We start from the raw sequence: 61122 nt of genomic DNA, 5'->3' as shown, positions 1-61122 counted from the left end.
TCTTTCTTTCTTTCTTTCTTTCTTTCTTTCTTTCTTTCTTTCTTTCTTTCTTTCTTTCTTTCTTTCTTTCTCTCTCTCTCTTTCTTTCTCTTTCTTTCTTTTTCTTTCTCTCTCTCTTTCTTTCTTCTTTCTTTTTTTTTGGAGTCTCACTCTGTCACCCAGGCTGGAGTGCAGTGATACATTCCTGGCTCACTGCAACCTCTGCCTCCTGGGCTCAAACGATCCTCCCACCTCAGCCTCCTGAGTACCTGGGGCTACAGGTATGTGCCACTGCACTGGGTTAATTTTTGTAGTTTCAGGAGAAACTACTCACCATGTTGGACAGGCTGATCTTGAACTCCTAACCTCAAATGATCCACCTGCCTCAGCTTCCCAAAGTGCTGGAATTACAGGTGTGAGCCACTTCACCTGGCCTGTCTTTTTTTTTTTTAGACAAGTCTTGCTCTGTCACCCAGGCTGGAGTGCAATGGTGTGATCTCGGCTTACTGCAACCTCTGCCTCCTGGATTCAAGTGATTCTCCTGCCTCAGCCTCCTGAGTAGCTGTGATTACAGGTGCCCATCACCATGCCTGGGTAATTTTTTTTTGTATTTTTAGTAGAGACAGTGTATCACCATGTTGGTCAGGCTGGCCTCAAACTTCTGACCTCAGGTGATCCATCTGCCTCGGTCTCCCAAATTGCTGGGATCACAGGTGTGAGCCACTGTACCTGGCCTCTCCTTCATTTTTAAAAGATACGTTTTCCAAGTATATTATTCTTGGTTTGACTGTTTTATCTTTCAGTACTTTGAATATATCATCCCATCTTCCTGGCATATAAGGTTTCTTCTGAGAAATCTACTGACAGTCTTATATGTGATGAGTCATTTTTCTTGTGCTACTTCAAAACTTCTCTTTGTCTGATTTTTAACAATTTAATTATAATGTGTCTAGGTGTAGACTTCTTTATGTTTAACCTACTTGGAATCTTTTAGTATTCCTGAATCTGGATGTCTATGCTCTTCCCTCAATTTGGATAGTTTTCAGTTATTATTTTGTTACATATGTTTTCTGCTTCTTTCTTTATTCTCCTTGTGGGACTTCCATAATGTGTATATTGGTTTGCACATTCATGTCCCCCCAATCCTGGAGGCTTTCTTTTTCATTCTTTTTTTTTTTCTCCTCTGACTGGATAATTTCAAATAACCTGTGTTTGAGGTTGCTGAATCTTTCTTCTGTTTGATCAAGTCTGCTGTTGAAGCTCTCTATTGTATTTTTTATTTTACTCATGTATTCTTCAGCTCCATAATTTCTGCTTTTTTTGTTGTTGTTGTTGTTTATTTGTTTGTTTGTTTTTGTTTTTTGTTTGAGTTGGAGTTTCACTCTGTTGCCCAGGCTGGAGGGCAGTAGTGTGAACTCCCCTCACTGCAACCTCTGCCTCCTGGGTTCAAGCGATTCTCCTGCCTCAGCCTCTTGAGTAGCTGAGATTACAGCGGCCTGCTGCCATGCCTGGATAATTTTTGTATTTTTAGTAGAAACAGGGTTTCACCATGTTGGCCAGGCTGGTCTCAAACTCCTGACCTTAGGTAATCTGCCCACCTAAGCCTCTCAAAGTGCTGGGATTACTGGGATTACAGGTGTGAGCCACCATGCCTGGCCCTGTTTTTTTTTTTTTTTTTTTTTTTTTTTTTTATGATTTCTATCTCTCTGTTGAACTTCTAGTTTTGTTAATATATTGTTTCTGATATCACTGAGTGAGATGTCAGTCTATGTTATCTTTAGCTTACTGAGCCTCTTTAAAACACTTTAACTTTGAATTCCTTGTCAGGTAATTCATAGATCTCCATTTCTTTGGGGTTGGTTCCTGGAAATTTATTTCATTTGTTGGTGATGTCATATTTTCTTAATTTTTTATGTTCCTTGTAGGCTTGCAATGGTGTCAGTGCATTTGAAAGAGCAGTCACCTCTTAACTGCCTGCAAAGGTAGTGGCTGGGTGAGGTGCATGGTGCACTGGGTCAACATGGGACTGGAGACTTGTGGGGCACATATGGGCATCGATTCTAAAGGGGGTGTCATGGCATTGGGTCTGATAGGTGAGTGCACACATGCAATGCCAGGCTTGGGGTGAATAAGCAGCATTCACCCTGGTTCCAGAGGATGCAGCTGAGGCTCTGGCTTTGGAGGGGGTGCAGCGGTGTGAGTTCTGGGCAGCTCCATTGGCTGGTGTCAGCATTCTTGAAGACTGTGGGGGTCCTTGGCAGTTAAAGCTGTGGGTATTTGTAGCAGTGGGGATGGCTGCTAGAGTCCTGAGTGGCAAAGGTTGCATAGGTTTTCCTGCTTTCCTTTTCACCTTGTGAGGAAGTCACAGCTGATGGTATTCCTCTTGGCATTGAGCTGTGCCAGCCTGGGGAATGGGGTTACACAGGTAAAATGCTTTCTATACTTTTCTGCATGACCATCCTCAGTTTTTCTGTTTCACTGAGTTGCAGTAGGTTTTTAATTGTACTCCAGAACTCTCCCAGAGCTATTTTCATCTGTGGATAATTGTTCAATTGTTGTTTTTGTGGATGTATAAGGACTGGTACATCCTAGTCTGCTCTCTTGCTGTGTCAGTCCTCTTGCTCAATATTATTAGAAGTTTATCAGTCTTAATCTTGTCAAATAACCAAATTTTGACTTTGTTAATTTTTCTAGTCTTTGTTTGATGATTTTATTAATTTTCCATTTAAAAATTCTGTCTTTTCTTCTACTTACATTGGTTTTAATTTGCTTGTCTTTTTTTAACCCTCATAAATTATAAACTTGCATTGTTTATTAATTTTTTCTATTCATTTAAAGCTACAGTATTCACTCTAAGACTGTTTTAGCTGTGTTCTATACATTTTCATATTCTATTTTCATAATCATTTAATTTAAAATATTTAATTTTTTAAAATTACTTTTTCTTTTACCCATGAGTTATTTGGAAGTGTGTGTTTTAATTTCCAAATATTTAGGAATTATGTAGTTTTTTTCTTGTTATTGATTTCATTGTGGTTATTAAATATGTCTGTAAGATTTTAATATTTTGAGATATATTATGGCTGAATATGTAATATATCTTTGTGAACATTTTATTTACACCTAAAAACACGTATTCTTTAATTGGTGAATGTCATTTTGTTGGATTAATTTAATTTGGTCAAGGTGGTTGATGGTGGTGTTGAGATTTTTTTATGTTATTACTGAATTTTGTTTAATAGTTTTATCAGTTACTGAGAAAAGGTTTTTAAAATATCCAACTATGATTATAGATGTTTAATTTTCTTTAATTCAGTTTTTGCTTCTGTTCATATGTTTTGAAGTTCAAAATTAGGTGCATACTTATTTATAGTTGTCATATATGCTTGCTGCAGTCAGTGACTCATGTAATTATGAAATATACCTCTTTATACTCACCTACTTTTGTCTTATATTGGTATGACTGCTTTGTGGAAGGCTGAATAATGCCTCTCCCCATCTAAAATATGTTAATACCCTAATCCCTTGAGCCTATAATTATGTTACCTTATATGACAGATATTTTGTAGATAGGATTAAGCTAAGGATCTTGAGATGGAGAGATTATGCTGGTTTGTTCATGTGGGTTCAATGTAATTATGAGGGTCCTTATAAGAGGGAAGCCGTAGAGTCAAAGTCAGAAAACAGAGATGTAATAATAAAAGCAGAGGTTGGAATTATATACTTCAAAGGTGGCAGAAGAATCCACAAGCCAAGAAATTTGAAATTTGGCAAAACTGATTTCCTTCCGGAGGCTTTAGAGGAGAACATTTCCTTGACTTTCCCAGAAGGAAATCAGTTCTGCCAAAACCTTGATTTTGGACTTCTGACCTACAAAACTTTGAGAAAATAAATATATGCTATTTTAAGTCACTAAGTTTGTGTTAGGTAATTTGTTACAGCAGTGATAAGAAACTAACACACCACTCCAAGTGCTTACTGTGTGCTTAGTATATATTTTGTATACCTTTCTTTTAATCTGTCATTATATTTAAAGTGCATATCTTACAGCCAGAACAGACAATATCTTTTTTTTTTTTTTCTTTGAGATGGAATTTCACTCTTGTTGTCCAGGCTGGAGTGCAATGGTGCGATCTTGGCTCGCTGCAACCTTTGACTTCTGGGTTCACGCGATTCTCCTGCCTTAGCCTCCCAAGTAGCTGGGATTACAGGCACCTGTCACCACACCTGGTGATTTTTTGTATTTTTAGTAGAGATAGTGTTTCACCATGTTGGCCAGGCTGGTCTTGAACTCATGATCTCAGGTGATTTGCCCACCTCGGCCTCCCAAAGTTCTGGGATTACAGGTGTGAGCCACCGTGCCTAGCCAGAACAGACAATATCTTATTGGTTCTTGCTTTTTCTTCTAGTCTTACAATTTGTGCCATTTATTTGGTGCAGCAGTTCATTTATGATGAATTCAATTATTGATAAGATTGGCTTTATCATTTTGCTGGTTTTTAAAAAATGATTTGCCTTATCTGTTTTACTTTCTGTTTTTTTAAAAATAAATTAAGATGGGAAAAGAAAATAAATATAATTATTTATATGTACTTATATATTTACCATTTCTATTGCTCTTCAATGTTTTCTGTATATCTATGTTTTCATCTAGTGACACTTATTTTCTAAGAACTTCCTTTAGCATTTCTTATAATGCTGGACTGCTCATGACAAATTTTCTATTTTCTCTGCTCTAAAAATATTTTTACTTCCTCTTCATTTCTATTGGATACTTTTTCTGGATATAGAATTCTGTATTGGCAGTCTTACCCTTTTACTTTTTTTCTTTTTTTTTTGAGACAGAGTTTCACTCTTGTTGCCCAGGCTGGAGTGTAATGGCACGATCTCAACTCACTGTAACCTCTGCTTCCTGGGTTCTAGCGATTCTCCTGCTTCAGCCTCCAGAGTAGCTGGGATTACAGGTGCCTGTCACCACGCCTAGCTAATTTTTGTATTTTTAGTAGAGATGGGGTTTTACCATGTTGGTTAGGCTGGTCTCAAACTCCTGAGTTCAGATGATCCATCCGCCTTGGTCTCCTAAAGTGGTGGGATTACAAGCGTGAGCCACCGTGCCTGGCCCATTTTACCATTTTAAAGATGGCATCCCATTGCCTTTCTCCTTTTTTGTTTCTGATGAGAATTTAGCAATCATTCATGTCATTGTTTCCCATTATTAATGTGTTACTTATTTTCCTCTGGCTGTTTTCAGTATTTTCTTTTTATCCTTGGTTTTTATCAGTTTTAGATTATGTTCTTAGGGGTGATTTTCCTTATGTTTATCTTGCTGCGGATTCAGTGAGTTTCTTATACCTGTAATTTGTATCCCAAATTTGGGGAATATTTGATCATTACTTTTTCAAATTCCTTTCCAATTTCATTATATGTCCCCTTTATTTGAAGGGACTTCAGTTTCACTTTTTTAATACTGTTTGGCATTGTTCATAGGTCATTGATGTTCTGTTCATTTTTTTCTCCCATTTTTTCCCTCTATTCTTCATATTGAATTATTTTTAGCAATCTATCTTCATGTTTACTGACTTTTTATCTGCCCTCTTCTATTTGCTGTTAATCTCATTCAGGTATTATTATATAATTATTATACATTATATAATTATTATATATTATTATATAATTATTATTATATAATTATATTATTATTATTGAGATGGAGTCTCACTCTGTCACCTAGGCTGGAGTGCCATAGTGCAATCTCAGTTCACTGCAACCTCTGCCTCCTGGGTTCAAGTGATTCTCCTGCCTCAGCCTCCTGAGCAGCTGGGACTATAGGCATGCACTGCCAGGCCCAGCTAATGTTTTATATTTTTAGTAGAGACAGGGTTTCACTATGTTGGCCAGGCTGGTCTCAAACTCCTGACCTCAAATGATCCACCTGCCCCTGCCTCCCAAAATGCTGGGATTACAGGTGTGAGGCACCGTGCCTGGCCCTCATTCAGTTATTTTTAAAAATTATGAATGCTTTTCTGTTCTAGAATAGTCACTTGATTCTTTTTTGTATTTTCTACTTCTCTGAGATTCTTCAAATTTTTATTCATTATGACTACATTTTCTTGTAAGTATTTGAAAATATTTACGTGGATATGAAAGTCCTTGTTTGCTAGTTCCAGCATCTACGTCACATAAGTTTCTTTTCTACTTACTGACTTTTCTTTGATCCATGACCCATATATTCTTATTTCTTTGGATTCTAATAATATTTTATTGTATGCTAGACATTAAATGTGATGCATTATGGCTAATCTGTGTTATGGATCCCCTTTTTTGAAGAAAAGTTTTATTGGGGAATAATTTCGGATTTACAGAAATGTTTTTAAGATAGCACAGAATATTTCTTTATAACTTTCACTCCATTTCCCCTAATGTTAGCATTTTTAAAAATCATGGCACATTTCTCAAATGTATGAAATTAATATTGCTGCATCGTTTGAATTTTGCCAGTTTTCCACTAATGCCCTTTTTCTGTTCCAAGATCCAATCCAGGATACCACATTGCATCTAGTTGTCATATTTATTGTTTTCCTCTGGTCTATGACAGTTTTTCAGTGTTTCCTTATTTTTCATGAACTTGATATATTTGAAGAGTATTGGTCAGATATCTCGTAGAGTACCACTCAATTTAGAATTGTCTGATTTTTTTCTCATGTTTAGATTGGATATGTAGGGAAAAACTTTCTTCAACTCCATTTTACTTCTGCTTTCACACCACCACTACCACAAATATCAACACAGAAGACTTGTGTGACCAAATGTGGTAGGGGTGTTCCCCACGTACCAATTAGCAGACATCAACTGGGTGTCCTCTAATTCAATTCCAACATTATCTACATGGAGATAGTGTCAGATCTTACAGTTCAGGTGTTCAATAGGCAAATTGCCCCCTACACCCTCAGACACCAGTCACAAGTTCGGGCCTCTTGGAACATCTTACCAATAAGCTTCAAGCTGGGATTTCCACAACTTCCCCTTTGAGTTCAATTAATTTGCTGGAGCAGCTCACAGAACTCAGGGAAACCCTTATGTTTATCGGTTTATTATAAAGGATATTACAAAAGATACAGATGAAGAGAACCGTAGGGCAGGATATGGGGAAAGGGATGTGGTGCTTCCATGCCCTCCCTGGGAAGACTGCTCTCCAGGAACCTCTACAGGTTCAGTCATCTGGAAGCATTCTGACACAGTTCTCTTGGGTTTTTATGGAAGCTTCAGGACATCGGCATTCCTGCCCCTCACCCCCTCCCCGTCATCACCCCAGTAAAGGGCAGGACCCTCTCTGGGGAAGGTCTTAAGACCCACAATCAGAAAGGCAGGGAAAAATTAGAGTCCTGCCTTGAGGCAGATGAAAGGAGGGCAGGAGAAGGCCAGAGGCCTTCCCCTTGAGGCCTGACACACTCGACATTATAAGAAAGGATTGTAACAGGGACCATAGGAGTTAGGAGCCAGGAACTGTGGATGAAAACCAATATATACATATATATAATATCACCCTGGGGTCATGGATTTTGAGGAACAAACCTTAGTGGTTAGGTGCTTTTATCATTGCATCATATTAGGGAGTACATGATATCAACAAGACTCATCACTGGTGGTTCACATACTGAACCCTGTTCATGTGGTTGAGGTGGTATTTACCAAGATTCTCTACTGAATAGTTACTGTTTCCTTTTATCCATAATTTAATCTTTGGAAGTGAGTCTCTTATCCCTGACTACCCTCGAAGGGAGGAGAGTTAAATTCCACATCCTGAATGGGGACTATCTACGTATATTATTTGGTACCTTCTGTAAGGAAGATTTGTCACTTCTCCCCTATTTATTTACTTATTTATTTATTTAAATCAGTATGGATTAGATAGTTTTTCCCCTTGTGTTATAATTCACTACTGTAGTTTATTTTGTTGATATTGTTCCATTGGGAGCTTTTCCAGGTTGGTTCCTGTGTCCTGATAGGCTCCCAATTTTTTTTTTTTTTTTAACTTGCTTACTTTTTAACATTAAAAGACTAGGAGATCAGGCTGGGTGCGGTGGCTCAAGCCTGTAATTCCAGCACTTTGGGAGGCCGAGGCGGGTGGATCATGAGGTCAGGAGATCGATACCATCCTGGCTAATACAGTGAAACCCTGTCTCTACTAAAAATACAAAAAAAATTAGCCAGGCGAGGTGGCGGGCGCCTGTAGTCCCAGCTACTTGGGAGGCTGAGGCAGGAGAACGGCGTGAACCCAGGAGGCAGAGTTTGCAGTGAGCCGAGATTGCGCCACTGCACTCCAGCCTGGGGGACAGAGCGAGACTCCGTCTCAAAAAAAAAAAAAAAAAAAAAAAAAAGACTAGGAGATCCTCCAAGCTTATTTTGTATTTTCCCTGTTCTGGCCCTAGAATTAGCCATTTCTTCAAAGAGCCCCTGATTCCAATGTTGCCTTCTGATATGGTTTGGATCTGTGTCCCCACCCAAATATCATGTTGAATTGTTATCTCCAGTGTTGCAGATGGGGCCTGGTGGGAGGTGATTGAATAATGGGGATGGTTTTTCATGAATGGTTTAGTACCATCCCCCTAGAGCTGTTCTTCTGATAAAGTTCTCACGAGATCTGGTTGTTTAAAAGTGTGTAGCACCTTCCCCCCACCACCCCCCGCCGCCCTGCCCTGGTCTCTCTTGCTCCTGTTCTGGCCATGTAAGACATTTCCCTTTGCCGTCCACTATGACTATAAGTTTCCGAGACCTCCCCAGAAACAGATGCCACTATGCTTCCTGTGCATCCTGCAGAACTGTCAGCCAATTAAACTTCTTTTCTTTATAAATTATTCAGCCTCAGGTATTTCTTTATAGCAGTGCAATAATGGACTAATACACCTTCCTTTTGTTTTTAAATGATCTTAATCATTTTAAAGCATACAATTCAGTAGTGTTAAGTATTATTATGGACTGAATGTTTGTCTCCCCCAAATTCACATACTGAAGCCCTAATCCTCAGTGTGACTGTACTTGGAGATGGAGCCTTTAAGGAAGTAATTAAGGTTAAATCAGGTTACAAGGGTGGGGCCCTGATCTGATAAGATTAATGTTCTTGTAAGAAGAGAGACCAGAGCCCACTCTTTCTCCCCTTGTGCACACGCTGAGGAAAGGCCACTTGAGGATATAGTGAGAAGTCTGCAACCTACGGGTGAAGCACTCTCCAAACACCAACTCTGCTGGCATCTTGATCTTAGACTTGCAGTCTGTGGAATGATGAGAATATAAATACATTTCTGTTGTTTAAGTCACCTAGTCTATGGTATTTTGTTGTGATAGTCCAAGCAAGTGAATACAAAAATATTCACGTTGTTGTACACCATATCTCCAGAACTTAATCACACTGCAAAACTGAAACCCTGTATCCATTAAGCAACTTCCTTTTCTTTTTCCCTCCAAACTTCTTTCAATAACCATTCTGCTTTCTTTGTCTATGGGTTTGACTACTTCAGATTCCTCATATAAGTGGAATCACACATTTTGTGATCAGTTCATTTCACTTAGTATAATGTTTTCAAGGTTCATCAGTGTTGTAAAGTATGACAGGATTTCCTTTCTAAGACTGACTAATATTCCATTGTATGTATAGACCACATTTTGTTTGTTTGCCTTCATATTAAGGGTGTGAAAATTTGTTCTCAGAGGCAGCTAAACTATCAGTGACTCTCTTTGGTGATGTTAAGTTTTCGTTTGTTTGTTTTTGGTTGGTGCTACTAAGCAATATATCACCTCTGTTCTCCCTGTTCAGCTCTTGGCCCTGCAGGAACTCTCTCAGCTTGGACTTGCAGAGTTTTGTCCTATGTCTGCGCAGCCTAGAACTTAGCTACAGACAGTGAATTCCTACATAGTCTTAAGGGTGCCTCTCTCTTGTGAATTACCCTGCCCTGCAAATTGCAGCCATTTAAGCAGCTCAAAACCCCAATCTCTGCCTCCTCATTTTAGTAAGACTGCTGTTCTGTTTAGGCATCATTTTTGTGCTCTGTACTAGAAAGTGGTCCACTCACCTTTGTGTTCTCTCAAGGATCACAGTGCTGCCTGTGTGTTCCTGAAAATAGCTGCCTCGTGTATTTTGCCATGTGTAATATTTCGATTGGAGAGTAAATCTAATGCCATTCTGTCATGACTGGAGGCAGAAATATATTTGTTTTTATTAATATGCCCTCCCTGTTTCTCTTCTTTTATCCTTATACAGTCTATCTTGATGATCTTATCCATTCTTAGAAGTTTCAATACCCTTTCTGTTTTCCTTACTTTAAGTTTTGTTTTTTTAGACGGAGTTTCACTCTTGTTGCCCAGGCTGGAGTACAATGGTGTTATCCCAGCTCACTGCAACCTCTGCTTTCTAGTTTCAAGCAATTTTCATGCCTCAGCCTCCTGAGTAGCTGCGATTTCAGGTGCCCACCACCATGCCCAGCTAATTTTTTTGTATTTTTAGTAGAGACGGGATTTCACCATGTTGGCCAGGCTGGTCTTGAACTCCTGACCTCAGGTGATTCACTTGCCTCAGTCTCCCAAAGTGCCGAGATTACAGGCGTGAGCCACCACGCCTGGCCTACTTTAACTTCTTATTAACTTTTCACCTACTAAAAATAAGTTACTAAGATGTTAGAATGTATTTGTTTACTTTGCTCTTCTTTTTAGTCGTCTTTGCTTGTAAAAATAAGACAACAGAAAAAATTTAATGGAATTTCTGATACTGTGAAGGGTAAAGATGATAGCACAATTTGAACAATGTTTTGGGGAAGATGTGGTTATGTCATATTCACAAGACATATCTGGGCAATAGTCCATTTCTCCCATGATTCCAGGCATGCACCCAACAGTCCATTTCATTATTGCTTATCACTGCCCAAAAGTTCCAAGAAATGATGAAATCAGTCTCTTTTGGTATACATCTATACATACATACAGTTTCATTTCACATACATTTTTCAGAAGGAAACAAAGCAGAGAAAAAATTCTGAGAGAAATTCGTAGCTAGTAACCACTCTCACTTTTATTTTAGTTTCCATAACTGAAATTGCTGGACTTGAGAGCAATTTTTCCTTGCTCAACAGAATTAGGTGACATGGGGAATCAATTCAATATATATTAAATGAGCATCTAGAGTATCATGGGGCAAAAAAATAGCAACTTAAAATATTAATTTCTATAGGCAGTCCCCAAATTTGAATCATTTCCTGAAAAATTACTTCTGCTTTTGTCAAGTTTCCTGCTAGCAGTTTAGAGATTGGGCTATTTCCTGACTGATACATATCCCTTCACACTTCGATAATTTAACTCTCTCAACTGCATGTGAAAGATCTTAGCTGAAGATGACTGACAGTGTTATTTATTCCATGTTAGAGTTGCCTACGGCAACCCAAGCCCAGAATGACTACGGACCACAGCAAAAATGTGAGTTAACCAAGGTAGCATGGAAGACGATGCATAGTGACTGTAGGCTACGGATGAATGGGGCGTAGAATAAGTTTAAAGCAGAGGATGCAGAACAATCGAGGATAATTTGAGGAAATACTTTTGGTTCAGTTTAAAGTCCAGAGTTGGAATATGAAAAATTGGTATATGGTACAGGATCCGATCTTAGGCCTCAGGTAAACCCTTTTCTAATCATTCACTTCTTTGATCGCATCTTAGAAACCCAACCTAGGGCATTGCCATTATTCCTTCTTGCTCCTATCTAAAGCGGGAACTTTGTTGGGAGAACTTGATCTCTTTAGCTATATTCGGAGTAACCTTGGACCAGCTGTTTAAAAGTATGGCTGTTTTCTGACTATGGAATGAGGAGGACACCAATAGTTTTGCTGGTGGATAATAGTAAGAGTCTTGTCAGGAAAAAAACTGATTAGCATATCTAGATTTTTTTTTTTTTTTTTTAACTTCAGTGTTGCACTAGAATGGTGACAGGGAAGAAACAGGGAAGAAAAAGCATCAAGAACACTGCAGATAATAGTCTCTGTGACTGAGGATTTGAAGGCAAAAGAGCCATTTTTACATAGAGCCCTGAGAGAACATTATCTGAGACAGACAGGTAATAGTGTAAATGCCAAAATTAATCCTTGATTTTGTATCTTAGGCAGTAAACTCCCACGAGGTATATTCCTTAGGGTAGTTCCCTAAGCTTTCTCTCTTTTTACTACATAGTTTTACTATTATAATTTTTAATGTCTTTTGAGAGTGTTGCCTTAATTTGCTAAATCATTCTAGTATACTTGGGATATTTAGACTTATTTCTATTACTATAAATTATACAGCATTGGACATCTTTATTTGTGTAATCTTTTCCTATTTTTGAATTATATCTGTGTTAATTTCTAAGGAATAGAAATATTAAGTTAGAAGTAATGTATATCTCAAAGTATATGTTCAAGGTCACACAAAACTGGTAATAAATTGGAACCTACTTGGAACTATTTAGAGGCTTTCAATATACACTTAAAGTAATTTTAAAAATTTATTTTACTTCTTGAATTGGCTTGTGGTTACACAAATACAATTATGCTTTGATACCTTTAATTTAGCATAACACAAGAATGAACGTTTGTGTATTTCATTAAATGTTCTCCTGTGATGCAAATGTCTTTTTAAAAGTTTTACTAGAAATCTAATGCCTTTGGATTCATCAGTCCAAATACTTATTATGCAGAATTCTCTCTTTATGAAGGCATCTCTCATTATACATTTTTTTCTTTATGAAGTTTAGAATACTCCATAGATACACACATAGATAGAATAATTTATCTAAAATGTAAACAGAAAATTGAAGCCCAAATAGGCAAGTTTAATTTCCTAATTAAAGGTTATTAAACAAAGGAATCAAAATTAGAACTTAAATGTCATCTTACTTCACAGAGTTTTGCTCGTTACATGTAATTTCTACACTATCGGACTATGAGATACCTTCGATTTTAAAATAAAGATTTGCTGAAAATACTTCCATTGTTCAAATTTAAAATTTAGATTTAGGTTGTGTGCAACATAGGTAACATGAAGTAGTGTCCTCTGCTTAAACATGGCATCAACCTAAACTTACTGCTCTTTTAATAATGACAGTTTACAAAGCACTTTTGAAATATAGATTATTTTTATCTAAATTTTATGTATTTAAATTTTGAATAGATAATATGTTTACATGGTTCAAAATTCAAAAGGTACAAAAGAAAATAAGGTAAAAAGCCTTTTTCCTATCTTGTCTCCAGTGACTGTATTTTCCATTCCAGAAGCAAACAATGTTATCAGATTCTTGGGTGTATTTGCAGAGATACTTGTATACCCTGTTCTGCAGAACATTTCTTTGTCTTGACTATATATCTTACAAAATATTCCATATCAGTTAAAAAAAAAGCCAGTCTTTATTAGAAGCTGTATATTCACTTTATGGATATATCAAAAATGTATTTGACTGGCCTTTTACTGATAGAATGTAGATTGCATTCAGTCTTCTCCTCCTACAAATATTGCTGCCACGAATAAATATGACATTTTGCACGTGTGAGTATCTGTAGGAAAAATTTCTTAAGGAGAAATTTCTAGGTCAAAGGGTAAATGCCTTTGCCATTTTGGTAGATATTGCCAAATTGTCCTCCAAAGAGGCACCAATTTGTATTCTCACCACCTGAGTATGAGACAGTATAAGTCACAATTTCAAGGGAAAAAAGCATTCTTTATCTTGATGAATACAGTAAGTTCTTTGATATAGGTGTTAGTGGTTACCTTAGACTTTAGAGCAAGTTCCTCATACATCTAGAAAAGGAATCTTTTTTTTTTTTTTTTTTTGAGACGGAGTCTCGCTCTGTCGCCCAGGCTGGAGTGCAGTGGCCAGATCTCAGCTCACTGCAAGCTCCGCGCCCCAGGTTTACACCATTCTCCTGCCTCAGCCTCCTGAGTAGCTGGGACTACAGACGCCCGCCACCTCACCCGGCTAGTTTTTTGTATTTTTTAGTAGAGACGGGGTTTCACCGTATTAGCCAGGATGGTCTCGATCTCCTGACCTCATGATCCGCCCGTCTCGGCTTCCCAAAGTGCTGGGATTACAGGCTTGAGCCACCGCGCCCGGCCAGGAATTTATTATTATTATTATTATTTATTTTTTATTATACTTTACGTTCTAGGGTACATGTGCATAACGTGCAGGTTTGTTACATATGTATACTTGTGCCATGTTGGTGTGCTGCACCCATCAACTCGTCAGCACCCATCAACTCGTCATTTACATCAGGTATAACTCCCAATGCAATCCCTCCCCCCTCCCCCCTCCCCGTGATAGGCCCCAGTGTGTGATGTTCCCCTTCCTGAGTCCAAGTGATCTCATTGTTCAGTTCCCACCTATGAGTGAGAACATGCGGTGTTTGGTTTTCTGTTCTTGCCATAGTTTGCTGAGAATGATGGTTTCCAGCTGCATCCATGTCCCTACAAAGGAATCTTTATGGCCTGGATCTCAGTTTCCATTAGGCCAAACTGCTTTAAGATGCGGTATCCTTCCCTGACTTTCTCTTTTCTTTCAACCTATCTTCTGACTCAGGATTGTGCTTTTACTCTCTGTTGTTGCAGCTGCCTCTTCCAGGCCTTCTTGTTCTTGCCTTGTGGCAATAGCTTTGGGGCTTCTGACTGCAGTTCTTATGAGTGTGCTGCTGTACCAGTGGATCCTGTGCCAGGGTAAGTGCAAACTTAAACCAAAATTAATCTTTCATTTTATATTATAAAAGCAATATAACATAGCAGGAGCTTTGAAAAATCAAAAAATAATTCAAACAAAATATATCAACATCCTTATACAACTATTTCCTGGGTATAGCCTCCTCATCTTTGACCATGTGCATTTGTGTCAGCGTGTATTTTCTTTTTGTTTTTTGAGAGAGGGTCTCCCTCTGTCACCCAGGCTGTGGGTGATAGATTTGTGTGCTGCTATACCAGTGGACCCTGTGTCACTGTACAGTCACAGCTCACTGCAGCCTTGACCTCCTTAGGCTCAAGTGATCCACCTCAGCCGCTTGAATAGCTGGGACCACAGGCACATACCACCATGCCTGGCTAATTTTTGTATTATTATTATTGCTATTATTATTATTATTATTTTGTAGAGGCATTTCACCATGTTGCCCAGAATGATCTTGAACTCCTGGGCTCAAGGCATTCGCCCTTCTTGGCCTCCCAAAGTGCTGGGATTACAGGTGTGAGCCACTGCACCTGACCATATTTTCTTCATAGAACTGCAATCAAGTCGTTTTAAAATTTCTCCCACCTTTCTTTCTTCTAATTTAAGGCTGAGAATAGTTCTTATCGTAGTATGCTCATAATTTTGTATATTGCTTTTTAATTTTATGTTGCCAGAAACATTTTTGTACTGCCATGTGTATTGTGATACTTGAATTATAATATTAATGATGTTTAACTTTTCACATAATAGATATATCATAATGTAATTAAACATATTCTGGGTTTTTTTTTTTTTTTTTTTTGCCATTCTGGTGCTTTCACATTTTCTAAAACTAATTTTTCTAAGTTTAGTTCTTCTAGGTCCTTAAATTTAATGATCTAGAGGGCTTTCAGTTTATTGTTTTACAGTCTGGAGTCCTAGCTTAGGTTTATGTTTTTAGGGGATGATAGTGACAGATTATACAGAAATGATTTATTAGGATTCTTTTTTTTTAAATTAAAAAAATTTTTTTTTGAGACAGAGTCTTGCAATGTCACCTGGGCTGGAGTACAATGGCGTGATCTCGGCTCACTGCAACCTCTGCCTCCCAGGTTCAAGCAATTCTCATGCCTCAGCCTCCCATGTAGCTGGGATTACAGGCACTCGCCACCATGCCTGGCTAAGTTTTTGTATTTTTATTAGAGATGGGGTTTCACTATGTTGGCCAGGCTGGTCTCGAACTCCTGACTTTGTGATCTGCCCTCCTCAGCCTCCCAAAGTGCTGGGATTACAGGTGTGAGCCACTGCGCTCTGCCGATTTATTAGGATTCTAAGAGTTTAGCTCCAGGGTTTCTACCTCAGATCCAAGTCTGACTTTTGACAAAAAGGAACTCCTAGGGAAGTTGGGAATTTCTAATCCAGGCTGACTAATGTCACAGTCATATGGAAAAAGCACAAATCTATAAGGTGCCAATTTAACAGCTTGATCTCCAAAACTTACGTTGGTTGTATGCCAGGTCTTCTTAGAGAATAATTATCAAATATTTATATGAAAAGTACTACTTTCCCCACTTTGTAACTCCCAAATCTAGAGTAGATATATACTCTATTCTGTAATTATGTATCTACACATGTGCTCATGGAATATAATGGCTCATACTTGCTCACTGTAGAATTGTGCTTATGGTGAGTTTATGCAAATATGTTTAAGTATTGAAACTGAAGTAGAAAATCAGTAGAATTTTGGAATCTTGGTTGGAATTACCTTGAAAGCATATTCAGTTCCCTTTCATTTTTGATTGTTTTTGAGACAATGTCTTGCTCTGTTGCCCAGGCTGGAGTGCAGTGGTGTGATCTTGGCTCACTGCAACCTCTGCCTCCTGGGTTCAAGTGATTCTCATGTCTCAGCTCCTAAGTAGCTGGAATTACAGGCAGGTACCACCATGCCAGCTGATTTTTTTGTATTTTTAGTAGCGATGAGGTTTCACCATGTTGGCCAGGCTGGTCTTGAACTCCTGGACTCATGTGAGCCACGTGCCTCGGCCTCCCAAAATGCTGGTATTACAGGAGTGAGCCACCATGCCTGGCCAGTTCCCTTTCTTTTTTTTTTTTTTTTGAGACTGAGTCTTGCTCTGTCGCCCAGGCTGGAGTGCAGTGGCCGGATCTTAGCTCACTGCAAGCTCCACCTCTCGGGTTTACGCCATTCTCCTGCCTCAGCCTCCCGAGTAGCTGGGACTACAGGTGCCCGCCACCTCACCCGGCTAGTTTTTTGTATTTTTTAGTAGAGACGGGGTTTCACCATATTAGCCAGGATGGTCTTGATCTCCTGACCTCGTGATCCGCCTGTCTCAGCCTCCCAGAGTGCTGGGATTACAGGCTTGAGCCACCGCGCCCTGCCTCATCTTAACAAAACTATGAGCCAACCATTTTAAAGGAATGCGGATCTTCCGTATTTAAAAGATCATGGTTAGAACATTCCATCACTTTTCACTTTAGCACCTGTTATGCTTCTCTGCCAGAAAACCCTTTTTAAAAAATATCAATGTAAGTTCTTTTTGCTGAAGTATAAGTGTTTTTTTCCAGTTTTCAATGGTGAGAGTTACATCTGTGATAATAAAAAAGCAAAACCTAGTTTAAAAGCATTTAAACTTTTTATTTATTTTATAAACAAAGTTTATTCTAGCAAAACCTAGAATAAAAAGCATTCTAGTTAAGTTTGCTTTTCCTAGTTTCTTTCTTTCTTTCTTTTTTTTTTTTTTTTGTGCATTTTTGGTTGGGCATTCTGAATGATTCTGCCTGATTTAAGTAATATACATTATGCAATTATGCAATGTATACACTGAGCAAAGACAGTACACAGACACATATCATACAAGCACACAGTTATCTGGTGTGTGTATATTACATGTGCACAGAGATCTCTAGCACAAGTAAAGTACTTGCTCCAGAGTTTTCAGGCAGATTGTTCTACATTTTCTTCTTTGCTCCTTCAGTTATAGTCCTATTCTTGTGTAGTGGAATACATACTTAGTGGATGATGGGGGTGGACATTATGAGGTATTCAAATTGAGACCATGCATTGTTACACATTTCTCTAACCCTTAATCTGAAAAGTGGTGGAGCAGGGAAGACCTGGGACTGCCATATTCCATTTTATCTCCCATTTTGTTTCCAAGACTGAGTGGTCCATAAAGATGTGAACCAGGTCCTCTTCTTTCCTAGGCTCCAAGTACTCTACTTGTGCCAACTGTCCTAGCTGCCCAGACCACTGGATGAAATATGGTAACAGTTGTTATTATTTCTCAGTGGAGAAAAAGGACTGGAATTCTAGTCTGGAATTCTGCCTAGCCAGAGACTCACACCTCCTTATGATAACGGACAAACAGGAAATGGTAAATGCAAACATTTAGAAAATGTAGGGGTTTTGTTTTGTTTTGTTTTGTTTTTTCTTAGCTGCTGTTTAAATGGATCATGTATCCTCTTTTGAGGAACAGAAGGAATCTGTGATTTGAGGGGGATACTGTATTCTTCCGCTTCCCTCTTCTTCTCTTTCCTCTTCCTCTACTTCTGCCTTCTTTCCTCTCTTCCCCACTCTTTACTCTTATGCTGTCTGCTCCAACAAACCTCAGTTACAGCAACCCAGATGCTTGCATAGCATGTAAGTGTGTATGTGGGGCAAGGAGGCAGAAGCATGGTGAGTGTTTTGGAGAGGAATTAGACCTGAAATACAGCTCTAGTTAAAAGAAGTCTTAGGTCCGGAAACATACAGGTCCAACAACAAGGTAGCAGATTGTTGTTGTTTTTTGTTTGTTTGTTTTGTTTTTCTGAGATGGAGTCTCCCTCTGTCATCCAGGCTGGAGCACAGTGGCATGATCTGGGCTCACGGCAACCTCCGCCTCCCAGGTTCAAGTGATTCTCCTTCCTCAGCCTCCCAAGTAGCTGGAATTACGGGCGCCCGCCATCACGCCTGGCTAATTTTTTGTATTTTTGTAGAGACGGGATTTCACCATGTTAGCCAGGATGGTCTCGCTCTCCTGATCTCGTGATCTGCCCGCCTCAGCCTCCCAAAGTGCTGGGATTACAGGCGTGAGTCACCGTGCCAGGCCTGGCAGCAGATTCTTATATAGTGGAACTTGGGAGGGAGGGAAAGATAGAGATCACGGGGACAGAGTGATTGTGATAAGGGCTTAAATGCCTTCTTTTAAAAAGTTTTCCCTTTATTCACTGGAATGCAGTAAGTTCCAGACTGCAGTGTCGAGAAAGTTGGGATATAAGCACGTGTATTTGTGTGTGTGTGTGTGTGTGTGTGTGTGTGTGTGTGGTGGCCTCCACTTCCTTCGGGCCCCTCAGATCCTTCCTATCCACCCAGCAATCTCTTGGAAAAGAACTTGCTATTGGTCCTAGACCATCTCAAGGCAACACAAGGAATTGACATCCTGAGGTTGCGTAGTATAAAAATCAATCAAATTCGAATTTGTCAACATAAATAACATCTATAAGGAAAACAAGAAATCTTAGTTTTGTCTTTAGCACTAATTTAATACTGATTTTTGTGTTTTGCTATTGTTTTCTGTTTTCTTTTTTGGGGTAGAATCTAGTCACAGAGAACAGTTTATTGAGAATTAAACTATATTAACTTACCTTGGAAAAAATCCAGAGGTTACTCTAAAGCAGCTGGGGAGAACATATAGTTCCTAAATTTCATAACTACCTATACAGCTACCTATATAAAGCATACAGATTCTTGTTTTCTGTCAAAGAAGCACTTACTCCTTTGGAATTCCACATAGAATCTAAACTCTAAATCATTCCACATATGTGACTAACATTTTTTTTTTAAGTCTTCTCTACGTGAGGTGGCAGAATGCATTGAGTCATACTCATTAAACATGCCATCTTAGTTTTATGGCCTCCAGCAAAATAGCCTTGCTTTCTGGACCTTGTAGCAACCCCTATTCTCATTCTGATATAGTGACTCTGAGGATTCAAGCTGACTGAAGTAAATAGCAGAAATGAGCCATGAATTTGAAACATTGAGGGCAAAACTGATCAACAGGAGTCGTGAGTCATACATAGCACAAGACACTGCCACAGAAAATTGTGGTATAGCAGCTACTATACATTTCACAGTGTGATCATGAGAGGTGAGGAGGGAAAAGATGAAGGGCACAGAACGTCTGGGAAAACGGCAATATTGCTGTTTCTCTGAGGTACCCAGAGGAAGGGCAGGATCATTAGAGGGATTTTGTCCTTCCTTTGTATCCTTACATGCCGCCATTGCTGAGACTATTGTTGAGTAAAACCAGCAGAGTTACACTCACGGCATTTCCAAATTGAGTTTATTTTCTCTTAAGGCTCCGTGGGGCCAGATCAGTGCTAGAGAGGGTGGAATGTCCCTGCTAGATGTCATAAGTTTGGCCTTTGACACTCCTCTGGAATCTTACTTGATTCTCTGCTTTGATTGTTTTTCTTGCTCTGACTTTTGTCAGATTCTGTAGAACCGAATTGACTTCTACGTGACCTGCTGCATCTCTTGTTCTAGTGTTACTATTCTTTTGTTCTCGGGGCAAGATTTACAGACTATTTTGAGGTATCTACAATGTTTCTAGTATCATACTGGGGTCTGAGCCACTACCAAAAGAGCAAAAAGTAAAAATAAAAAAGAGAGCTCTATGGATCTGTTAAAACTGAAGTTTTTCAAACTGGCATTCCATTGGTGGAAAGTGCTGCTAGAGAATTTCGTTGCTATATGTAGAATCTACATGCCTATGGAAAATATCCCTCTCATGCTGTTAAATGGTCATCTTTCATTGAGATACTTAAGTAAAGTTAACCTCCTATCTTAGATCACTTACGGCAAAGTGTACAATAATAACAGAGGCTACTGTGGATTGAGCACCTGCTTTTTGCCAGGTGTTTTATGTATAGTATTCTTTTGTTTTGTTTTTTTTTTCCTTTTTGAGAAGGAGTTTTGCTCTTGTTGCCCAGGCTGAAGTGCAGTGGCACAATCTCGGCTCACTGCAACCTCTGCCTCCAGGGTTCAAGCGATTCTCCTCTTTAGCCTCCCGAGTAGCTGGGGTTACAGGCGCCTGCCACCACGCCTGGCCTTTATGTATAGTATTCTTAATCGTCACAGCAATTCTGAAAAATAGAGTTCCACATCCCCATTTTGTTGGTGAATGAATAAAATTCAGAGGAATTGGCTGGGCGTGGTGGCTCCTGCCTATAATCCCAGCACTTTTGAGAGGCTGAGATGGGTGGATCACTTGAGGTCAGGAGTTCAAGAGCAGCCTGGCTACAACGGTGAAACCCCGTCTCTGCTAAAAATACAAAAATTAGCTGGGCATGCTGTTGTGCACCTGTAATCCCAGCTTCTTGGGAGGCTGAGGCACCCGACTCGTTTGAACCCACAAGGTGGAGGCTGCAGTGAGCTGAGACCAGCACCACTGCACTACAGCTTAGGCAGCAAAGTGAGACACTGTTTAAAAAAAAAAAAAAATCAGAGAATTAATGAGTATAAGTCTAAGGCTACAAATCTGGCAGAGCCAAATTTTAAATTCTACTCCAGTGGGCACAGTGGCTCACGCCTGTAATCCTAGCACTTTGCGAGGCCATGGCAGGTGGATTGCCTGAACCCAGAATTCAAGACCAGCCTGGGCAACATGGCGAGACCCTGCCTCTACAAAAAAATACAGAAATTAGCTGGGTGTGGTGGCATGCACCTATGGTCCCAGCTACTCGGGAGGCTGAGGTGGGAGAGTTGCCTGAGCCCAGGAAGTCAAGTGCAGATCACAGCACTGCATTCCAGCCTGGGCAATGGAGTGAGAGTCTGTCTCAAAAAAAAAAAAAAAAAATTCACATCAACTCACCTTCAAAGTCACTTGTAGAAATATTGTATTTGACAGCTTCCAGAATCCATTTTGCACATGTTCAACAAGATAACTTTTTCTACTAATTGTCTTCTTGTTTCTTTTCTATACATATTTAAATTTTTTTTGAATTTGACATACAGAATGTACATTGTATGACCGTGGAGATTTAAATTTATTTATTGTGATGAGGTCTCACTATATTGCCCAGTGTGGTCTTGAACTCCTGGGCTCAAGTGATCCTCCCGCCTTGGTCTCCCAAAGTGCTAGGATTATAGGCTTAAATATATTTAAAATAGTGAGATGCTTACTTATTGTCTCTTTTTTTCTCTCTGGGACCTTAAGATTATTCTTGATAGAGAAAATAAAAACAAAATGGAAATTAAATTGCTCTGTTATTTTCTCATTTTTGTGTTAACATGATAGCATCAGCCCTTACTCCTTCTTGCCCTTTCAGTATATCTTTAGATGTTTGGATATATTCAAATTCTTGATTTTTCTTGCCATTTTCCCCTCACCAAGCTCAGTTCATCCTGGATGTTGTTAGCCCTGATTCCTTATAGTTATTGGTATGTTATTTTAAAGTATGCATTCATTAGTGAGTTCCCAGTGAAACTGCTTTGATTTCTTTAAATCTATTCTGATGTTCCTTGCCCTGTAATATCTCTCTTCCTCATTATCATAATTTGGAATTATATGATCCAACTTTACTGTTGTAACAACCTCTCATTCAACTTTACCTGTCTTCCTAAACTTGGGATTCCCTGAACTTCTGGCATGGGATTCTCACATATTTAGGATTTACATCTAATAATACCCAAGGTTTCCTTCTTTGGGTACAGCAATACAAACACTAGGGTAACATGGTCACTTTTCTGTATATTTTTAATCGGGTAATGAAAACAGCTTGGTTTCTTTCAGACAGTCATGAGTATGCTTCTACTGTATTTCTTACTAGCTGTGTGAACTTCAGCAACTTCCTTAACCTTTTTGACTCTCAGTTTCCTCATGTACAAAGTGAAGATAGAACTTTTTGACTGGCTGGGCGCCGTGGCTCACACCTGTAATCCCAGCACTTTGGGAGGCCGAGGCGGGTGGATCATTTGAGGTTCGAAGTTCAAGACCTGGCCAACATGGTGAAACCCCATCTATACTAAAAATACAAAAAATTAGCTGGGCGTGGTGGCACACACCTGTAATCCCAGCTACTCAGAAGGCTGAGGCAGGAGAATCACTTGAGCCCTGGAGGCAGAGGTCGCAGTGAGCCGAGATCAGGCCACTGCACTGCAGCCTGGGAGACAGAATGATACTCTGTCTCAAAAACACAAAAAAACTCAAACAACAATAGAAAGTCCAGAGCCAAAAATAACTTTTACTTTGCTCTTCTGTGTCCCAAGACACAATTTCAGTAAAAGATACATCACAGAATAAATTATGACTTGTTGAATTGAGTATTTTGTTTATGAGGAAATCTGAGATGCTATGTCAGAAGATTCAAAGAAATGGCTGGAAACAGGGTAGATGGTAGAGGAACTGTTTTACTCTGGAGGTCTTCACAGTCTGGTAATGTGTGTCTTTTGTCACGCTTCTTTATAATCAGATTGAGCAGCTAGTGTGAACTGCATAACAAGGGATGGGCATGATAGGCTAGGATATTTCCTCTATTTTTTAACTTGAAAAATTGTGGGAAAATATGCATAACATAAAATTTACTATTTTAACCATTTTCAAGTGTACAATTCGGTGGCATTAAGTACGTTCCTATTGCTGTACAGCCATCACTACCATCATCTCCAGAAACTTTTCATCATCCCCAGCTGAAGGGCTGTACCTCTTAAACAATAACTCCTCTCCCTCTAGCTCCTGGTGATCACTGTTCTACTTATCGTCTCTATGAATTTGCCTGTTCTGTCCTTCAGTGTCTAGCTTATTCACTTAGAATAATGTTTTCAAGGTTCTTCCATGTTGTAGCATGTTATCAAAGTGATGGCTGAATAACATTCTATTTTATGGATATACTACATTTTATTTGTCCATTTATCCATTTATCCTGTTGAGAATAAGGCTGCTGTGAACTTGGATATCCATCTGTTGACGGACATTGTTTCCACAAGCTTTTAAAAAGAGGAGCAAATGATGATTGGTAGAGCAGAGCTTATTGACTTTTAGCATTGCGTACTTACGCAAAATTATAGGGAAAATTCTTACTGATATTAAGCTATAGTAATTTGTAACCTGTCGAATTTTCCTTTGAAATTTCTTAATGTTATTTGCATGTTTTTAGATGATGGTAATTAATGTGTTCATATTATAGGATATCTGAAAAGTCTGGAAACAGGCTAAACTGATTTTTAAACTGTAAGTTACATTTTCAAGTAATACGCTCTATATTTTTACTCAATCTTGAGACGTGTTTTCAAGTGAAACATCTCTAAATTTAAAGCAATAGACATAATTATTTTTAGACTTTATGAGTACTCTGTATTGTAATTTTTTTCAAATTAGTAATTACATCCTTTGCTTTAAATACTTCACCTGAAAAAGTTCTGAAGAAAAACACAATAATGATATTATTTGAAAATATGAGGCTGTAGGGTTCCCCAGTTCCTGGCTTTCTTTCTGTACATTGGCTGAAAATCGCAGAGGGCCTTGACTGCCCTATGACCTACCCAGCTACAGGTTTTTCCCCTGCAGGCTCCAACCCAAACCCCAGCCTTGAACATTTCCAGTCACTGATAAAGGTATCTAGGTTGCAGCTCAAAACACTGAAATAAAGTAGCCCCAGCCCTAAGTCAGATTCCTTAAACCCTTATAAAAGCTCCATCTCTGACCCCCTTGCTGTGGATGTACGTAGGTCAAACGTTCCTTTTCTCTGACTGTCCATCGTGAGGATTGCTGCAGCCCTCTGTAAGTTCCCATAATAGATGCTTTGCACGGATCACCTTGACGTTGAGTGCTTTATTCTATGGTATCCCAACCAGCCCCATCTCATGATGGTTTGAGGCTCTCCCTTGTGGGAATTCCCCTGTCGCTGCTTTCGGGATGATTTTAGCCACGGGTTTGGTGGGACAAAACAGAACTATACTGTCAAAAAATACCTTTATCCTATGTTTTTAGGTGTTTTGGAACCTGTTATTTTATATTCTGCTTTTATCAAATAGCATTATTTCATTCTTGGCTTTTGCTAAGCATTAAATTATTCCAGGTAATAAAAAATTGCAACCAGATTTTATTTTAGTTTTAAACATTATTTTTACACATTCTGCATCATTTCACTATTGCTTAAATCTTTTCATATTCTTAGATACAATTCTACTTATTTTCAATTGTCATGAGCTATGAGCATATTTATAGAAATCATTTTGCTTGCTGTCATTTATTTACATTATATTCCCTAGAATTAAGTTGGCTAATCAAAAGATATAATTTTATAGTTTCCATGTATTATTAGTTTTTCTTAATATGGGTTGAAATAACTTACATGCATTCTGTAAACCATGTTAATTTGGAAGTTTAAGGAATATGCTTTGTGCCTTAATGATATTTTAATTTCAATTAAAAATATTACATACAGAAGTGTGTGTGGAAGTTATAAATGTTGAACTAAAAAAGCAAAAAAGGAAAAGAAAAGAAAAAGTGCACCTGATTTTGTTTGTTTGGATTTTATCTTCACTTTGCTTTTAGGGTTTGCATTTTTTCTAAAATATAAGCAAACATTACAAACGCTAAGTGACATAACACCTAAGTGTTCTAGCTCACACCTTCTCTGGGTGACAAGAGTTCTGAGTTACCATCTTTACCTATACTTTTGTTGTTGTTGTTTGAGACTCTCACCCAGGCTGGAGTGCAATGGCACAATCTCATCTCACTGCAACCTCCACCTCCCAGGCTCAAATGATCCTATTATTTCAACCTCCCAAGTAGCTGGGACTACAGACATGTGCCACCTTGCCTGGCTAATTTTCATATTTTTTGTATTAATGGGGTTTTGCCATGATGCCCAGGCTGATCTTGAACTCCTGGGCTCAAGAGATTTTCCTGCCTTGACTTCCCGAAATGCTGGAATTACAGGTGTGAGCCACTGCAGCAGACTAATTTATACTTTCATGCTGTTTCTACAGTTATACTTTCTACAATTTCTACTTTCATGCTGCTTCTATATTCTCTCTCTCTCACTCTAATACACACACACACACACACACACACACACACACATCCATGAGTACATAGAATAGGTTTTAGCACTATGGTTTTGAAGGCCTCTTCCAAGTGGAAGATTTTCGAGTGAAGGTTTCATAATAAACATTTTCAATATCCACCCTCACCAATGAGAAGTTGTAAAAGGACTGACTGATCAAGTGACTTAGAATTATATGGGTCTTGAGAGTAGTAAATGAGCACAGGATTGGGGTTTGTACATGGGCATTACCCAATCCTAGCTCTTCAGACTCTAATTGAAGTTTCTGAGCAAATCTTTATCAATTTCTGTGCTTCATTAGCTGCTATTCCTCCTCTTGAAATGAAAGAAAAAGAAATGGACTATTTTTCTCATAATTCCAATGGAGAAATTGGGAATTACTCTTTTATTCCTTTCGTTAATTTTAATTAATTTATTTTTTCAAATATTTAGTTTACAATTTTTGATTCACATATACTCAAATTTTATATACTTTGAATGCAGTAACATTTATTTTTGAATCTTTTAGATCGTGGCTATCACTACCACACCAATTTTGTGAAAATATTTTTAAAAATCCATTCTTTTTTTCCTAATTTAAATAATTCTTTAAACAAGTTGGTTAAGAAATGCAAAAATTTTAAGCTATGTTGAAAATTACAGTGTCATTTCATCTGTCGTATACTTCATTCACTCTCCTGTCTACCTCCGTACCCCCAGCATGCACAGTTAAGAGTTTTACAGAGAGAAAGTAAAAAATAGAGTTTGTGTTCAGAGGGTTTTAACTTCTTGCATCATAATACCTGATTGTGTGTTCTTTATTTCTATAAATACTTATTAAACATAATTCTTTTAAAAAGAGATGGGATCTCACTCTGTTACCCAGGCTGGAGAGCAATGGCATGATCATAGCTCACTTCAGCCTCAAACTTCTGAGGCTCAAGTGATTCTCCTCCCTGCCTCTGCCTCCCAAGTAGCTGAAACTACAAGCACATGCCACCTTGACTGGTTGGCTAAATTTTTAAATCTTTGTAAAGATAGAGTGTTACTATGTTGTCCAGGCTGGTTCTGAACTCCTGGCCTTCCAAATTGCTAGTATTATAGGCATGAGCCACTATGCCTGGTCTGCATTTATTGAGTGTAATTTTATATATTTTTCTAGGTGCTAGGGATATGGTAGTCAAGAGTTGTTGCTGTTATGATGTTTACATTTTATTTAATTAATTTATTTTTAAGGAAAATGATATTTTAAATTTAATTTTGTCATTAACATTTTTTAAATTGACACATAATTACATATATAGGGTATTTATCTGAAGGAAATAAAGTCAGTATGTTGAAGATATGTTCACTCTCATGTATATTGTAGCAATATTGACAATAGCCAAGATATGAAATCAACCTAAATGTTCAACAACAAATAAATGAATAAAGAAAACTAACAGAAGAAGAGAAAACCAAACAGTGCATGTTCTCACTCATAAGTAGGTGTTAAACAATGAGAACACATGGACACAGGGAGGGGAACATCACACACCGGGTCTGTTTGGGAGTCGGGGGCTAGGGGAGGGATAGCATTAGGAGAAATACCTAATGTAGGTGATGGGTTGATGGGTGCAGTAATCCACCATGGCATATGTATACCTATGTAACAAACCTGCACATTCTGCACATGTACCTCAGAACTTAAAGTATAATAATAAAAAACGAAATAAAGAAAATGTGGTATGTATATACACTAGAATACTAATCAGCCATAGAAAATAATGAAATCCTGTCATTCATAGCAAAATGGATGGAACTAGAGGACACCATGTTAAGTGACATAAACCAGGAACAGAAAGTTAAACACTGCATGTTCTTGCTTATGTGAAAACTAAAAAAAGGTTGACCTCAGAACAGAGGATAGAAGCAGCCAGGAAGAGCTGGGGAAGGGGAGGTTAGGGAGAGTTATGTTAAAGGATACAAATTACAGCTAGATAGGCAAAATAAGTTCTAATGTTGCAGTGGTCTCCAACATTTTTAGCACCAGGGACCTGTTTTGTGGAAGACAATGTTTCCATGGACCGTTGTGGGGGGTGGTTTCAGGATGAAACTGTTCCACCTCAGATCATCAGGCATTAGATTCTCATAAGGAACAGGCAACCTAGATCCCTCACATGCGCAGTTCACGGTAGGGTTTGTACTCCTATGAGAATCCAGTGCCGCCGCTGATCCGCTGATCTGACAGGAGGCAGAGCTCAGGCAGTAATGCTGGCTCGCCCAGCCACTCACCTTCTGCTCTGCAGCCCGGTTCCTAACAGGCCACAGATTGGTACTGTCCATAGCCTGGGGGTTGGGGACCCTTGCTCTACAGCACTGCAGGGTAACTAGAGTTAACAACCATTTATTGTATATTTTCAAATAGCTAGAAGAGAGGATTTCGAATGTTCCCAACACAAAGAAATGGTAAATGTTTGAAGGGATAGGCTAATTACCCTGCTCTGATCATTACACATTGCATACATGTTACATGTGCTTTCATTGTCTTTGGAAGAGACAGATAAAACTAAACAAATGAATATGGTGATATGTGCTTTAAAGAAAATGAAACAGTATGATGTCATAGTAAATGTGAATACTATTTTAGATTGGTTAGTTAAGGAAGGCCTCTTTCGGGAGGGAACATTTGAGTTGATATCTAGACCTGATTGGCAGCCATGTAGAAATCTCAGGAAAGATATTCCAGGCAGAGGGAAAAGCTATGCAAAGACCCTAAAGCAAGAATGACCTTGGCATGTGAAAGGAACAGAAAGAAGGCTCATGTGGCTGGCACCTAGGAAGTGAGTAAATGGTTAGCAGGGGCTAGATTATGTAGGACTGTGCGTACATTGTAAGGATTTTAGATTTTATTCTGTGTGAAAAGTGAGACCACTGGAGGACATTAATCAGGGGCACAGAGTGATGAAAAGTTTAGCACTGAGAGAGAAAACGTGAATGATTATTTGATAAGGATCCAATTCTTGGATGAATTCTTTCACCCACATGACCTCGTCTTCTCATCTCTAAAGGTGAGGATAATAATAGTTGCCTACCTTCCAAGATTGTCAAGAATTTCATAACTGGAAAGAATCCTAGAAAATATCTAAGCTAAACGCTCATAAAGAAGTTGAAGCTCGGCCAGATTAAACCACCTGCTCATCTTCAGATGGAAGGACAGAGCTAGGAGCTCCAGAATTTTGTTTCTGTTTTGTTTTCCTAAATGCCACATTGTGTATGTAGTATTTCAAATGATGTTGGGAATGAACGCAGAGGGATTTTGCAAACCTTAGAGTGCAATACAAATGTAAGAGATAATTGTTTTCAGGATACTGGGTTCTGAGAGAACAAAGTCATCATAAGGAATAGATTATTTGGGAAGAAAAGCATTGATAAACAAGTTGTACTCATTTTTCAAATGCTTCGTCTAGGAACCACCACAGTCATGTCCTGAATGGAAACAGGACCGAAACCCAGTGAAGGGAGAATAGAGGTTATTCTGACCATGAGAAATAGCACAAAAGACTCCTTTTCTCTCCTGTAGTGTCTTTACTAGAAGTGCAAAGAGGCTTTTTGCCTCTCTTTATTTTATTTTGTTTTTTTTTTGAGATAGAGTCTCACTCCGTCACCGAGGCTGAAATGCAGTGGTGCCATCTTGGCTTACTGCAATCTCTGCCTCCTGGGTTCAAGCGATTATCATGCTTCAGTCTCCCAAGTAGCTGGGATTACAGGCACCTGTCACCATGCCTAATTTTTTTTTTTTTTACTTTTTTATTTTTAGTAGAGATGAGAGTTTTGTACCACATTCACCAGGCTGGTCTCAAACTTCTGACCTCAACTGATCCACTCACCTCGGCCTCCCTAAGTGCTGAGATCACAGGCGTGAACCACTGTGCCTGGCCTTCTCTTAACTTTAGAAGAGCAACTCTATTTGTGCTCATGCAGGGTCCAAGTAGGCAAAGAGAGACAGTTAAGAGCAGAGCCCATAAATTCTTACTCTTTAGCAACCATCTTTCAGGAGTGGAATAAAAACAACATCAAAATGGGTCATCTGGTGGTATAATAATCACCATAGGCAGTTGAAATTGTGTTGCTTTTTTTTTTTTTTTTCTGAGACGGAGTCTCGCTCTGTCGCCCAGGCTGGAGTGCAGTGGCCCGATCTCAGCTCACTGCAAGCTCCGCCTCCCGGGTTCATGCCATTCTCCTGCCTCAGCCTCCCGAGTAGCTGGGAGTACAGGCACCCGCCACCTCGCCTGGCTAGTTTTTTGTACTTTTTTTAGTAGAGACGGGGTTTCACCGTGTTAGCCAGGATGGTCTCGATCTCCTGACCTCGTGATCTGCCCGTCTCGGCCTCCCAAAGTGCTGGGATTACAGGCTTGAGCCACCGCGCCCGGCCTGTGTTGCATTCTTAGTAGTTTCTAGATAAAAAAGAATATTTTATTCCAAAAGTGTTTGACCAATTAAGCTGTCATTAGAAAATATTGAAAGTGTAATTGTTAATTACACCAACACTAAATCCTACAACAAAATTACCTTAGATTATCTTTTTAACCTTTTATTTTAATCTATTTTAATCTTTAATATTTTATTTTATTTCATTTATAGAGGCAATTCTCTTAGGATATAAACTTCTTCATTTGAATATCAGACTTTGCAGATCGAAGCATCTTTTATCTCTGTTCTTTTGGGTAACATGGCACACGTAAGTGGTGTAGCCAATATACCTTTACCTTAAACTTACTCCCTTAAGAACTGTTTTTTTCTTGCCATATACAAGATTGAAAAGGACATGGAAAATGAGACTTTGGAAAAAAACCAAGAATATTGCTATAGGTTTAATCATAATTTACATACTTAAGGATGGGAAAGATGATTACTTCTGCAGCAAATGTGTAGCTTCTTTCTTTTGAAATAATCTGAATACCTATTAGGTGCTCCCTTTAATCAAGGAGAAAATTACAGTGGAAGGTAGAGATGTAATATTATCTTATTTGCTACATTATAAGAATCCAGACATGGATAGAAAGGTCAATTCTAGGATGCTGCTCCTCTCTACAGTTAACACATCTTTAGAATTAGATGTTAAATGAGAAATTAGTTATTTAGAGTGAATAGTTGTCTTATCTTGGGCTGCTCTAACAAAATACCATAGACTGGATGGCTTAAACAACGGATGTTTCTCTCTCTCAGTTCTGAAGGCTGGAAAATCCAACATCAAGGTTCTCTGGCTCCTGGTGAGGACCTTCTGGCTTGCACATGGTTGCCTTTTTGTTGTATCCTCACTTGGCAGAGAGAGTGCTTTGGTCTCTTCCTCCTCTTGTAAGGACACTAATTGCATCACGGAGGCCCTACCCTCATGGTCTTATCTACACCTAATTACTTGTTAAAGGCTCCACCAGCAGGTATCATCACATTAGGGGTTAGGGGGTCAACATACTGATTTTAGGAAGCATTCAGTCCTTAAGAGTGGTGGTGATGGAGGTGTAAAGAATGCTAGTTTGTCTTTTAATTAATTACTTAGTATAAGGAATCCAACACGGAAAGGAATAGTTGTTTGACCTTGACACTAGGTCTCTTTTTTGGTTTTCAACCTTTCTCTTAGAGCCTGCTCCAAGATTTCCTCAGTGAGGCCTTTCGCTGGGTTGGTCTGAGGAACAATTCTGGCTGGAGGTGGGAAGATGGATCACCTCTAAACTTCTCAAGGTAAGGGGCTTCAAAGGAGTGCCAAGAAAGAGAGAGAGGAAAAAGGAAAGCCAAATTATGATACTTGGGGAATAGATTAAGAAGAGCAGAGGGAGAGGAGAGGAAAAAGTGAAAAGGAGAGGAAACAGGGAACAAGGAAGGGAATGAACAATGGGTAAGGGCAAAAAAAAAAAAAAAAGGGATAACATTTTAAAGAGGCTGATGAACAATTTTAATTCTTCTGCTGTGTGGAGGAATTAGGGGCCTGAATAGGAAGAAAGAATTTGCTCAATTTTTATCCCTTCATGCCTTTCAACTCCTTTTCTGTGCGTACGGCCTCAAGTGATTGACTTTTATGATTTCTTACAGGATTTATTCTAATAGCTTGGTGCAGACATGCGGTGCCATCAACAAAAATAGTCTTCAAGCTTCAAGCTGTGAAGTTCCTTTACAGTGGGTGTGTAAGAAGGTCACACCTTGATGGATGACCACTCTGTCCTGACCCTCAGATCTGTCATGTATCCCTAAAAGGAGGGAGCTGGCCACTGGCTGTTGGGAAAGCCATGAGTATGTAGTTAGCAAATACTGAACTTGCTCAGATATGGCATTAGATGCAAGACAACGTCCTGGGGATTGATGCCTAACTGATGGATTCTCTTTGAGGCTATTTAGATATTATGTGAACAGTTTAAAGACCAGATATAAGCAAATTTTTGAAATAGGTAAGTTTGTTTTTTTGTATTTCTCAGTATGGCAACTAATGCTGCCACTCTCATCCCCATCCCAATCGTCTCTGTCAAAAATATACCTTTTTCATATTATATTCTGAGCTAATCTGATAAAATCTATGCCAATATATACTGTTGCCTATGTAGTAGGTAAGTACGTTATTGCTGTACTCCTCTAGTACATTACCTAGCCCTGATGGTATATTTCTATCCTAACAGTGACTCTTTGCAAATCAAGCTTTATTCTAAAGAATAAACCTAGCTGGCATGGTTGTGTGTACCTGTAGTCCTAGCTATTTGGGCAGCTGAGGTGGGAGGGTGGCTTGAGCCCAGGAGTTTGAGGCTGCAGTGAGCTATGATTGCGCCACTGCACTCCAGCCTGGGAGACAGAGCAAGACTCCATCTCTAAAAATAATAATAATAATAATAATAATAATAATGTGAGAATATAAATTGTGGGAAGTGAGTGAGGGCAAGGTGGTACTTCCTCCTCCTCAGCTCTTCACACTTAATGCAAAAATCCGGTCTTAATTGATTTTGTTTTTTTTCTGAGTATACATAGATGTGGTTGAATTAACCAATGTGTGATTGTATCTTTTCCATTCTGTGACTGTTTGACCTGCATATTAATTTCAAGACAGCAGTCAATTCGATAAGGCATTTTCATAGAGGAAAGTTTACAGAAACACTTTATGTGGTTAGATCACCAGATTATCTTAGGAACTAAGGCCTCAAAAATAAGAAAAACTTTATTATTTCTCCTTAGTAGAGTTTGGACATACAGAAGGAGAGAAGGCGCAGTAATGAAATAGACCATAATTCTGTAGTGTTGATGATCCTGGATTGTAATCTTTTTTTCTTTATCTCTCATAGTTTTTTTTTTTTTTAAAAAAAAACACGGACTGTATCTTATCTACCACTGTATCCCAAATACCTAAGATGGTGCTTACATTCAGTGACAAATAAATAAATGGATGAATAAAAAAAAATGAAAACTGTTCATTCTAGTTATTTCTGTTAGCCCGTAAATTAGAAGAATTAAAGATGAGAAAAACAGTATATCCTAATCCTCCCTAACTCACCAGTATGAGTCTTCAGTAGCTAACTCTAAAAAGGCAAAGGGCCAGTTAATCTGGATACAATGCTCATAGAAGGAAGTCATGGAAACAAGCTCCTGTCTCCTAGTGATCTCTTTCCTTTGGTTCTGGTGCAGGAAGTATCCCTGAGTTACGGATATGATAGTAGTGACTCTCACTTCATTAAGGATGTAATGATAGCGATTCCATGTGGGCCATGCCTTGGCCACTACAGAGTGGACAATTTCATTTACTTATTGAAAGAGAAGAAAAGGAGAACTACAGCTGGGTCTTAAATTCTCACCTGAGCAGGCAGGATGTGTGCAGACCTCCTCTGTGACTAGGGTTCAGGCCTTTTATAAGGATTTATCCACCTATTATCAGAACTGGGTGTGGTTCTTCATTGCTTTGTCTCCCTTAAGGTTGTTACAAGAGAAGTAACAGTTTATTTCCTGCTTGCTTATTTATTCCTTAGACTTATTTATGAAGGGCTGGGGTCAGTTAGTGACTCAATTCTTGTACCTTACCTAGTGAAATAAAGTTTGGTAAAACTAGGAATGAACATTTTTTGATTAGCACTTACATTGCACAGTGGACTCCTTTGATGGACATTATACATTAAACATATCTGGGACATTCAGTGTTTGGAATAAGACATTATTAAAGATAAGAACAGAGCAGTCACAAAATTAAAATGAAGAAAATCCAGGAACACACAGGAGGAGGTGGAGCAAGAAGCCTGCACTGATTTTTCCCGTGCAGGAATACAAATGGAACAATTATCCGCACAAAAAAGCACCTTCATAAGAACCAAAAATCAGATGAGCAGTCACAGTACCTGGTTTTAACATCATATCAACAAAAGAGGCACTGAAGAGGGCAGGAGAGACAGTCTTGATTTGCCAGTGCCACCCCTTCCCCATCTCCCAGCAGCACAGTGTGGGGTGGAGAGAGAGTCTGTGCTTCGGGGAGGAAGAGTGCGGTGACTATGGGACTTCGCAGTGGAACTCAGTGCTGCCCTGTCAAAGCAGATAGCAACGTGGGACCGAATTCAGCCATTGCCCACAGAGGGAGCATTTAGACCAGCCCCAGCCACAGGGGAATGGCCCATCCAGTGGTCGGAACCTGAGTTTCTGCTAGTCCCACCACTGCAGGCTAAAGCACTCTGGGATCCTAAATAAACCTGAAAGGCAATCTAGGCTACAAGGACCACAATTCCTGGGCAAGTCCTGGTGCTGTACTGGGCTCAGAGCTAGTGGACTTGGAGGGAACGTGAGCTAGTGAGACCCCATGTGGGTAGCCAAGGGAGTGCTTGTGTAACCCCTCCTCCGAACTCAGGCAGTGGAGCTTGCAGCTCTGGGAGAGACTCCTTCCTTCTATTGAGGAGAGGAGATGGAAGACTAAAGAGGACTTTGCCTTGCAATTTGGATACAGCTCAGCTAGAGAAGGATAGGGCACCACCACGCAGAGTCCTAAGCTCCCTATTCTGGAACCTAGTTTCTGGATGATATTTTAAGACACACTCTGGACCAGAAGGAACCATGCTGCCTTGAAAGGAAGGACCCAGTCCAGGCAGGATTCATCACCTGCTGACTAAAGAGCCCTTTGGCCCTGAATAATAAGCAGCAGTACCCAGGCAGTATTTGCCATAGGTATTGGGTGAGATCCAGTGTCATGCTGGCTTCCAGTGTGACCCAGCACATTCTTAGCTATGGTAGCCATGAGGAGAGACTCCTTCTGCTTGAGGAAATGAGAGGGAGTTTGGACGCAGATAAGGAGAGATTTAACCTAAGACTAATGGGGACTTTGTCTTGCAGCTTAGGTATTAGCTTGGCTACAGTGGAATAGAGCACCAAGTAAGCACCTGGGGTCCTCGATTCCAGGCTCCTGGATAGCATTTCTGGATCTGCCCTGGGTCACAGGGGAGAGAGCCCATTGCCCTGAAGATAGAGACCCAGGCCTGGCAACATTCACCATAAGTTTACTGAAGAGCCCTTGGGCCTTGGCTTTCAGTGATATCCAGGTAGTGGTCACCACAAGCCTTGTGTGAGACCCAGTGCTGTGCTGGCTTCAGGTCTGACCTAGTGTACTCCAAGTGGTGGTGGCCACAAGGGCACTTGTGTCACTATTCCCCTAGCTCCAGATAGCTTAGTATGGAGAGAGAGACCCTGTTTCTTTGGGGAAAAGTAATGGAAGATAACAAGAGGCTCTGCCTGGTAATCTAGTAAATTCTTCTGTGTCACACCCAAGACCACCAAGGTGGTACTTCTATGAGTCTGCAAGAGTCACAGTGTTACTGGGTTTGTGGTGCTTCCTAATGCAGATGTAGCTGCAGTGACCAAAGATTTAGATCACAACACTTCCCTTTGAAGGACTGGAGAGTTTTCCCAAGAAGGATGGGTACAAACAAGCCCAGACTGCAAAGACTATAATAAAAACCTAACTCGTTAATGCCCAGACATGAATAAGCATCCACAAGCATCAAGACCATCAAGGAAAACATGACATCACCAAATGAACTAAATAAGGCACCAATGACCAATGCCAGAATGCAGAGATATGTGACCATTCAGACAGAGAATGTGAAATAGCTGTTTAGAGGAAGTTCAATGAAATTCAAGACAATTGTATTAGTCCGTTTTCATCTGCTGATAAAGACATACCTGAGACTGGGCAATTTACCAAAAAAAAAAAAAAAAAAAGAGGTTTAATGGACTCACAGTTCCACATGACTGGAGAGGCCTCACTTACGGTGGAAGGTGAAAGGCACGTCTCACATGGCAACAGACAAGGAAGAGAACTTGTGCAGGGAAACTTCCCTTCATAAGACCATCAGATTTCGTGAGACTTATTCACTATAAAGAGAATAGCATGGGAAAGACCCACCCCCATATTTCAATTGCCTCCCACCAGCTCCCTCCCACAACATGTGGGAATTGTGGGAGCTACAATTCAAGATGAGATTTGGGTGGGGCACAGCCAAACCATATCAATAACATAGAGAAGGAATTCAGAATCCTATCAGAAAAATTTAATAAAGAGAGCAAAAATTTAACAAAAATAATTTTGAAAAATCAAGCAGAAATTCTAGAGCTGAAAAATTCAATTAACACACTGAAGAATGCATCAGAGTCTCTCAACAGCAGAACTGATCAGTCAGAAGAAAGAATTAGTGAGCTCAAAGACAGGTTGTTTGAAAATATGCAGGCAGAGGAGACAACAGAAAAAACAGAAAAGAACGAAGCATGCCTACAAGATGGAGAAAATAGCCTCAAAAGGCCAAATTTAATTGTTATTGACCTTAAATAGGGGGTAGAGACAGAGATCAGGGTAGAAAGCAAAGGGATAACAACAGGGAACTCTCCAAACCTAGAGAAAGATACCAATATTCAAGCACAAGAAGGTTATAGAACACCAAGTAGACTTAACTCAAATAAGGCTACCTTTAATAATTAAACTTTCAAAGCTCAAGGATAAAGAAAGTATCATAAAAGCAGCAAGAAAAAAGAAACAAATAACATACAAAGGAGCTCCATACAAAGGAGAAGTTTGTCTGACAGCAAACTTCTCAGTGGAAACCTTACAGCTCAGGAGAGAGTGGCATGACATATTTCAAGTGCTGAAGGGAAAAAAACTTTTACCCTAGAGTAATGTATCCAGTGAAAACATCCTTCAAGCAGGAAGGAGAAGTAATGATTTTCCCAAACAAACAAAAGCAGAGGGATTTAGTCAACACTAGACTGGTTGTATAAGAAATGCTAAAGGGAGTTCTTCAGTCTGAAAGAAAAGAACATAAGGTGCAATAAGAAATCTCTGAAGGTACAAAACTCACTGGTAATAGTAAGTACACAGACAAACAGAATATTGTAACGCTGTAATTGTGATGCATAAACTACTCATATCTTGAGTAGAAAGACTAAAAGATTAACCAAAAGATTAATAATTGCCACAACTTTTTAAGACATGGACAGTACAATAACATAAACAGGAACAACAAAAAGTTCAAAAGTGGTGACATGAAGTTAAAGTGTAGAGTTTTTATTAGTTTTCTCTTTTCTTTTTTGTTTAGTCAATCAGTGTTGTTGTCAGTTTAAAATAATGGGTTATAAGATATTATTTGCAAACCTTATGGTAACCTCAAATCAAAAAACATACAACAGATACACAAAAAATAAAAAGCAAGAAATTAAAACATACCACCAGAAGAAATCACCTTCACTAAGAGAAAAACAGGAAGGAATGAAAGAAGGAAGAGAAGATCACAAAACAACAAGAAGACATATAACAAAATGGCAGGAGTATGTTTTATCAATAACAATATTGAATGTAAGTGAACTAAACTCTCCAATCAAAAGACATAGAGTGGCTGAATGAATAAAAAAAAAGACCCAACGATCTGTCACCTGCAAGAAACACATTTCACTTATAAAAACACACATAGACTGAAAACAAAGGGATGGAAAAAGATGCTCCATGCCAATGGAGACCAAAGAAGAGCAGGACTGGCTGTATTTATGTCAGATAAAATAGATTTCAAGAAAAAAACTGTAAAAAGAGACAAGGTCTCTTTGACCTTATGATAAAGGTTTCAATTCAGCAAGAGGATGTAACAATTAATTGTAAATAAATATGTACCTGACACTGGAGCACCCAGATATATAAAGCAAATATTAGGGCTAAAGAAAGAGACAGACCCCAATGCAGTAATAGCTGAAGACTTCAACACCCCACTCTCAGAATTAGAGATATCATCAAGACAGAACATCAATAAAGAAACATCAGACTTAATCTGTCCTATAGACCAAGTGGACCTAATAGATATTTACAGAACATTTCATCTAATGGCTGCAGAGTATGCATTCTTCTCCTCAGCATATGGATCATTCTCAAGGATAGATCATATATTTGACCACAAAACAAGTCTTTAAAAGTTCAAAAAAGTTGAAATCATGTCAAGTATCTTCTCTGACTACAATGGAAAAAAAAACTAGAAGTCAGTAACAAGAGGAACTTTGAAAACTATATAAACACATGGAAATTAAAAATATGCTACAGAATGACAGGTGAGCCAATGAAGAAATTAAGAAGGAAGATAAAAAACTTCTGCAAACACATAATAATGGGAACATAATACCAAAATCTATGGGACACAGTGAAAGCAGTACTAAGAGGAAAGTTTATGCCTAAAACCGCCTCCATCAAAAAAGTAAACATGCCTCAAATAAACAACTTAACAGTGCATCTTAAAGAACTAGAAAAGCAAGAGCAAACCAAACCCAAAATTAGTAGAAGAAATAATAAACGTCAGAGGAGAAGTAAATGAAATTGACATGAAAAAAGATACAAAAGATCAATGAAACCACAAGTTGGTTTTTTTAAAAGATAAAATCAGCAAACCTTTAGCCATATTACTTAAGAAAAAAAGAGAGACGATCCAAATGAGTAAAATCAGAGGTTAAAAAAAGGAGACATTACAACCAACAAGGCAGAAATTCAAAGGATGATTAGAGGCTACTGCAAGCAACTATATGCCAATAAATTGAAAAACCTAGAAGAAATGGATAAATTCCTAGACAGATACAACCTACCAAGATTGAACCATGAAGAAATCCAAAACTTGAATAGGTTGACAATAAGTAATGAGGTTGAAGCTGTAACAAAATGTCTCCCAGGAAAATAAAGCCCAGGACCAAATGGCTTCACTGCTGAAATTTCCCAAACATTTAGAGAAGAACTAATACCAATCCTACACACATTATTTTATTTTATTTTATTTTATTTTATTTTATTTTATTTTATTTTAAGACAGTGTCTTGCTTTGTTGCCCAGGCTGGAGTGCAGTGGCACAGTCTTGGCTCACAGCAACCTCTGCCTGCTGGGCTTAAGTGACTCCTCATGCCTCAGCCTCCTGTGTAGCTGGGATTACAGGCGTGCGTCACCACACCTGGCTAATTTTTTCATTTTTAGTAGAGATGGGGTTTTGCTATGTTGGCCAGGCTGGTCTTGAAATCTTGACTGCAAGTGATCCACCTGCCTCAGCCTCCCAAAGTGCTGGTATTACAGGCGCAAACCACTGTGCCCAGCCCTCAAACTATTTTAAAAAATAGAAGAGGAGGGAATGCTTCCAAACTCATTCTATGAGGCCAGTATTACCCTGATACAAAACCAAAGACACATTAAAAAAAATTTCAAACAGGGAGGCCAAGTTGGGCAGATCCCAATGTCAGGAGTTCAAGACCAGCCTGACCAACATGGTGAAACCTCATCTCTACTAGAAATACAAAAATTAGCCAGGCGTGGTGGTGGGCACCTGTAATCCCAGCTACTCGGGAAGCTGAGACAGGAGAATTGCTTGAACCAGGGAGGTGGAGGTTGCAGTGAGCCGAGATCGTGCCATTGCACTCCAGCCTGAGCAACAAGAGTGAAACTCTGTCTCAAAAAATTCCCAACAAACAAAAAACCCTACATGTCAATATCCCTGACAGACATTGATGCAAAAATTTCCAACAAAATATTGGCAAACTGAGTTCAACAACACATTATTTAAAAAGATCATTCATTATGACAAAATGGGATTTATCCCAGGGATGCAAGGATAGTTCAACATACACATATCAATCAATGTGATACATTGTATTAACAGAATGAAGGACAAAAACCATAGGATTATTTCAATTGATGCCAAAAAAGCATTTGATAAAATTCAACATCCTTTCATGATAAAAACGCTAAAAATTGGGTATACAAAGACATACCTCAACACAATAAAAGCCGTATATGAGACAGACCCACAGCTAGTATTATACGTAATGGGGAAAACCTGAAAGTGTCTCCTCTAAGATCTGGAACATGACAAGGATGCCCATTTTCACCACTGTTATTCAATATAGTACTGGATGTCCTAGCTAGAGCAATCAGAAAAGAGAAAGGAAGGAAGGGCATTCACACTGGAAAGGAAGAAGTCAAATCATTCTTGTTTGTAGATGATGTGATATTATATTTGCAAAAACCTAAAAGAGTTCACCAAAAAACTATTAAAACTGATTAACAAATTCAGTGAAGTTGCAGGATACAAGATCAACCTACAAAAAATCAGCAGCATTTCTATATACCAACAGTGAATGATCTGAAAAAGAAATCAAGAAAGTAATCCTATTTACAATAGCTACAAATAAAATAAAATTACTAGGAATTAATCAAAGAAGTGGAAACCATACAGTGAAAACTATAAGACACTGATGCAAAAAATTGAAGAGAACACAAAAACAGTAGAAAGATATTCCATGTTTATGGATTGAAAAATCAACACTGTTAAAACATCCATAGTACCTAAAGCATCAGATGAGATTTAATACAATTCCTATGAAAATACCAATGACATTCTTCACAGAAATAGAAAAAGTAATCCTAAAATTTATATGGAACCACAAACCCAGAATAGTCAAAGCCATCCTGAGCAAAAAACCAAAACAAACAAACAAACAAAAAACTAGAGGAATCATATTACCTGACTTCAAATTATATTACAGAGCAGCATGGCACTGTCATTAAAAACAGATACGTAGACCAATGGAACAGAATAGAGAATTCATAAGTAAATCCATACATTTACAGTGAACTCATTTTCAACAAAGGTATAAAGAATAAACACTGGGGAAAGGACAGTTTCTTCAATAAATAGTGCTAGAAAACTGGATATTGATATGCAGAAGAATGAAACTAGGCCTTTCTGAGGCTGAGGTGGGAAGATCACTTGAGCTCAGGAGTTTGAGACCAGCCTGGGCAACACAGTGAGACCTCATCTCTATTAAAAAAAAGAAAAAAAAAAAAGGAAAGAAACTAGATCCTCCTCTCTCTTCATATACAAAAATTAAATAAAATTAACAACTTAAATATAAGACTTCAAATTATGAAACTACTAAAAGAAAACATTGAGGAAACTCTCTAGGACATTGGTCTGAACAAAGATTTCTTGAGTAATACCCCACAAGCACAGGCAACCAAAGCAAAAATGAATAAATAGGATAGCATCCAGTTAAAAACTTCTGCCTAGCAAAGGAAACAATTAACAAAGTGAAGAGATAACCTATGGAATGGGAGAAAACATTTGCAAACTATCCATCTGACAAGGGATTAATAACCAGAATATATAAGGAGCTCAAATAACTCAACAGGAAAAAAAAATCTAATTAACACGATTTAAAAATGGGCAAAAGGTCTGAATAGACCTTTTTCAAAAGAAGACATTGAAATGGCAAACAGATATATGAACTGTTTCATCGTACCTGATCATCATCAGGTCACATGCACATTAGCCTAGGGCTACACAGGGTCAGGATCATCAGTATCACTGTCTTCCGCCTCCACATCTTGTCCCACTGGAAGGTCTTCTTGAGAAGTAAGGCATGGAGCTGACACCTGCGATTATAACAACGCCTTCTTTGGCAACACCTCCTGAAGGACCTGCCTGAGGCTGTTTTATAGTTAACTTTTTTTTTCTTAGTAAGAATAGACTCTAAAATAATAATTAAAAATATAAGAAATAGCTGGGTGCCATGGCATGTGCCTGTAATCCTGGCTACTTGGGAGGCTGAGATGGGAGGATCCCTTGGGCCCAGGAGGTTGAGGCTGTTGAGTGATATGATTGTGCTTGTGAATAGCCACCACATTCCAGTCTGGGCAACATAGCCAGACCCCATCTCTAAAAAAATGAAAGGATACTAAATACATAAACAATAACAGTTGTTTATTATCATTATCAAGTATCATGTACTGTACCTAATTGTATGTGCTATACTTTTATGTGACTGACAGCACAGTGAGTTTGTTTGCACCTGCCTCACTACAACAGTGTTTGTGCAGTGCCTTGAGCTACGACTTCGTGGAATCACGAGGCAACAGAAATTTTTTAGCTCCATTACAGTCTTATGGGAACACAGTGTATATATGGTTCATTGCTGACATAAATATTGTTATGTGTGCATGACTATATATATTTTGTCTTCCTACCATTTCCTGACATACAGCTTCTAGAACTCTTGGGATCTCCGGAGTGATAAGAGTGTCTTATGTATGCTAATGAATGACTGGTGGCTGGGGGCTCCCAGATAGTTTTAGGATCAGGGGTGGTCACCAGTAAGACCAAGGCATGATTAGAGGGCTGGAATTTTCAGCCCCACCCCTCAACTCCAGGGAGGTTGAAGGTTGAGTTGATCAACGGCCATCAATGATGGCCAATGATGTTATCAATTATGCCTATGTAAGGAAGCTTCCATAAAAACCCAAAAGAATGGGTTCCAAGAGCTTCTGGACAGCTGAACGGATGGTGGTTTCTCGCAGGTGGTGCACCTGTGTGGGGCCTGGAAAATCTGTGCACCTTCTCACATGGCTTACCCCATGCATCTCTTCCATCTGGCTGTTCCTCTGTATCCTTTGTAATATTCTTTAAAATAAATGAATAAACCTTAAGTGTTTTCCTGAGTTCTGTGAGCCATCCAGCAAACTGGACCCGAGGAGGGTGTCAGGGATACCCAGATTTAAAGCCAATCAGTCGGAAACTCAGGCCACATCCTGTGCTTGGGACTGGCATTGGAAGTGGGAGACAGTCTCGTGGGACTGAGCCCTTTCCTTGTGGGATCTGATGCTACCTCCAGGTAGATAATATCAGAATTGAATTGAGTTAGAGGACACTCAGCTGGTGACCTCTGGAGAATTCACTGCAGAATCGATGGCTTGCTTGGCTTGTGGGGAAATATCCCTACGCATTTGGTCACAAAAGCATTCTGTTATGAGAGTATAGTATGGGAGAAACAGATTTTGATTTTCTTTTCCTGTTCAATCTTTTGCATTCTAGCTTACTCTTTTTGTACGTTGTTAAGGAAATCTTTGCCTAGTCCAAGGCCACAAAATTTGCCTTAACGATTTCTTCTAGAAATTTTATAGTTTTAGGTTTTACATTTAGGTTGGTAATGTATTTAACTTCTTTTTCTTTTTTTTAAAAGAGTTGATCTTGATGTGTCACCCAGGCTGGAATGCAGTGGCATCATCATAGTTCACTGTAGTCTTAAACTCTTGGGCTCAAAATCCTCTTGCCTCAGCCTTACAGCTAACTGGAACCACAGGTGAATGCCAGCATGCCTGGCCAATTAAAAAAAAAAATTGTAGAGATGGGTTTTCACTGTGTTGCTCAGACTTGTCTTGATCTCCTGGCCTTAGGTGATCCTCTAGCCTTGGTCTCCTGGGCTGCTGGGATTACAGGTATAAGCCACAGCATCCAGCCTGTTTTTTTTCTTTTGAGATGGAGTCTTGCTCTGTTGCCCAGGCTGGAGTGCAGTGGTGTGATCTCTGCTTACTGCAAGCTCCGCCTCCCGGGTCCATGCCATTCTCCTGCCTCAGGTTCCTGAGTAGCTGGGACTACAGGCGCCCGCCACCACGCCTGGTTAATGTTTTGTATTTTTAGTAGAGATGGGGTTTCACCATGTTAGCCAGGATGGTCTCGATCTCCTGACCTCGTGATCCGCCCACCTTGGCGCATCCAGCCTGCTTTTTTATAACTTTTATACGTGGTGTGAGGTATGGGTTGAGATTTTTTTTTCTTATAAATGCCCAATTATTTTACAGCCATTTATTGAAATAAGTATCCTTTTCCCACTGAATTCTTTTGGCACCTATGTTGAAAATCAATTGATCATGAACACATGGAGTTTTTTTTGGAGCCAGAGTCTCACTCTATTGCCCAGGATGGAGTGCAGTGGCATGATCTCAGCTTACTGCAACCTCCTCCTCCTGGGTTCAAGTGATTCTTCTGCCTCAGCCTCCTGGGTAGCTGGGATCATGGGCATGCACCACCATACCTGGCTAATTTTTGTATTTTTAGTAGAGACAAGGGTTCACTATGTTGGCCAGGCTGGTCTCAAACTCCTGATCTCAGGTCATCTGCTTGCCTCAGCCTCCCAAGGTGCTGGGATTACAGGCATGAGCCACCACACCTGGCCGACACATGGGTTTATTTCTGCATTCTCTTCTGTTCCTTTTCAAAGTGTATCTATCCTGTCACTTCTACCCCATTGTAATTTTATAGTAAGTCTATAAGTAAGACTATAGGGTAGTATAGTCCTCCAACTTTGTTTTTCTTTTTAAAAATTGTTTTATCTGTTCTTGGTCCTGTGGGTTTTACTATAGATTTTAGATAAATGTTCTTTTTATACATTTTGCATATGTGTGAATATGTTGGGGGAAATCACTGAGTTAATGGCAATATGCATTTTAAATTTGATGACAGCTTTAAATGGTCCCACCAATTTAAACTCTCCAACAATGTATAAATTTGGGTGCCTATATCTTTATACCCTCACAAGGCAGAGATAAGGTGAACCCCAGGCTCTTCAGGATTATGACGACTTCATTCCTGGTTCCATTTCTGAAGAATAATAAGCGGTTTTTACTTAGAAGGAGGTCTTTCAGATTCTTCACATTGGGACATCTACAGTACACATCTTTCCCTTGCTGGTAATGCTCTCACATGGCAAAGTTTTGGTGATAGTAAAGTCTTTGTTTCTGTATTAGCAATGAGAAGGGAAAGGAAATAAAGAGGAGAGAAGAAAACTCGTGGCACAGAGGAAAGAGCGTAAAAATGATGTGATGAAAGCTAAAGAAGAAGTGGTTTTCAAGGGGCAGGGAGCACTCATTAGAACACAATGTCAAAGAGTTGTAAAGTAACATAATGAGAGGAGAGTATTCAATGGAAATGGCAATATGAAGGTCATGTTTATCATTCTTCACTGGTGTGGTGGTGACAGGTGAAATTTTAGCAGGCTGATAATACAAGTAAGGAAGTGGAAACAATGAGTTTAGATGGTTCACAGTTTGGTTAAGACAGGAAGGAAAGGGATAATATCTAAGTAGAGTCATATGTTAGGTCAATATACCTTAAAATACAGATAGAAGCACATTTTGTAACCGGAGGTAACAAAATTATGACAAAAGGGAGATATTAAAAATGCTTGTGGGTGTGGCCGGTTGCAGTGGTTCATGCCTGTAATCAGCACTTTTGGAGGCCAAGGCAGGCAGCTCACTTGAGGCCAGGAGTTTGAGATCAGTCTGGCCAACATGGTGAAACTCCATCTCTACTAAAAAATACAAAAATTAGCTGGGCGTGGTAGCACATGCCTGTAGTCCCAGCTACTCAGGAGGCCAAGGCACGAGAATCACTTGAACCCAGGAGGTGCAGTTTGCAGTGAGCTGAGATCGCGCAATTGCACTCCAGCCTGGATGACAGAGTGAGACTTCATCTCAAAAAAAAAAAAAAAAAAAAAAAAAGCATGTGAGAGAGGATCCTTTAGAGACCAAAATTCTTGAGTCAGTGGATGAATATAAAGCTGACTGGACAACTGGAAGAAGTAACCTTGGGTAGAAGGAGTGCCCCTTTCCCATGGAAGAAGGACAGATGGGTGAGGATTCTGATGGGTTTATTACAAGTGACAGGGAAGTAAACTGCTCTTGCCTCGTGAACTTCATTTTCTCAGTGAAATCAAAGACAAGGTCATATACTAAGAAGGAGAGAGGAAATAATAGTTTTGGGGGTCTGTGGACAGCAGAATTTTTGAATAATCACAAAGGGCAAAAAGAGGCATCTGCCTGGAGACACGACATTGCTGGGCAGCTCTGCGAGCTTGGGTGAGGCAGGAGGCCATATATTTTTAGTGATTTCAGTCTGTACTATTGCATAATTTTTGGCAGCAGGCCACATGGGATTAGTCATAAAAAATAGAGAAATCAAATAGCAAGAAGGATGGAGGGAGAGGATATTACAGCATGGTTTCAGGGGAAGAGAAAAGGTGTCAGAAAAGAGAAGTAGGCAAGAAAACCAAATAATAGGGTCTCTGAAGTGAGGGACATGTATAGGAAAAGATTTGGGAGTAATAGTGCAGGAAACGAAATAAAACATGACAGCGAACATTTTTGTACATGTATTCTGTTTTCTCATGTTTTGAAATCATGAGCCAAAACACATGCCAAAGCAAAAGTGTTCATAATACCAATGGGTTACTTTTCAAAAAGGCTGCAGCAGTTTTACTCCCACTGGCAACGGATGACAGTACCAGACCTAGGTCCTTCTCAGCTCCATGTGTTCTCAATGTTTTAAATTCTGGCTAATTATTATTATTACTATTTTTGTGGGGAAAGAGGGATGTTATAGCTTTGTCATCATTTGTGCTTTCCAGTCTACTACTGGCTTTGAGCATCTGCTCAAGTAAGTTAGTTATTTGTATTTACTCTGAGTTTCATGTTTATATCCTTTGGCTATTCACTCTATCAGCGTTTGCTTTTTTCTTGTCTTTTTTCTCATCAATCTGTAAGCACTCTTCGAGGCACATGCCACCTGCTTATTTGTCAGTCATATGTGTTGCAAATATTTTATATTGTTTGTTTTCTTAAAACACTGTGGAGCATTTATTTTCTTTCTATTCATGCATTTTAAGTTTTTAAAAAATTGTGTGTGTGTCTGTGTGTGTGTGTGTATCTGTGTGTGTCTGTGTGTGACTGTCTGTGTGTGTGTGTCTGTGTATTTTAGAGACAGGTGCTCACATTTTTGCCCAGGCTGAAGTGCAGTGCTGTGATCATGGCTGACTGTAGCCTCAACCTCATGTGTTCAAGTGATGCTCCTGCCTCAACCTCCTGAGTAGCTGGGACCACAGGTGTGCATCACTGTGGATGACTTTTTTTTTTTAATTGACAAATAAAAATTGTATATATTACAATATATAACATGTTGATTTGAAATATATATACATTGTGGAATGGGTAAATGAGCTAATTAACATATGCATTACCTCACATATTTATGTGTGTGGGGTGAGAACACTTAAAATCTATTTTCTTTTTCTTTTTTAAAAAAGACGTTTATTCAGCATCATGATCAGACTATTCCGTTTAGCAATCCACAGCATGAGTGCAAAAAAAAAAAAAAAGTCTACACTAAAACCCTTGGTTGAATGCTTTTATACTTTCCACAGAACAGAAACGAAAATAACCTGTTATACAATTAGTCACGAACACAGTCCTCAAGTTTTTTGTCCATACACATGAGTATTTGTGTAAAACATATCTTCTTTGTAGCAGCTAGGCCTTGCCACCACTGTGCTTGGCTGAGTTCACAAATCTGTTGTTCCTGTGGCTTCCCTGTCACTTCTCTGGCTCTCCTGTCCTGCTAAGCTTTGTTTCCTAATTAAAATCTTCTGCCACTGCCATAGCTATTGTTGCTACTAAAACCGCCATAGGCACCTTGGTTTCTTAGTTTGGTCAAGTATTGGCCTCCACCACCACAGGGGCCAGAGCTTCTGACTCCAAAGATTTCTCCCTTCATGGGTCCAAAATTTGAAAACTGATTGTTGTAATTGCCAAAATCATCGTAGCTTCCACCACCTCCCAAATTGCTTCCATCATTACCAAATCCATTATAGCCATCCCCACTGTCACCATATCCACCACCACCATGGCTGCCACCAAAGCCATCATGACCATGAAGTTTTCTCCACTACCAAAGTTGTCACTCCCACCAAAACCACCTCCACGACCACTACCAAAGTGTCCAGAACCACTTCGACCTCTTTGGCTAGATGAATCACTAGCTATCTCTTGCTCTGACAGCGCCTTCCTAACTTCACAGTTGTGGTCATTCACAGTATGGTATTTCTGAATGACAGTCTTATCCACCGAGTCATGGTGGTCAAAGGTTACAAAGGCAAAACCCCCTTTTTTGCCACTGCCTCAGTCAGTCATGATTTCAATCACTTCAATTTTTTCAAACTGTTCAAAATAATCTCTTAGGTGATGTTCTTCAGTGTCTTCTCTTTTTTTGTTTGTCTTTTTGTTTTTTTGAGGCAGAGTCTGGCTCTGTCACCCAGGCTGGAGAGAAATGGCATGATTTTGGCTCACTGCAACCTCTACTTCCTGGGTTCAAGCAATTCTCCTGCCTCAGCCTCCCGAGTAGCTGGGACTATAGGCATGCGCCACCACACGCCCGGGGAATTTTTGTATTTTTAGTAGAGATGGGATTTCACCATTTTGGCCAGGAAGGTTTCGATCTCTTGACCTTGTGATCCCCGCGCCTTGGCCCCGCAAAGTGCTGGGATTACAGGTGTGAGCCATGGCGCCCGGCCTCAGTGTCTTCTTTAATGCCATCAACAAACATCTTTTTCACAGTGAAGTGGGCACCTGGTCTTTGAGAATCTTCTCTTGAGACAGCTCTCTTTGGTTCCATAACTCTTCCATCCACGTTGGGTGGCCTTGCATTCATGGCTGCGTCCACCTCCTCCACAGTGGCATAGGTGACAAGCCCACAGCCCCTGGAGCGCTTGGTGTTTGGGTCTCTCATTACCACACAGTCCTGAGCATTCCCCATGCTCACAGTGGCTCCTCAGGCTCTCATTGGTTGTTTCAAAGCTCAGCCCTCCAATGAAGAGCTTCCTCAGCTGGTCAGGCTCTTTAGGAGACTCTGACTTAGACATGACGGCAGGGAGAAGAGAGTCTTTAATGATGCTTCCTCAGTGGCGTCCAAGGGCAGAAAGGCAAAATCTATTTTCTTAGCAATTTTCAAGAATACAGTACATTGTGTGTTTTATTTATTTATTTATTTATTTATTTATTTATTTATTTATTTATTTATTTATTTTTTTAGATGGAGTTTCACTTTTGTTGCCCAGGCTAGAGTGCAATGGTGCGATCTCGGCTCAACTTCTGCCTCCCGGACTCAAGCGATTCTCCTGCTTCAGCCTCCCAAGTAGCTGGGATTACAGGCGTGCACCACCAGGCCTGGCTAATTTTTGTATTTTTAGTAGAGACGGGGTTTCATCATGTTGGCCAGGCTGGTCTTGAACTCCTGATCTCAAGTAATCCATCTGCCTTGGCCTCCCAAAGTGCTGCAATTCCAGGCGTGAGCCGTGGCCCCCGGCCTGAATAAACTGTTATTAACTACAGTTAGTAACTACAGTTACTTCGTTGCACAATAGACCTCTTGGACTTATTCCTCCTCTCTAACTGAAATTTGGTATATTTTGATGAATATATCCCCAATCCCCATTCCTCATTTTAAGTTTTAATAAAGTCAAAACTGTCATTTTTTCCCCCTTATTGTGGATTTTGGTATTCCACCTAGAATTGCCTGCTTGGGATTTTACTTGTATTTTTCCAAATTTTTTTTTCTAATAAGTTTATATTTTTAATTAATTAATTTATTTGAGACAGTCTCGCTCTGTTGCCCAGGCTGGAGCACAATCGCATGATCTCGGCTCACTGCAACCTCCGCCTCCCAGGTTCAAGCAATGCCTCAGCCTCCCAAGTAGCTGGGATTACAGGCACGTGCCACCACACTCAGCTAATTTTTGTATTTTTAGTAGACACGGGATTTCGCCATACTGGCCAAACTCCTGACTTCAGGTGATCCACCCGCCTTGGCCTCCCAAAGTGCTGAGATTACAGTGTGAGCCACTGTGCCCTGCCCTCTCTTAAACTGGCTTTAATTATTATTTGGTTTCACATTTTGATCTGTAGTTAATTTTTGCAGTTGTGATATCTAACTTGGAAGAGAGAAGACGGACTGAGTTCTGGGCAAAGTCTTGGATTATTGAGAGGGAAGGAAAAGGTTTGAAGATGAAAGTGATGAGAAGGGGTAGTGGATGGAGTGGGCAGGTGGCATGTGCCTCAAAGAAGCCATTTTTTGGGGGTATTGTTACTGTGATAAAGTGTACATAATATAAAGTTTATCACTTTAACCATTTCTAAGTGTGTAATTCAGTGACATTAATTACGTTCACCCTGTTGTGCAGCCATTATCACTATCCATTAAAGGAACCATTTTTTTTTTTTTGAGATGGAGTCTGGCACTGCCGCTCGGGCTTGAGTGCAATGGCGAGATCTTGGCTCACTGCAAGCTCCACCTCCTGGGTTCACATGATTCTCCTGCCTCAGCCTCCCAAGTAGCTGGGATTACAGCGGCCTGCCACCACACCTGGCTAATTTTTTGTATTTTTAGTAGATTTTGTAATTTTTTGTATTTTTTGTAATTTTTTTGTATTTTAGTAGTTTCACTATGTTGGCCAAAGTGGTCTTGAACTCCTGACCTTGTGATCTGCCCCCCTTGGCCTCCCAAAGTGCTGGGATTATAGGCGTGAGCCACTGTGCCCAGCCTAAAGGAACCATTTTTCTATGATGAAGAAATAATGGTCTGGAGTCAGCAAGGAAAACAACAATAACAAAAATGCTGACTTTCCTCTCTTCCACTACTTCCACTCTCCTTGCAACTTAGTAGCCTCATTTTGTGAGGGCATAATTTTTAAGAAACAGTTGGCTTGTCGTTAAGGCAAAGAGGAGTGGGGATGTTCTGTGTAAAGGTTGACAAGATAGGGTGACCTGTTTTCAATTGAACAGGTATTGCAGTGAGCATACCAGATGGGATCTCCCGGCAGGGGGTAGTGAGAAAATGGTCAAATTGTGGAGGCCTAGGTTGCAACGGCATGAGAGTGTGGGCAGAAATTAATTTTACAATTTTAGAATTAATTCTTTTTGGGGATTTCCCTGCAGGGCTGCTGCACATGGCGAGGGCTCAACCCCCTAGACACTCCTGTGAGGCCCCTGGTCACCCAGGGGCACCTTTCAGCTGGGAGGAGCAAATGCCCTTTCTCTTCAGAGCTAAAAAACTCAGTCTCATTTAGCTATGAAAACAACAGTTCAGTTCCTCACGCAAATGCACACAGACAAACTGAATCAAGATAAATTTTAGGAGAAAAAGCAACAGAGAACTCCCTTTAGAATGCATCCCTGAAGTAGAATTAGGATCCTTAAACAACAATTTCCTAGGAGAAAACCAGCTCAGAATAAATCAAGGACCGTCAACCAAAGGGAGGTCTGGGGCTCGGGAGGACTTACCAGTTCCACCAGGAGAGAAACTTGAACTCAGTGGGACTTCAATGGGCCTCTGCTGGTACCTTAGCTCTGGATTCGGGCTACTCTTTCCGGGTCCTGAGTCTTCTCTGAGGCCCCATGTATTCGGGCGCCAAAATATTGTCAACAAAAAGAGTCAAACTCTGTAAAATATTTTAAGAGATTTATTCTGAGCTACATATGAGTGACCATGGCCCATGACACAGCCCTCAGGAGGTCCTGAGAACATATGCCTAAGGTGGTCAGGGCACAGCTTAGTTTTATATATTTCAGGGAGGCATGAGACATCAATCCAGTACACTTAAGAAATACATTGGTTTCATTCAGGAAGGTGGGACAACTCAAAGTAAGGGCTTCCAGGCTACAGGTAAATTTAAATATTTTCTGGCTGATAATTGATTGAGTTTGTCTGACCCATATTAATTTCCTGACAAAGCACCATAAACCTGGTGGCTAAAGCCAGCAGAAATGTATTGTCTGACAGTTCTGGAGGCCCAAAGTCAAGGTGTCGGCAGGGTTGGTTCTTTCTCGGGGAGAATCTGTTCCACGCATCTCTCCCAGCTTCCAAGAGCCCCATGTATTCTTTGCATTGTAACCGATCACTCAAATCCTCTGTCTTCAAATGGCGTTTTCCCTGTGTCTTTTCTCACATGATTGTCCTCTTATAAGGACACCCGTCATATTGGATTAGGGGCCCACAGTACTCCAGAATGACCTCATCTTTAATTACATCTTCAACAACCCGATTCCCAAAGAAGGTCACATCCTGTGGTACTGGGGATTACGGCTTCAACATATCTTTTTTGGGAGACATAGTTCAACCCACAACAAAGACCTGAGATCGACAGAAAGGAGTGTTCAGGTTAAGATAAAGGACTGTGGAGACCAAGTTTTATTGTGCAGAGGAATCTCTCAGATAGCAGACTTCAGAGAGACAGTAGGTTGTGAAATGTTTCTTATCAGACCTAAAAGGGTGCCTGGCTCTCAGTTGATTATCTCCTGGATCTGGAAAGGAAGGAAGGAAAACAAAGGGGGAAAGGAGATTCTTTATAGAGTGTGGATTTTTTCCAGAAGAGACTTTGCAGGGCAATTTCAAAATACAGCCAGTAAATATATTTTGGGGTGAAATACTCTTTCCTTGTCTTGTAATGTTATGCCAGAGTCAGATTGAAAAGTAAGTCACGATACATAGGGTCAAATAAAACCCATCTGATGAGAATTTATAGTTTGTAGGGCATGATTCTCTAGACCCCTTAGGTAAGAATTTGGGCAAGATAAAAAATCAGAGCTTAGTCCTCCGTACCAAAATCTACATTAATCAAGGTTCTCCAGAGAAACAGAATCAATAGGATATAGAAAGAGATTCATCATGAGGAATTGGTTCATATGATTTTGGAAGCTGAGAAGTCCCACAGTCTGGTATCTGCAAGCTGGAGACTCAGGAAAGCTGGTGATGTAGTCCAGTCCGAGCCCCACATTCTGAGAACCAGGAGAACTGATGGTGTGAGTTCTAGTCTAAGTCCAAATGCCTGAGAACTAGAGGTCTGATGGTATAAGTTCCAGTCAAGTTTGAAGACCCGAGAACCAGGAGTGCTGATGATGTAAGTCACAGTCCGAGGGCAGAAGAAGACTGGTATCCCAGCTCAAACAGTCAGCAGAGAGACAGAGACGGGGGGCGAGAGAGAGAGAGAGAGAGACAGAGAGAGAGAGAGAGAGAGAGAGATAACTGTCCCTCCCCTTGTCTTTTTGTTCTGTTCAGACTTTCACTGAATTGGATGATGCTCAACCACGTAGGGCATCTGCTCTAGTCAGTCTGCTAATGTAAATACTAATCTCTAGTGGAAACACCTGAACAGACACACTCAGAAGTAATACTTAACCAGGTATCTGGATATTTCATGGCCCTGTTAAGCTGACATATAAAATTAATCATCACAGAAGCTCACCTATGATTAATTGATTTTTTTGAGGGTGCAAAAAGCTACTCAGTGATGAGTATAACAAAATATTAGAAAGAGATTTTCTTTTTGGTTGACTCAGAATTGTGGCTAAAATCTAAAGCTGAGAAAAATAGGTGTTAAGAAATCCTATATTCCAAAGAGAATTCTTAGCATACCCTACAGGACTTTCCAAAACTGGTCTAAGGACAATTACCAACAGCCTATATCAGGAAAAGATAGAGACTCATTGAAATCACCTTTGCAAAATTATAACAGTAGAGAAAACTCACATAGTCGACTCCATTTTGCTTCTAAGCTACAAGATGTCTTTGGTGATTCCGCAGTGTAGGCCAAACTGACTTCGGGAGGCACTTAATTTATACTTTAACCTTAAAGCAAAGATGATAATAGCTCTTTCCTAAAACTAAACCACCTCTGTAAAACTAATGAAAGGCCACAGGTTAGGATTATGAGAGGGCCTGAATTCTGCTGAAATGTAGGCAAAGTTAAATGATAACCAGCCGTTGTTCTGGAGGTCACAAGATTTGTAACTTCCCCAATTACTCCTACAGATAACATCTACTATTATAGAACCCAAGATTGGCCTTTTGAGATTTTTTTCAGACTGTTACATTTCTCAAGACCAGCTGACTCGAGTCAGATCTGCAACTCATGAGTCAATCAGTCCTGCGGCCCTACCCAAAGGCAACTCAGTGCGTGAGGACTATTTTCCACACCCCTATGATTTGACCCCAGTCAATCAATATTCCCCATTCTCTAGCCCTCTGATCACCAACTATCCTTTAAAACCCCTAAACTTCGAGCCTTCAGGGAGACTGATTTGAGTGATACTTCTGGTTTTACTACATGAGTTAGCCTCCTGTCAATCAAACTCTTTCTTTACTGCTGTGCTGTAGTCTCAGTGAATTGCTGTTGCCTGTGCAGAGGGCAGGACGAACCTGCCAGTGATTACATGATTGCAGAGACAAATTATTTTAAAGAATTTGTGAATTGAAAGATTGCTGGCGTCTGGTGTGGTGGCTTACATTTGTAACCCCAGCACTTTGGGAGGCCAAGGGAGGAAGATTGCTTGAGCTTAGGAGTTCAAGACTGGCCTGGGGAACATAGCAAGTCGTCATCTCTATTAAAAATAAAAAAATAAAAAAGTTAGCTGGGCATGGTTGTGAATGTCTGTAGTCCCAGCTACTAGGGAGACTGAGGTGAGAGAGGATTGCTTGAGACTGGGAGATAGAGGCTACAGTGAGCTACAGTCATACCACTGCACTCCAGCTAGGGTGACAGAATGAGACTCTTAAAACAAACAAACCAAAAAGGATTACTGGGGTATATCCCCTCCCACCTTGATTCCAAGTGAGAGGTGAAACAAGAGGGCACTTTGAGAGATTGGGCGCTGCTTGCTGAAGGTGGACAGAGTCTTACTCCTTGACTCTATGCTTGCTCGACTATGGGAGCTTGTAAATTTGAGACAGCATGGAGAACAAAAAAGCGTTTGGAAGAACCTGACCTATGTCCCTTATTGAAGAGGACAAAGACACTTCTGTGTGACTATTGTTTAGAGAGGCCCAGTGGTGAGAAGTTAGCAGAAGTTGTGCCTGATGACAGGGTAAGGTGGGGTGCCTTCAAGGTGCAGCTTTATTATTTGGTGGGCGGGTATATGAGCTCCCCTCATCCCAGAAGAAGCAGATGTGGGTTTGAGTCCTCTACAAAGGGCTTTATCCAAGCGGACTCCCTATTGGTGAGGAGAGCCTACAAGAAAAAAGCCATGTTGGATGCTTCACTAGAAGTTGAGAGCTAAGATAAAGTCACAGGAGGCCTTCCAGAGAGCATCTCACCTGTATCGGGGAATGATGTCCTGCAGAAATTCCCCAGGGATGTATCTCTGTGTAGGATCTCCTAAGACCCATCGAAGGACACCATGAGAGACAATTGGTATTTGTGTATTGTAACAGTCAGGTTTCAACCAGAGAAGCAGAACCGGGAGAACAGATACACACACTCATGCACTGCATAATGATGTTTTGGTTAACAATGGATCACATATCTGACATAAGGATATCCATAAGATTATGACGAAGGTGAAGAATTCCTAGTGACATCTTATCTCTAGGGACATCATAGCTGTCACAACATCACAGCACAACACATTGCTCATTACTCACGTGTTCGTAGTGATGCTGGTGTAAACAAACCTACTTCACTGCCAGTCGTGTAAAAACTATAGCACATACGGTTATGTATGATAAGTAAAACCTGATGAAAATACATGCCTCTGTTACTGATTTATGTACTTAATATACTATGCTTCTTCTTTTTTTTTTGTTTTTGAGATGGAGTTTCACTCTTGTCACCCAGGCTGGAGTGCAATGGTGTGATCTCGGCTCACTGCAACCTCTGCCTCCCGGGTTCCAGGGATTCTCCTGCCTCAGCCTCCCGAGTAGCTGGGATTACAGGCATGCACTACCATGCCTGGCTAATTTTTTGTGTTTTTAGTAGAGACGGGGTTTCATCATGTTGGCCAGGCTGGTCTCAAACTCCCAACCACGGGTGATCTGCCCGCCTCGGCCTCCCAAAGTGCTGGGATTACAGGTGTGAGGCACCGCGCCTGGCCATTATACTTTTTATTGTTATTTTAGAGTACGTTCTTTGTATTTATCTATTAAAAAATTAGTTAATTGCAAAACAGTCTCAGGCAGGCCCTTCAGGAGGTTTTCCAGAACAAGGCGTTGTTATCACAGGAGAGGACAGCTTCGTGAGTGTTATTGCCCCCGAAGACCTCCCAGTGGGACAAGATGAGGAAGCAGAACAGTGATATTGATGATCCTGACGCTGTGTAGGCCTAGCCCAATGTATGTGTTTGTGTCCTAGTTTTTAACAAAACTATTTAAAAAGTAAAAAAAAAAATTAAATAGAAAAAACTTATATAATAAGAATATAAAGAAAGAAAATATTTTTGTATAGCTGTACAATACATTTGTGTGGTAAACTGTGTGTTACTACAAAAAAGTCAAGTAGTTTGGAGATTTCTCAAAGAACTTAAGACAGAACTACCTTGGAACCAACCCAAATGTCCATCAATGATAGACTGGATAAAGAAAATGTGGCACATATACACCATGGAACACTATGCAGCCATAAAAAAGGATGACTTCATGTCCTTTGCGGGGACATGGATGAAACTAGAAACTATCATTCTCAGCAAACTGTCACAATAACAGAAAACCAAACACAGCATGTTTTCACTCATAAGTGGGAGTTGAACAATGAGAACACATGGACACAGGGAGGGGAACATCATACACCAGGGCCTGTCGGGGAGTAGGGAGCTAGGGGAGGGATAGCACTAGGAGAAATACCTAATGCAAGTGACGGGTTGATGGGTGCAGCAAACAAACATGGCACGTATATACCTATGTAACAAAACTGCACGTTCTGCACATGTACCCTGGAACTTAAAGTAAAAAAAAAAAACAAAAACAAAAAAGAATTACCATTCAACCCAGCAATCTCATCCCTGAGTATATACCCAAAGGAATATAAATTGTTCTACCAAAAAGGCACATGCATGTGCAGGTTCATTGCAGCACTATTCACAATGGCAGAGACATGGAATCAACCCAGATGCCCCTGAACGGTGGACTGGATAAAGAAAATGTGGTACATATACACCATAAAATACTATACAGCTGTAAAAAAATAAAATCGTGTTCTTTGCAGCAACATGGATGGAGCTGGAGGCCATTATCCTAAGCAAACTAATGTAGGAACAGAGAACCAAATACCACGTGTTCTCACTTATAAGTGGGAGCTAAACATTGGGTGTACAGGGAGGCAGAGTGGAACAAAAGACACTGAGGCCTACTTGAGAGTGGAGGTTGGGTGAGAGTGAGGATGGAAAATCTGCCTGTTGGGTACTGTGTTCATACCTGGGTAACGAAATCATTTGTACACGAAACCCCGGCAACATACAATTTACCCATGTAACAAACCTGCACATGTACCCACTGAACCTAAAATAAAAGTTAACAAAAAAAGGAAAAAGTTTATTCAGTGAAAAAAATTAGAATAAGCTAAGGTTAATTTACTACTGAAAAAAGAGACTTCACTTCATGGCAGGTGCGGCCTGACTGTGAGCCGGCTGGGCAGCCTCAGCTGAGAGTGGACTGGTGGCCGTGGCCCTCCTTAGGAGACCACCAGAACACCTCTTACTGTGGCCTCACCATGGCGACCTACAGGCAGACCTGCATGTGGCCAGTGTGTATTTCTTCATCATATATTAACCTTGGCAAAGCTGCCAGAGATATTTTTAACAAAGGATTTGGTTTGGGGTTGGTAAAACTGGATATGAGAACAAAGTCATGAAGTGCTGTGGGATTCTCAACATCTGGTTCATTTAATACAGACACTGGAAAAGCTTTTGGGGTCTTGGAGACCAAATATAAATGGTGTGAGTAAGGTGAGACTTTTCCAGAAAAATGAGACGCTGATAATACTCTGGGAACAGAAATCACAATTGGACCAGGTTTGTCAAGGTTTGAAACTAATATTTGATACCACCTTCTTAGCAATCACAGGAAACAAAAATGGTAAAATCAAGTCCTCTTGCAAGAGGGAGTGCAGAAACCTTGCTTGTGATGTTAATTTTGATTTTGCTGGACCTGCAACCTATGCTTCTGCTGTCTTTGATTATGAGAGCTGGCTTGCTGGTTTCCAGATGACCACTGACAGTGCCAGGTCAAAGCTGACAAGGAATAAGTCTGCAGTGGGCTACTGGATGGGGGACGTCGAGCTTCACACTAATGACAATAATGGGACAGAATTTGGAGGCTCAGTTTATCAGAAGCTATGTGACAATCTTGACACTTCAGTAAACTTTGCTTGGACATCAAGTACCAACCGTACTCATTTTGTCATTGACGCTAAATATCGGTTGCATGTCACTGCTTCTGTTTTTTTAAAAGTCAACAACTCTAGTTTAATCGGAGTGGAAAGAAAGAGACTTCATTTACACTCAGACTGTGGGGCCTGCTGTGAAGCTTGCACTTTCTGCTCTGCTAGATAAAAAGCACATTAATGCAGGAGGCCAAACTCTTGGGTTTGTCCTGGAGTTGGAGACTTAATCCAGTTGAAAGAAATGGCAATGGATATCAGAAGATTTGGCTTTAATACATTTTCATTATGACCGGCAGACTCTCCCCACAAAGAAAGTGATCAAAACAAAGGATCTAAACAAGAGCTATATTTTAAATATTTAAACAGCTACTCATTAGCTGGTTTCTAGTTGAATTGGTTGTGTATCTAGTTACCAATATGCTGCAACCATGCAGCCACCTATACATTATTTAAGTATATTTAACGGTTAAATGCACTACCCACCAATCATGAAATAAACCTTTATGAAAACTGTAGAAAAAAATTTTAAATGAATTTAGTGTAGCTTGAGTATTACAGTGTGTATAAAGTCTACAGTAATGTACAGTAATGTCTTAGCTTTTCACATTCACTCACCGCTCCCTGACTCACCCAGAGCAACTTCCAGTCCTGCAAACCCCGTTCATGGTAAGAGCCCTATCGAGGTATACCATAAATATTTTATACTGTATTTTGATGGTACCTTTTCTATGTTTAGATACATTTAGATACACAAATATGTGCCATTTTGTTACAATTGCCTACTGTAACATGCAGTCCGGGTTTGCCGCCTAGGAGCAATTGGCTATACCACACAGCCCAGGTGTGGAGTAGGCTAGCCCATCTAGGTTTGTGTAAATACAATCTATGACCTTTGCACAAAACAACGTTGCTTAGGGTTACATTTATCAGAACATATCCCTGTAATTCAGTGAGACCTGGCTGTGTTAAAAGATGTACAGCAGTGGCTCATGTTTGTCATTCCAGTGCTTTGGGAGGCCAAGACAGGAGGCTTGCTTGAGGCCAGGAGTTTGAGACCAGCCTGGGCAGCATAGTGGGACTCCCCAGTCCTTAAAGAAATAAAAAATTGGCTGGGTGTGGTGGTGCTTGCCTATAGTCCTACCTATTCAGGAGGCTGAGGCTGGAGACTTGCTTGAGCTCAGGAGTTCAAGATGGCAGTAAGCTGTGATTGTGCCACAGCACTCCAGCCTGGGCAACAGAGCAAGACCCTGCAAGGAATTGGCTCACGGCTGGGCAATTCCAAAATTCATAAGGCAGGTTGCCAGGAAGGGCAGGCTGGGACTCTCTAGCAGAAGCCGAAGCTGCTGAAGCTGCTGTCTATAGGTAGAAATGCATGTTTATCAGGGAAGCCTTAATTCCACTCTTAAGACCTTTCAACTGATATTGAACCAATTTCACCCTTAGATTATCTAGGATACTTTCCCTTCCTTAAAATCAACTGCTTACAGGCTTAACAAAATCTACAAAATACCTTCAATAAATATCTAGATTAGTGTTGGATTGAGTAGCAGGGGACCATTGCCTAGCAAAGCTGACACATCAGAAAACCATCCCAGGTATCTTCCACACAAAATCATGGCCAGATAACAATAGTACCAGAGCAAGACTTTTCCCTTTTCTTCGAATTCCGCATCTCTTGAGGCTGGAGGGCAGCAGCACTTCCCCACTGCTGGTTTGTGAGAGCTGTATGTGGAGGAGAACAACAATTAGCCGGGCGTGGTGACAGGCAACTGTAATCCCAGTTACTCATGAGGCTGAGATAGGAGAATCGCTTGATTCTGCACCCGGGAGGTGGAGGCTGCAGTGAACAGAGATCGTGGACTGTACACCAGCCTGGGTGACAAAGTGAGACTCTGTCTCAAAAAAAAAAAAAAAAAAAAAAATCGAAATAGAGAATGAAAAAAACATTTTAATTTACACTGGATTAAACTTTTTCAGATAGTCAAATGAGACTGTTAGAGTAGCTTGAATTTATTCGAAGAGCTAAATGATTTGTCTGATAAGTCGTCCAAGGGTATGGAGGCTCTGGTTGGAGAATAAAGCTGTGTCCTGATTGTAATATATAAATTCTGTTCATTCAATAAGTTGGTCACACGTATAAAGTAGATGATTGCTAAATAAAACATTAGTTATTACATCCAAGGCTTATCTCTTTACCTCCACATCTATTCTCTTTGTCCTCTCTCATGTGTTGTTTTTGATGGCTACTCTCTGCTTTTACCAAGAATAGAAGAATGAGAAAACCAGCTTAGAGTGCGTATGTGAAATACTAGGAAGTAAGACTGTTTTCCTTCTCTGATGACTTTACAAATAGAATGATTAAAAAGTATTTTTCTCTAATAATTTGTGTACACAGAAATTTAGGATTGACCAAGCGATCTTATCTGTTCTTGACATATGTATAATTTTATGTTTTTTTAAAAAAACTTTTTTTTTCTATTCATGACCTTTTCCTCTGTTTCTTCTTCCTTATGACACCACTTTAACAACTGATGTCTTACTACACGGTGCTCTCATTATCTAGTTATAGGATTTAACTGCCCTCTTTTGGTCAATACCAGTAATTGCACTATTAATGACAGTTACTAAAGCAGTCAGTCCAGTGACTTTTCAGAGGGTGCTGAGATTACAGATTCTCTTCCAGGAGTCTTTCTTTGTTCGTTTAGTAGCCAATCAAGGGTAAAGTCTCTTCTATTCAATCACTAGAGGAAAAAACATTTTCTTACTACCCTGATTCTAGAAAAACGTGTGCATTCTTTTTATAATACTCAGACATAAGTAGTTCATTAGTGGCCATTCAATTATTTCCTTTGTTATTGTACATTTCCAAGATAGATTATTTGATTCACAAAAATGCCTGTGCAATGCATTCAGGTTATTGCCAGCTGTGGACACTACCAGAATGACAGTGGGTAAGAAAGAAAAAAGAAATGATACCTTTCAGTAAGAAGGAAAATAGAACTATCAATAATAGAAGGCTAATTAGTAAAGAAAAAGACAAGAGAAGATAAGACTGAGAAACACTTCAGATTCTTAATAAAAAGAAGGCACTCAATTATAGGAAA

General features: G+C 39.8%; 1 protein-coding gene and 2 pseudogenes across 3 annotated transcripts; 2 read left to right on the top strand and 1 right to left on the bottom strand.

Annotated features, from left to right (window-relative positions):
• Nucleotides 1–11256: 11256 nt before the first annotated feature.
• KLRG1 (killer cell lectin like receptor G1) lies at nt 11257–33140 on the top strand. Of its 3 annotated transcripts, XM_023192389.1 has the most exons (6): nt 11302–11439; nt 11928–12073; nt 14593–14697; nt 17900–18069; nt 31344–31444; nt 31793–33140. In XM_023192389.1, the coding sequence occupies exons 3-6, from the start codon at nt 14661–14663 to the stop codon at nt 31902–31904; spliced, it is 420 nt and encodes a 139-aa protein (XP_023048157.1). In that variant the 5' UTR covers nt 11302–11439; nt 11928–12073; nt 14593–14660; the 3' UTR covers nt 31905–33140. The 3 variants fall into 3 exon arrangements, with proteins under 3 accessions (XP_023048156.1, XP_023048157.1, XP_023048158.1); XM_023192388.3 differs by lacking the exon at nt 11928–12073 and having other exon boundaries at nt 11257–11439; XM_023192390.3 differs by lacking the exons at nt 11302–11439; nt 11928–12073 and adding an exon at nt 11455–11636.
• A 14314-nt stretch (nt 33141–47454) lies between these two features.
• On the bottom strand, nt 47455–48736 carry LOC111526590 (annotated as a pseudogene).
• Nucleotides 48737–57346: 8610 nt separating this feature from the next.
• LOC111526629 lies at nt 57347–58245 on the top strand (annotated as a pseudogene).
• The last annotated feature ends 2877 nt before the right edge of the window (nt 58246–61122 follow it).

This window comes from Piliocolobus tephrosceles, chromosome 10 (assembly GCF_002776525.5).
Source record: "Piliocolobus tephrosceles isolate RC106 chromosome 10, ASM277652v3, whole genome shotgun sequence".
NCBI lineage: Eukaryota > Metazoa > Chordata > Mammalia > Primates > Cercopithecidae > Piliocolobus > Piliocolobus tephrosceles.
The sequence above is the reverse complement of the archived record's forward strand: the minus strand, read 5'-3'. Positions and strand labels throughout refer to the sequence as shown.

Bases quoted from the DNA above. Each gene is read 5' to 3' on its own strand.
- KLRG1 (XM_023192388.3), top strand. From the start codon at position 11,358: ATGACTGACAGTGTTATTTATTCCATGTTAGAGTTGCCTACGGCAACC. The intron at 14,698-17,899 runs GTAAGTGCAAAC...CTTCTTTCCTAG, and splicing joins CCAGTGGATCCTGTGCCAGG to GCTCCAAGTACTCTACTTGT. The intron at 31,445-31,792 runs GTAAGGGGCTTC...GATTTCTTACAG, and splicing joins TCACCTCTAAACTTCTCAAG to GATTTATTCTAATAGCTTGG.